The sequence below is a fragment of the Salarias fasciatus genome, chromosome 16 (genome assembly GCF_902148845.1).
Source record: "Salarias fasciatus chromosome 16, fSalaFa1.1, whole genome shotgun sequence".
Lineage (NCBI taxonomy): Eukaryota > Metazoa > Chordata > Actinopteri > Blenniiformes > Blenniidae > Salarias > Salarias fasciatus.
Window position 1 is genome coordinate 19,142,776 of NC_043760.1, and position 72,089 is coordinate 19,214,864.

At 41.8% G+C, this 72,089-nt stretch overlaps 1 protein-coding gene across 1 annotated transcript; it reads right to left on the reverse strand.

Moving 5' to 3' along the window:
* Positions 1-21,591: 21,591 nt before the first annotated feature.
* Positions 21,592-49,520, reverse strand: LOC115403723 (5-hydroxytryptamine receptor 1F-like). The gene is made up of 3 exons (XM_030112712.1): positions 49,401-49,520; positions 23,489-23,603; positions 21,592-23,072 (listed from the first exon to the last, which is right to left on the reverse strand). Exon 3 carries the CDS (start codon positions 23,069-23,071, stop codon positions 21,881-21,883), a length of 1,191 nt encoding a protein of 396 aa, XP_029968572.1. The 5' UTR covers position 23,072; positions 23,489-23,603; positions 49,401-49,520; the 3' UTR covers positions 21,592-21,880.
* Positions 49,521-72,089: the final 22,569 nt, after the last annotated feature.

A 72,089-nucleotide genomic window follows, 5' to 3' on the forward strand; every position in this document is an offset into this window, starting at 1 on the left:
TTAAAAGGGGGAATTCATTTAATCAAAAATAATTTCCTGATTATATTAACATTTGGTCACAAGAAAGACTGTGGTGTTCTTTAAAGAATGACGAGGCGCAGCACACGTTTAACCATTTAATGTCAGCGACCACCCAGCACGCACACACAGCCACTTAATAGAGGTTCCACCTCCTAACACGTGCACACCAAAGACAACCCCCCCCCCCCCCCCCCCCCCCCCCCCCCCCCCCCCCCCCCCCCCCCCCCCCCCCCCGCATGGCAAACCAGTCAGATTAACAACATAAAGCTCATCATGCTAATACACCACATCACCTCCCCCCTTAAATTTAACATAGTGAGGTAATTGTACGAAGTGCTCATCGCAGAATCTTCTCAATACTGCACACTAACTTGGATAACAAAAACGCAAATTAGCATTTTTGGAATCGCACACATCCAATATCACACGTCAACTCTGTAACGCTCGGGGACTCTAGTTTTCCGCCCAGAGCGTCTCAAAACCACCGTTTCTGGATCTGGTGGCTCAGGCTGGCCCAGATGATAGGCTGGTGGTGCAGACGGTGCAGACTCTGGTTCACCCAAACCACTCTCCACCTCCGCTGACTGAGCCGCCTCTTCTGGCTCCAGATCTGACGTCTCCTGAGCGTAGCGAGGCCTCAGCTGGTCTCCGTGACGCCTGTACACCTGGTCAGATGCTTCTCCTTTTACCTTGTATGACACCGGCCCAATCTGTTGTGTTACTACTGCTGGGATCCATTTGGGGTTTTCTCCAGCAGTATTACGCAGATACACGGGCTCATCTTTGCCAAACTGCCTCTCGGCAGCTCGACTATCGTGCTCTTTCTTCTGCTGATACTGCCTCCTCCTCACCCTTTCAGCCACGTTTGGTTTCAGGAAGTCCAGCCGCGTACGCACATGTCTCTTCAGATGCAAATCAGCTGGTGACTCTCCAGTCGCACAGTTGGGAGAAGTACGATACCGCAGCAGGAAGTGAGAGATTTTGTCCTCAATACTCAAATCTTGTCCAGCAAGCTTCTTCATACCCGCTTTGAATGTGGCAACATATCTCTCAGCCAGGCCATTTGTTGCCGGATGTTTTGGAGCTCCAGTTGTGTGAAGGATACCATTACGTTTCATGAACTGCTGGAACTCCTCTGATGTGAAGGTTGTTGCGTTATCTGTGACGATTTGCTCCGGTATCCCATAAGATGCAAAAAGTCTCTTCAGCCTTGAAATGGTTGCAGAGGAAGTTATCTGAGACATTTTGAAAACTTCTAGCCATTTCGAGAATGCATCCACAACCACCATGAACATGTGACCCATGAATGGACCCGCAAAGTCAATGTGGAGTCTTTTCCAAACCTCTCCAGGAAAACTCCAGGGGTGCAGAGGAACTGGGCCCGGTGTGCGCTGCTCCAGCTGACATGCTTCACACTGCTTGCAGGTCATCTCAACGTCCCGGTCAACGTTTGGCCACCAGACATATTGCCATGCAATCATTTTCATTTTTACAATGCCTGGGTGCCCAGCTTGGATCTCTTGTAGCACTGCCTTTCTCAGTTTCAACGGTACCACAACTCTCGTCCCCCACAGAATACAACCCTGCTCCACAGACAGCTCCTCTCGCTTTTTGTAATACACTTTCTGCTCCTCCGGCATTTCTTTTGGCCACCCTTCCATGATGTATCTGTGCAGCTTTGAAAACTCTACATCTCTGTGCGTTGCTCGGGCAATCTGTTTTGCGCTTAATGGCGCCTCCTCCAGGCGTTGACATACCAATGCATTCAGACAGGCCCCCATTCCTCCTGTCCCTGTGTCAGTGATCTCAGGCAGAGGGACGCGAGACAGTCCATCTGCGTTACCATGCTCTTTTGACTGACGGTAGGTTATGCAATAATCATATGCAGACAGTACGACGGCCCATCTCTGAATATGCGCTGCGGCCATTGTTGGTAGTCCTTTATGCTCTCCAAACAGTGTGAGCAGAGGCTTGTGGTCAGTGATCAAGTTGAACTTCCGCCCCCACAAATATTGATGGAATTTCTTCACTCCATACACCAGACTCAATGCCTCGCGTTCTATCTGTGAGTAATTCTTCTCTGCTGGCGAGAGTGTTCGGGAAGCAAAGGCAATTGGATGCTCTTTCCCATCAGGTGTTGTGTGCTGAATAACAGCTCCAATTCCATAAGCAGAAGCATCACAGGCAAGTGTAAGGGGCAGGTGTGGATCATAGTGAATTAACACTTTGTCACCTGTTAACAGTTCCTTACATCTATCAAACGCATCCTGCTCCACTTTACTCCATTTCCATTTCACCTGGTCTTTTAGTAATCTGTAGAGTGGTGCTTAAATGGTACTTTGTTGTGGCACAAAGCGCCCATAGTAATTGACTAGACCAAGGAATGCTCTAAGCTCTTTGATGTTTGCAGGCGTCGGTGCGTCATGCACGGCTCTGACCTTGTCTTTGGAAGGGTACACTCCTTTTCCATCCAGCACGTGACCCAGGTACTCGATTCGTGTTCTGCCAAAGTCACACTTTGACTTCCTCACTCTCAGTCCATTCTCTTGCAGCCGTTGCAGAACTCTGCCCAGGTTCGTCAGGTGCTCAGCTTCATTCCTTCCCATGACAAGCAGATCATCCAGATAAACCACGACGTTCAGGCCTTTCATTAGGTTCTCCATAATCCTTTGGAAAATACTGACAGCAGAATTAATACCAAAGCAAAGCCGATTATACACAAACAGTCCTTTATGGGTATTCACTGTAGTGTACTTCTTAGATTCCTCATCGAGGATAACTTGTTGGTAAGCGGCTGCCAGGTCTATTTTAGAGAATATTTTTCCTCCACACAATGCTGCCAACACTTCTTCAATGCGTGGTAATGGATACGTTTCAGTGTTTGTAGCTTGATTCACTGTCACCTTGTAGTCGCCGCACAAACGAAGTCCACCATCCCGCTTAGGTACTGGGACCACCGGAGCAGCCCACTCGCTGTGCTTCACTGGGCTAATCACGCCCTCCTTTTCCAGGCGCTCCAGCTCCTTTTCCACTTTCTCTTTCATGGTGAATGGCAGTACGCGGGCTTTGTGGAACTTTGGGACTGCATCAGGTTTTACAGAAATTGTTGCTTTAACGTCTTTTAATGTCCCCAATTCATCTTTGAAAACATCTCCATATTTAGTCAACACATCCTGTATTGACTTGGGGCGTGCTGCCGGAAGTGCTGGCATTTCAGTGACTTTTTTGATCGCTTTCCAGTTTAGCTTGATCTTATCCAGCCAACCTCAGCCACACAGTGAAGGGCCTTCTCCAGCCACTACTATCAGAGGTAAGTTAGCAGTCTGATTTCAATAAGTAACTTCAGCCATGAACTGACCCTCTACTGGAATAATTTCCCCTGAGTAGCCCTTCAGTGCTACGCTGCTGCCCTCCAGTGGTACATGTGAGAATAGCCTCTCAAACAAACTTCCTGAGATGACACTGACTCCAGCCCCAGTATCAATCTCCATCGGTACTTTTTCCCCATTTATATAAAAAGTGGCCCTGTACGGACGTCGGCCAGCCCCTCTTGCATTGAAAACCGTGAAAATAGGCACTTCATCTTCCAAGTCATCAGCTTGCATGTAACACGCCACTTTCTTTTCCTTCCATTCACTGCTTTTTTTTCCCTTCAGGTGCTTCTCACGCGGCGCTCCCGCAGTTCTGCATGCTTTCTGAATGTGCCCCACTTTGCCACATTTATGACACTTTTTCATTTTGTAGTAGCAGTCATTGGCGCCATGATTCCTCCCTTTACATCTGTAGCAGCCCTCCTGTTTCGAAGGCGAGTGGCGTCTCTGTTGCCCCTTTACCATGTGAACAGGCGCGGGTGACGTCCTCCCCTTTCCGCAATTGCTGTGCATCGTGGTGGGCTGTCTCCATGTTGACGGCGAGCTCCACAGCCCAAGCAAAAGTCAGTCTGTCCTCCGAAAGCAATTTCCGTTGACAAGCTTCAGAACCGACCCATTTCGCAAAATGTCCACAATCTGCTCGAAGGTCTTGTCCTTGGGCTTGTCAGGTTGAACCAGGTTGCGAAGGAGGCCATAGGTCGTTGCACCGAGCGAGCTCAACAAGACGGGAACCTTTTTTCCATCATCCACGTCATGTGCCTCAAACAGCATTTTCATGCGCTCCACATAGGCAGACCACGACTCCACCTCCGGCTTGAATTCCTCGGGTCTTTGGGAAAAGTACGCCATAGCCCAGAAGAAAAAAAAAAAAAATTTAACCAAAATAAAGCAAAACAGTGAATGTTTTTAAAAGGGGGAATTCATTTAATCAAAATAATTTCCTGATTATATTAACATTTGGTCACAAGAAAGACAAACTGTCTTGGCAGAGTTTATCCATTGTTCATCTGAGAAAAGGCCTAAACGTAGCATTGTATCAGATGAATCAAATTAGATGGCTGCTACTGACAACACAGTAAGACATCCATTGGTTAAAAGAAATAATACTCTGAGCAGTTTATCTAGAAACATACTTTGTACTCCTAAGTATTTTTCTGACACCAGCATTTTTACGTGCAATTGAGTATTAATCAGTGCAGCAGTATTTGTACTTCATGACTAAATTTTCAGAACTCTTTCCACCTCTGGAAATTTGTCAAAATATATTTCTATTTTTTCATCTTCAGTAGTTGAGCAGCGGCCAGAAGATTCACCTGTCAACCGTTTTCCTGGATAATGCTGCAATGCATGTGATTCAGGCCTGTGTGAGAAAACTGATTTGCCCAAGACTGCCAGCTGTGTGCAGGGTCAGAGGTCACTGCTTGAGCCATTGACAGGTTTGAGGAAAACCCTTGGGATGATTATTCAGGGTTAAAGAAATCAGACAACCTGTCTAATTTTTTGAAAAATGTTAACCTGCATGGTGTCTGTTTTAAAATGACTTGAAAGAGCAATTTTTATTCTTTTTTTTTTTTTTTTTTTTTTTTTTGACAAGTGGGGCTGAGACTGCAGCGTCATTTCCAAACTGAAATCTGATTGGCTGCCGCCGATGTAGGCGGGTCCTGATCGCAGACGGTCCTGATTAGTGATTGACAGATAGAGGGAGACGCTAAAGCTAAGGCTAACAGTCGGAAATCAACATGAATGAAGGTCGTCAAAGTTTATCTTAAAAAAGAACCGCCGTACGCCTTTCTTTAAAGTGAGTCCACAGCTTTGGTGAGTGAAAGCATATTAAGACAGGCCGCATATAAGAACTTTTTGAATTTGTATAAATCTATGTACACCTACCCAGCACAGAGCATGCGCAGAACAGCTGGGTGTCTCCATGACTGTTGACATCACTGTCATGTCATCAGAAGTTCAAATCTCCCTGAGGTTCTCTGAGACCACGGGAGAACAGGGTCATTCTGTCCGTCTCGCGAGTCCAGCGAGTCGAGCAGCGTCATTTTGGTGTGTTTCCGTGTCTTTTGAAGACTTTTCTCTGATTATTATGAGCCACTCATTTCTCCAGAACATGAGTTCAACCCAGCCTGGTCAGGCCTACAGGCCACTGGTAAGACAAGAGCATTCAGTTCTTACAAACACAATTATTACATGTGAATAATTACTTGGAAATACAACTCAGAACTGCTTTATCTTTGAAAAAACTAGACCAGCACTCTTTTTCTGAGTGTCACATTTCTTCCAGACTACAGAATGCATATTTATCTCTCTGTTTTCCCTCTGCAGAAACGGTTGGATGAGGACATCCAGCTTCACCCACAGGGTCTGGGGTTATGGGCACAGGGATGCCGTGGATGGATTCCAGCCAGCAACTCTGGTAAGATATTTCTCGATTTCTCTCTTTTGTTGAATCAGAACACATGCTTTAATTAGGGCTGTCAGGTTTAATCGCATTAATTGAAATTAATTAGTTTCTGACTTTTTTTGTGATGTGCTGCTGCATCTGAATGGTGATAATGAGGCTTTTCCTTGATCGATCTCTTGCAGAATCAAGAGTATCCCAGGCCACCGGCCCCAAACCAGACCCAGGGGATGAAACCATCCAGCTGCGCCCACAGGGTCTGGGGTTATGGGCACAGGGATGTTGTGGATGGACTTTGGCTGGCGACTCTGGTAAGGTCTCCTCTTGAGCTAAGGAAACTCATCATGGAAGGAAAACCTTTTTTTTCTCTCCAATTGTATGTAAAATTGACTTCTTCCTTGATTTCTCTTTTTTGAATCAGAACACGTGCAGAGACGAAGAGAGGCCAGAGCAAAAGCAGCGATGGGGCAAAACAGAGTGGAGCCAGGTGAGCTGACGGTGTTTGATTCCAAACCTGCACGACGCAAACACACGTTTCAATTTGATTGTTTCCTCAAAATCAGAGCAGATCAGAGCAGCTTGATTTGCTGATTGTTATTTTAAACAGTGTGGAAAAAACCCTCAAACTCACTACTGTGCCTCTACATTTTCTGTTGACAGGGAAAGTGGTTCAGCTGTTGGAGCCGGTAGAGACAGAAGAGCTGGTGGAGACACAAGAGCCGGTGGAGCCGGCAGAGACAGTAGAGCTGGTGGAGACGGTAGAGCCGGTGGAGCCGGTAGAGCCGGTGGACACAGTAGAGCCGGTAGAGACAGTAGAGCCGGTGGAGACAGAAGAGCCGGTGGAGACGGTAGAGCCGGTGGAGACAGTAGAGCCGGTGGAGCCGGTAGAGCCGGTGGAGACGGCAGAGCCGGTGGAGACAGTAGAGCCGGTGGAGCCGGTAGAGCCGGTGGAGACGGCAGAGCCGGTGGAGACAGTAGAGACAGTAGAGCCAGTGGAGCCGGTAGAGACAGTAGAGCCAATGGAGCCGGTAGAGACACAAGAGCCGGTGGAGCCGGCAGAGACAGTAGAGCTGGTGGAGACGGTAGAGCCGGTGGAGACAGCAGAGCCGGTGGAGACAGTAGAGCCGGTGGAGCCGGTAGAGCCGGTGGACACAGTAGAGCCGGTGGAGCCGGTGGAGACGGCAGAGCCGGTGGAGACAGTAGAGCCGGTGGAGCCGGTAGAGCCGGTGGAGACGGCAGAGCCGGTGGAGACAGTAGAGACAGTAGAGCCGGTGGAGCCGGTAGAGACAGTAGAGCCGATGGAGCCGGTAGAGACAGTAGAGCCGGTGGAGACAGAAGTGCCGGTGGAGACAGTAGAGACTGTGGAGCCGGTGGAGCCGATTAAAAAGTCGAGCCGGTGGAGCTGGTGGAGGAAACTGTTCAGCTGTTGCAGCGGGAAGAGCCGGAAGAGCAGGAAGAAGTGATTTCTGTCCAATTCGCTCAGCTGGACAGAGGGCTGCATTCCAGGCACAATTAGGTTAAACCAAAAGAAAAAAAAGGGCTAATTTCTAGGCACAATTCAATTAAACCCAAAAAAAGACGTGTGTGTGTGTGTGTGTGTGTGTGTGTGTGTGTGTGTGTGTGTGTGTGTGTGTGTGTGTGTGTGTGTGCTCGTGTGCATTGAGGAAATGTGCAAATAAAGAATAAAAAAAAGAACATCATAAATTGACCAAGACTGCAGGATATTTTGTCCAGAGTTGTTGCTCATATTCTATGTATACAGTAGAGTTGTACAGTCTGACAGACAAACCAAAGGCTTCCTGCACCCGTTCATTAATTACAGTGAGAATGTGTGCGTAGCTACAGTCCATCAGAGCAAATATCAGATGTGTAACTGCTGATAGAAAAGCAACAAAGAAAAGTTGTTTCATATCAAAAATAACAACAGAATTATTACTAAATGAAGTTTAATGCATATTGTTATGAGTTATGCATTTTTTAACTTCGTTTAACCAGGTAAGTTAATTGAGAACTGCTTCTCATTTCCAATAAAGACCCGAAGGCCCAAAGTGCAAGGTACTTTCATGGTCATGTTTCTTGTTTTAGTTTGTGTACATTCATGACAGTTTGAGGAAAATATGAGTGATCAGTCACTGCAAATCATGACTATGTTGTGCTACAAATAGGCTGTTTCAGTTGCTCATGTGTGACTCTTGTCCCTTGTGTCCTTTTTGAAACCAAATACAGGAACAGGGATCCCCAGTGTTCTGGCCTCAGCTGGCTGTCCGGTCCCGGTTCAAGAATCAAGAACAACTTACGTTCTTAACCAACATCTGGAATATGACAAAAATATCTGTGAAAATGAACCTGCGTGTGACCTGTCCTAGTTTTTGCACCCATGCGCCTTACTATTTCCTGGGGCGAAACTCCCAGGTGGCATTGTCTGCACATTATACTAAAAATCCCCTGCCCTGCCACAACTGTAACTTATGTTCTCAACACAGCTGATTGTGATGAGTGGTTCCTGATCAGGTTTCCGCTCATCTTGGTGATGGAACCTTCATGGGACTCAGGTGTGTTGAAGCAGGGAGATGTTGGGACCGTAACGCCCCCTCATACACAGCCACAGGTTTCACGACGTTCACTGAACAGGAGCAGAGACGGTTTCCGTACTTTTATTTGTATAATAAATAAACTTGTAATACCTCAGGATCACATTTCACAACCACACACAGGGTATGATAGAGCGACTTTGGATATTTGGAAGCGGATGACACGAGGACCGGTGTGAACTGTGATGCGGTGGATCTTTAACCCGGTGGTTTCTCTTTTACATCGACGGCAGAACACCTCCAGCATGAAACATCGGAGACGAGAAGTCAGGCGGTGGAACAAAAATTGGCCAGCAGTCGTCCTACTAGAGTGTGTCACTTACATTTTTCAACAGAAGATAAAAAGTTAAGAAACATGCAGCTGCCGGACGCAGCAGGGTCCAAAAAATGAGCTTTCGCCTGTAATCAAGGACTGTGAAGGACTGTCAGTCACACTTTACTTCAAATTTTAGAAGTCAGCACAGTTTCAAAGCAAAATTTGATGAAATTCTGACCAAAAATTTGGAAGAAGCTGCCATTCATAAGGCAAGATAGTCAGAGTCTCAGAGATCAGCTAATTTTCCTATGAGGAAGTTCCCTAGGAAATGTTCATTTAAGTTTTTCTCATGTTATGTGGGTGAAATGATAGAAAACTACCATAAGGGGATTATCTGTGCAATTCCTTGCTGTGATTTTATGTGTAATTATAATAAAATGTAATAAAATGTTATACAGTAACAAAGCTCAAGTTTTTTTATTTCCTCAGGCAACAAAAGTAAAAATTTGATTCGATAACTTCTCATTCTGATGACAATTCATGACAATTTCAAGTAAGGTGTGAGAAAAACTAAAAAAAACCTGCTATTTCATGTTTGTCAATGTCATCACTCACACACACACACACACACACACACACACACTCACACCACATCTTATATTTCATGTTGCAATACAACATTTATACACGCTCAGTTTTGACTGTGATGGACGTGTGGACAGTCTCCTCTGGGTTCAATCAGCCGTTCACTGCATCTGTTGTTTCAAAGTGGAGGATTCCTGGGAGCCAGCAGAACCGCGGAGACTCCCAACGAGATGTCCAGGACTGATCTCAGCTGGATGTGTTTTACAGTCACCTGCTTTCAGGGGAATATATCAACTCTTAACATTTGAAAATACAGTAGAGGGAAAAATAATATCTAACAAGCTAAAACTTAACAAGAAAAGGAGGGACTGATTTTTAAAAAGTGGAAGCGATTCGTCACTTTAAATTTGAGATTCAACCTTTAATTTTGACTAAACTTTGAGTGCAAAGCTTTCAGATTCCCCTCAGCAGATTTAATTGCTCATTTGTTGCCTAACAGATCAATTTGAGATAAAGATATTTTATTACGTCGCTTTAGTATTTGTCCTTCGAATACCTTGTGTCGCTTTACTTCTAGTTTTTGTTTTTTAGATGCAACGGTTTCAGATTGGGAAAAAGACATGGAAGCGTAAAAGCGCAAATGCTGATTCTGTAATTTGAATAAAAAAGCGTCCAACATGTCACAGCTAAGTGTCCACTTCTATGCCTAGATTGCACTATCCGGAACTAAGACTGCGGATATCCACAACTCCATTCTGACTCGGCGTAATGAATTTTGGATATCCGGAATTTTCATTAAAGTTATCTATAATATAGTTTTGACTATCTGAAAGGACTGATAGAGATATCTAAATTTCAGTTTCGCTTAGTCAAAATTGAGATTTAGATATCTCTAATGACGTCACTGAAACGTCATGAAACGCATCACATATCCTAAATGACAATTACAGATATCCGTAATTCAGTTTCCACTAGGCGAAATGTAAGTTAAAGATATCTTAAACGTCACTATGACGTGTCGGAATGACGTTGCTCTATTTTAGATATCCAGAAATGTGTAACTTCCCAACCCCGCCAGAAAAAACAGGAAGCTTATGGCAAATGAAGCTTTTCCATGGCGGCAGTATTAAACAATGTTGTACAAAAATGCCACGGAGTAGAACGAGTCCTCAGTCAGGGCATTTGCGGGGAGAGAAAGAGCATCGTGCTGTCCAAAACTGTCAAAGTAATGCAGAACGAATTGAACATTTGCTGTCGCCGGACACAAAAAATGCGCTTGTAGCCTGGTTAGATGAGCTACGAACGCTCATTTACACAAATGTACCGGCCGTGGGAAATCGAGGTTTCTCTGTGAGGTGCATTTGTGGCATTCAGGGTGCTTTCACACCAACAGCATTTGGTCCGCTTGAAGCGGACTAGAGACCCAAACTCCTGCAGGTTCGGTTCGTACGCGCTGGTGTGAAAGCAGACCAGTTAGTTTTGGTCCGGGACAAAGAACCGCACCGAGACGTCCTCGAGGAGGCGGTCTCGGTGCGGTCTCGGCGCGGTCCGCTGCTGGTGTGAACGTTGACCAGCCTCGCTCCTGTCCGCTCTGTTGTGGAGAAGGCTTTTTGGTCGGCGGAGGCTTCCGTAGCAAGCCGCGCGGCACATCACGTCACACATGCTGGCCAATCAGGGTTCACTTCCGTCACCCAAAACACACTATTGTGTGAACAGCGCCACCAAGAGGCAGGAGGGTCATAGTGGATAGTTCATCTGCAAAAACAAGTGGTGTGAATGTGAACCGAACTAGTTGACAGCTGCGACGTTTATGAATAATTTATGTCCAAACCGAACCACTCTAGCGGACTAGTAGGTATGAAAGCACCCTCAGAGCCATTAGTGGATTAAGAACTGTTGTTATATAAAGCAGTGTCTAACTCTGACCAGTAAATGGCGCGTTCGCTACACGGTGTGTTTGGGTGTAGGGATAGTCTCACTTCACTCCAAAAACGGGAACACACGGAAGCCCTGAATGTATCAACTGTGGTGTTAAAATACATATTTTTGCTCTTTACAGAACCAAAATAAAAGAAATTCAAATTAAATGTGTAGTGGAATGAGACTTCGCCTCGTGCCACGCTACACATTCGGTTCAAATCAGCGTTTCACCGCTTTCCACCTGAAAGTGGGAGGAGTAATTGCACGACATTATGGATATCTGCAACATTATTTCGTCTAGTCAAAACTGTCATTCAAGATATCTTTAATTACATTTCGCCGAGGCAGAATTGTAATTACAGATATCTCCATGTTTTAGATATCTCTATCAAAATTAATTAAAGATATCTCTGACATAATTTTAGATATCTACAATCAAGTTTTGCCTATCCGTAATTCCCATTTGAGATATCTGTAACATTATTTTGACTAGGCGTTACTTTCATTTAAGATATCTACAACGAATTCCGCCTAGTCAAAACTGAGTTATGGATATCCGTAAAGAAACATGTAGATATCTGTAATTGAGGAGGGGTTGGACATATCTCGAATTGGAATTTTGGCTATCCGTAATTCATTTGCAGATATCCGTAACTCATATTGCGGATATCTACAAATGAATTATGGATAGGCGAAGTGACGTAACCCATACACATGAATGGCAAAAGTGACATCATTTCTCCGAGGAAGAATGTATTTGTGGATATCTGAAATGATAATTATGGATAGGAGAAATAGAGTTGTTGATATCTCTATCGTTCTTTTCGACTAGGAAGAACTGAATTACAGACATCTTTCGCGAATATCCAGTCTGGGCATTAAATGTTAAAACGGCTTGCCATACAGCTGCCACCTCTGTGGCCGATGTCGTTTGGGTCTTGCGAGTTTTTGATGTCCTACGTAGGTCCTCCGTATCAGTGACGCCGGGCCAAATCTGGGCGGGGCGGCTCAAAAGTCTTAAAGAATACTCCGAAGATTTTGGGCCCACGCCCTGTCCCTATCATTTACAAAGTGAGATAAGCTCATAAATACCTTTTCTGTGTCCGTTCGTCCAGTGCCTGGCTCCCAGCTGTTAGCATCGTAGTTAGTTTAGCTCAACTATGGCAGGTGAAGTGGAGACAGAGCCAGACTGAGAAAGTGGACAAAATACTCCTTCCAGTGGTCCAGGGGACGGCGTATTGGCACGCGAAGTAAATCCGAATGGTTATAAAACTTTTCAAAAGACGTGTTTTCTTTTCAATCCCTTAAAATAGCGTTTTGACACACACAGATCTGCACAAGCATAGTGCGCTGCGGAAGGATATACCAGGTGCACAGCGGCTGAGTCTATGCTTCTACTGCTGTGCTCCGGTATATCCTTCCACGGAGCACTGCGCATGCGCAGGTCTGTGTGGATCAAAACATTATTTTAAGGGATTGAAAAGAAAACACGTCTTTTAAAATGCTTTATAACCATTCGGATTTACTTCGCGTGCTAATACGCCATCCCCTGGACCACTGGAAGGAGTATTTTGTCCACTTTCTCATGGTGCGTTCACACCGGACGAGTCGCAAGCGTTGTGAGCGGCGCTTTTCTATGCAAAGTCTATGTGGACGAGCGGCGGGGGGCGGGGCGGCGCGTCAGGAGCGTCAGGAGCGTTGCTTTTCAAGCGTTTCGAGCGTCGATGCCCACGACGTGCGTCCCCGGCATCAGGAGCGTCGTGAGCGTCGCTTTTTGAGAATTGGGAAAACTGAACTTTCGACGCGCTGCCGCTGGGCATCAACCAATCAGCGACGATCCCTCCGGTGCTACGTCACTACAAGTGATCCGAGCACCAATGCGGGCCAGCCAGTGTTGCCAACTTGACGACTTTCTCACTAAATCTGGTGACTTTCCAAAGCCTCTTGGCGACTTTTTTTTGTCAAAAGCGACTAGCGACAAATCTAGTGACCTTTTCTGGTGCTCTGGAGACGTGACAGGATGTCTCGTTGCTGTCGTCAATGAGCAGCGGGTGCTGCCGTGAGGCCCTCCTCCGTCCCAAACCTCTCACAAGCGGTCAGTCTCACGCAGCGCTCCCCGCTGCAGTCAGAGCAGAGAGGAGCAGACCAGCCAATAGCGACTTTTCCGACGACGACGCGGTCTAGCTTTATTTAACAAATACAGCCGAGCCACTCTCCTGATGCGATCCGCCATAGCGGGAAACAGAAATCATGGTGCGTTTACACCGGACGCGTCGCGAGCGGCGCTTTTCTATGCAAAGTCTATGGTGGACGAGCGTCGTGGAGCGGCAGGCGGTGGGGCAGCGCGTCAGGAGCGTCAGGAGCATTGACTTTCGAGCGTTTCGAGCGTCGACGCCCACGACGTGCGTCCCCGGCGTCAGGAGCGTCGTGAGCGTCGCTTTTTGAGAATTGGGAAAACTGAACTTTCGACGCGCTGCCGCTGGGCGTCAACCAATCAGAGACTATCCCTCCGATGCTACGTCACTACGAGTGATCCGAGCACCGATGCTGGCCAGCCAGTGTTGCCAACTTTATGACTTTCTCGCTAAATCTGGCGACTTTCGATAGCCTCTTGGCGACTATTTTTTTTTGGCAAAAGCAACTAGCGACAAATCTAGCGACCTTTTCTGGTGCTCTGGAGACATGACAGGACGTCTCGTTGCTGTTGTCAATGAGCAGCGGGTGCTGCCGTGAGCCCCTCCCCCGTCCCAAAGCTCTCACAAGCGGTCAGTCTCACGCAGCGCTCCCCGCTGCAGTCAGAGCAGAGAGGAGCAGACCAGCCAATAGCGACTTTTCCGACGACGACGCGGTCTAGCTTTATTTAACAAATAAAGCCGAGCCACTCTCCTGATGCGATCCGCCATAGTGGGAAACAGAAATCAGCCTCCCGCGCGCCAATAAACTGATGCGCGTCGCGAGCTTTGTGACCACCTGGTGTCAAGCGTCGTGCTTGAAGCGTCATAAGCGTCAGCTTCGAGGCGTCCCAAGCGTCGACAACGCCCGCGACGCGTCCGGTGTGAACGCAGCATCAGTCTGGCTCTGTCTCCTCTTCACCTGCCGTAGTTGAGCTAAGCTAACTACGATGCTAACAGCTGGGAGCCAGGCACTGGACGAACGGACACAAAAAAAGGTATTTATGAGCTTATCTCACTTGTAAATGATCGGGAGAGGGCGTGGGTCCAAAATCTTCAGAGTATTCCTTTAAAGGTCTGCCTCTGGCTTTCTCATGTCGAACGCACCTACTGGTTTCACTCTGATAAAATTTCACCAGCCCAATCAGGGGAAAGAGGCGGGAGCTGCGGGAGGAGCAGACGTGATGAAAGACGTGACGACAGCGGGAAGCTCGAAAAAGTTCGAAAACAATGGCGGCATGCGGAGCAATCTCCGTGGACACGGCAATATCTGCAGTTTTCTAAGAAAGCGACTCAGCTTCCTCTTCGAAAGAGGAGCACAGAACATCACTTCAAGCCTTTTTGTCAGGAAACGATGTCTGCTGCTTCTCAGCAGCAGCGCACATAAGCTATGTCACACCGTGGCTTGATGCGAATTGGTCTGTGGTGAGTAAATCGCGTGTCAATCAGAACGGTCGTCCAATCGTCTTCTTCTTTGGTTCGAACGGTCATCCAATCGCCAGCTACTGATTGTTTTGAAGGTCCCGCCTCTGAAATCAAATCAGAAGAGCGGCTACCCAGATGGACTTGTGAAATATTTCCTGGCGGACATATGAAAGTGTCCATCTGGCATGTCAGGTTACCATCATCCAGCCAATCACGAAATTCAAATGTAGTAAACGCTGTTAAACCACTTGGGGCGGTAGTAAGACAGTTTCTGTCTTACTACCGCCCCAAGAATAGGATTTTGAACAAGTTTGCACTAAATTGTAAAAGTAATGTCAGAAACGAGTAGACAACATTATAAAACATGCATTTATACAGTTTATTAGCAAAAAAAAAGTGATTTGGGGGTTAGTTGCTCTTTAAAGTTTAGAGTTTTGTTTGTTAAAAGAAACACTACAGCTTTCACACTTCATATGGCGTCTCTGTTTGTTTTTTAGTGTGTAACAGGTTTAAATGTATTAAAATGCTTACTCTATTGCACACAGTTAAAAGGTGAAGTTGATTGATTATAGTTGTTTTCATGGTTGTTGTAATTATAAATGATTGTCATGCACTGCAAAAAGCATAAATACGTGTTGTGCGGTCACACAGTGATGACGTGTTGACTTCCGAATAAAGCAACATGGAGTGAAGACGCCGGCTCCGCCTCTCTTTCTATCAAGCTAAAAGGATATCACGTACCTCGCCCAATCTGCTGAAGCGGAGGGCACAATAAGTGCGTGCGACATTTTAACATGTTTCTCGTAGTTTTCGATTCAGGCTCCTTGCAGATGGTTCTAATGACACAGATGTTGTATCAAAGGCTTTCCTGTTTATGGTATTTATCATGTTAAAACTCAGTTTGAATCAAAATAAAATATAATATAATAATTAATATGGAAACAGCAGTACTGTGATTATCAAAATATAATAATAGGAATAATAACCATAATAACGACAATAAATTTAAATATAATAACAATGTCAATTATAACAATTGTGATAATAATAGATATAACAATGCAATATAATAATGATGATGATCAGAATCATATAATCATAATATTGTTGCGACCGGCCGAGTAGCTGCTGTGTTCTGACATGCTAGACGTGCTGGGAGGACTGGGGTTGGGCCCATTCGGGGCTGTGAAGATATTTATTAGTGTTTGTGTTTTTCCTTTAGTTATTAGTTATGGCTATTTGTCTTGTTATCGTGTTCTGGTGTTATTTTTGGTTATCTCATGTGTCAGACCGTGAATGGGTGGGGTTGCTGTCACAATGACTGTGGTCCTGCAATCAGAATACGTGTTTGCGTTTCAAAATAAAAAACCTGGTGTTAAACAGGAACTCATCTGTCTTCTATCCTGCCTTCAAGTCACTACTCATTGTAGTGCCATGGTGCCAGCCGCCTCGATCCGGCTCTGTGGGGACAGACCTTCCCTCACTGTTGGACCTCGAACAACCCATGCAGCTGGGAGCAGGAAGTGCACCAGAAATTAGTTTTCCCATAACTGGAGAAAACCTGAAGTTCGTCTCAAGGCTTGTGTGAAGAGTCCATTCAAAGAATTCATGGAGGCTAAAACCTCAGCGGGGTCACTGCTGAATCTTGTAAGAGTACAGAGACTACAGTTGGCGTTTGCATATGTTGACTCGACTTGACAGTAGGGAGGGCTCAGTCTCAAAACTAGGACTTATGAAAATGAAACTGAGATACATAATGGGCCAAAAATGAATCACCTGTTTGACGGTCATTGAAAGAGATCTTCTTAGAAAAATGGGCTTTTCCAGCGTCAACAAATATTTCTCAGCCAAGAGAACAACGAAAAGAGCCTTGTAAAGATACAGTGTGCATTGTGCTCCTGTTGCATTGCAGGATGTTTCTCACATAGATTCACAATATATAATGCTCTCTTTGCAGGTCTGAAGTTTGTTTGAATGATTCAGCGATTAAATTTTCTTTCTTATATAGTTATTTACTGAAAAAAGATTTGCACTAAGTTAGTTGATCCCTACTTCAATGTATTACCAAGTTAGCTCTGCTGTTGTTTATGAAGGACTCATGAAGGAGTCATTGAACAGACCTTTTATATTATGTTGGTGCTAAAGCTATTCAATTGTTTGGCATTGTTATTGCAAGAGGGGCTTTATCTCATCACTTTTTTTTATCAATTTGATCCATTGCTGTCTTTGCTCAGTTAGTTTTTTTTTGTTTGTTTGTACTCTAAGTATGTTTACTGAAAGATTTTAAAAATATTTAAATACTTTACTACTTGAATATCCTGTTTTAACAAGTGGTTCTTCCATTGTTAATGTAGGAGTAATTGCACAGACCTTCATGTTATAATGGTGGCAATTTCATCAAGTTTGTTTCTTAAATTGTTTGGCATTATCAATGCAACAACGGCTTCACTTTGTTAAGATACTAAGTTTTCTTTTTTTCTATTATTCTTCAAATGGAAGTTAAGACAACTGCACTGGGAATCGTTGCATATTGTGTGTGTCTCGCAGGGGAGATATTCTTGTGGCAACCAAATGACCAGCAGCCGCCCTGTGTATTACTGCATAAGATACTATTGTTCATACGCACAAAACAGTCATGCTCAGGGCCCCCAACTGACTTGCAGCAGGCCTGTTCCCTCCTCATCTTGGTAATGTTCTTCCTCCCTCCATATCTTCACCACTGTGGGGTTCTCCCACCTCCTCCTGTACCCTGCATCCTTTCTGTCCTTTCACCTCTTGTCCTTCACTTCCCACCTCGTCCCAAAATACGTATAGGATCTGCTCAGTTTAATATTCTCTGTGTTGTGACCACATTGTTTATCTGCCTTGTGATCACAGTCACTCACGAGTTGCACCACCCATCCAACCACCTCATCTGCTCATTAGCAGCAGCTGTGCTGGTCATGCCCTTCAGTATCATGTTTGCACATCCAGAAAGAGACCTGGGTCATGGGCCAGCCAGTGTGCACCATCTGGCTAGATGTGGACATCACCTGTTCCACGTGCTCCATCCTGCACCATACTGCAGTCGGCACTGACCTACTCATCTTTAAGGACTTAAAAAAATCCTTCTAAAGACTTGCTAGTCTAATTCATGCATGACACCAAACCATCATCCAGCATACACATCAAACGGACAGACAGCAAGACTCCTTCTCAATTGATTAGTATGTATCCATTGATCTTACTAATAATTTCAATTAAACAATTGCCTTCAGAGTCTATTTGTCACTTTTGTAGCCTCTGGTGGGTCACTGCTGGCCAGGGAGCCACATGTTTGGCACTTCTGCTGTAAATATTTTAATGTTTTGCTGATTTTTTATGTTTGTATATTTAGGAATAATAACTCTTGCCTACGAACTTGTCTGAAGTTCCTGTATCTTTGTAACAGAAGGGCTGTTTTAGAGAAAATAAATACTGAATGTGAAAAATGAAGAGTCCTATTAAAAAAAAAAAAAAAACAGCAGCACAATAGGAAAATAAAGTATCACACAATGCCATCTCCGTCTCATTTTTTATTTATACGTACCTTATTCGGATAACAGTTGTTTGGGGGGCGATTCCAGACTCAGTTCCTCCTTGAACAGGTGCTTGATTATCACCAGAATGAAACCTACAGACTGAAAAAAAAAACCTCCACGTTTTAAAGGTGACTAAAGAGCTTTCCTGGAAGAAACCAGGACAATAAACACAGGACATGTAAGAGAGAAACCCAACCTAAAGCCAAGCGAAGGTCCTCCCCTTTAATGTCCATTCATCCATCCTTCTAATATGAACTTTATAACCAATTCAAGGCCGCACAGTATTGGATTTGGTCCCAGATGACGGTGCTTGAAGGCAGGGTACTGTGGACAGGTTCCCAGTCCATCTCAGGGCCAACCTAGAGAGACAGAAACATTCACATTCATACTGACTGAAGCATTTTTAGGGATACAATTTAACCTCAATAGACTTTCTGTGTAGGAAGAAGCTGCAAGCACACTTTCAAAAATTGTGTTACTAGTTTTTATATCTTATTACGAATTGCACAGTGAATCCATAGGAAAGATTTACTGTGACTTCTTTTTGTTTTCAAGGTGGTGTCAGCGATTCTCAGCCCATTTCTGAAGGAACTGGATGGAGGTTGATTTAAAACATTCTGGAGAACTGTTCAGATCGTTCTGTCTCTTCGCGTCGACACACATGAACACAGACGTGATTACAGATCTCTGTATGGCCCACACCATTACTTCCAGGACCCCATGCTCTTCTTTAGCTGAGGGGCATTCGTTATGTGTTGCTCTAAGTTTGGGGTTGTTTTCCTCTGCTGCACAACAAAATGTAGCCAGTCATCCCTCCAGATGGTATGAAATGAAGGATAAATAGCAATTTGGCTTATAAAACTTGGCAGAGTAATGCCCATAACTTTTTTAATTGTTCAGTTGTGGTGATGGGAACTATGGGTTGTCACTGAGAACATTTATTTGGTGTCAAATACATCTAAGTTACAGATTAAAGGAAGAGTCTGATGTCCTGTTCGGTGTCTGCATTTGTATCCCCTGGCTGCGGAAGGCAAATGCTGAAGTTTTTATTCTAAGGATAAAATCTGTGAACCAAGTTCTGTTCATAACAGATGTCGGCTTTGTGCAGAAAATAATCACACGTCTGTGTGGACACAGACGTCTCTTTTTATAGCCTTTTAGTGCTATATTTCAGGCTCTGTGAAGACTTCTGAAATAAATTGGACACTGTCAGGACCGTAATGGTTGCTGCAGCTGCAAAACATTTGCCAAGCGCTGCTGAGACAGCTTCCCTTCCTAGCAGCTGTACTTCTGTAAGTAGTTTTGTGTTCCAGCAAACACAGTTGGCGGAACTTGTGATCTGAAAGCTTTTTTCCTCCCTCAAGCATCAAATGCACATGCTTGTTTTTATTTTTACTTTCTTGTGAACTGTTCAAACTCCCATTAATGATGCTGCTTACTTTAACGTTTATCACCGGCAGTTTCTTCACCTGCATCCATCACAACAGCAGCACGTAAAGGTAGGGAGTTATGATAATTTCAGAAAGGTGAGAAAAAAATGTTTTTATTGAGTTTAATGATAATGATCCAAATGCAGCTATTTATGGCCTTTTGTTAAAAAAAATAAAAATAAAAAATAATTCCAGTCACCCATCACTCCATGGGACTGCCTAAAATCAATCCCAGCAGACTATGAGAAAAGTGATTTGCGAGAATACACACACACAAAAAAAAAATGTGAAAAAAGTTAAGGCTTCCACTAAGTTTAGGTTTATATTTATTTTAAATGTGAAAAAATCTCTCTAACAAACATTTCAGACAGAAAAGGAAACGCACAAAGGTTCAGATTTTAACTGACTTTTATTGGTTTGACTCATGAAATCAAATTAACAATATCATATTTTCAGATTGTTCATCTCCTTGCGGGGACAATGAGTGATACAGTTTATCACAACCAACTGGACAGTCTTGAGTGCTTCTGACAGCCACAAGGGGGCACCAGTACACCAGAAGAGGGAAAATCTATGATATTTGCATGGAAACAGTCTGCAGACTGATGTCTTACAGTTTAATAATTTTCATTTACACATCCAGCTTAACCAGGAAGCCATAACCGTGGTATTCCTGCTACCACTCTCTCCATACACACAAGGGATTTTTCAATTTCTCATCAAATCTCAATGAAAAATACTTTATAGAATAATAACATTTCTTTAAGCTGTGGACCATGTATTATTGATAAACCAGACAAGAGACAGACAACAGAATAAACAGCATTATTTTTTTTATACTGTTAGAGACATTTGCAAGCACATAACACACCTTATATATCTCACTGGCATACAGTACACCCTCACACCTGACTCATCCACAATGTTTCCATCAACATAGCATGTGCCCTCTTGGAGGCAGTAAAGAAATAGTAGTTCTATTCCAAGTATTTGAGTGGGAGTAATGTAATGAGGACTTCTCCACCAGTGACTCTCACATTCATTAAACTAATGCTGACTGTGCTGTGGGGGAAGAACCACAGTGGCTGATGGCTTCATGAAAGGTAAACAAGGTACATTAATGCCTTCAGAAACAACTGAAACCATCATGAAAGTTTGTGCAAAGATGTCATTTAAAGTGGCAGTGTTGTAAATCTCTTTAAAAAAGACAGCATTTTATTGTTAAAACTAATCAATATCAGTTTCAGGTCCCCCATTATCAATATTTTCTGTCAGAATGTTATTAAATGCTTTGAATTGATTTTTTTTTTTTTAACTACATTTCCAGCTGTTATTTGTAAGCATCTAAAAGATGGTGAGTTAAGATCAGTTAATGTGGCGTTTATGAGAGTCAGACTATTACCTCATAAAAAGCTTGAACTACCTGGAAATTGAGATTGACATATCGTGTTTGCTGGAATGTATTGCTAGGCTGAATACACACTATCTTAAACATCTAGTTTAGTTGACATTCAATGCGACACTCAAATAAAAGTCACCCCGCTGCAACATCATGGAAACACAAAGTAACATCTTGGTACGCTGTGGTATTTTACACATGTTCTGTATTTTCGCCAGTGGCATGGACTCAACAGAAGGGAGGTCATTAGATGGAACTGACATGATGGTCGACTATTTCAAGACCTTTAAATAGGACTGATCACTAATGCCCAGAACTCAGACCTAAAAAAGGTCAGCAATGACCCATTTGCTCCAAACTAGCATGTTAGTGTCCCTTCACATACAAACAAACCCTTGCACACACACACACACGCCCACCCACCCACACACACATACACACACACACACACACACACACACACACACCAATTAACATCAAAGAGAACTCAGGCTTTTCTATTAATAGCAGGACTTGGATTTGAATGTGGAACTTTGCAGCAGAAGCTCATTGCCGAGCTGCTCCCATTTAGCCTGTTGAAGTGGCAGATCGAGGGTCTGGAAATGGGTGTCAGTCCTCCTCTTCTCAGGCATATTGTGTCAGTATTCAGTCAACACGTTTAGACTTCAAGCCATGAGTCTCGCTGCCTCTCTGATCCATGTGTACGTTGGATGAAGTAAGGGTTTGGTGTCATGCATAAATTAGCCATCAGAGGTAATGGCTGCACCGAACAAGTCTTTGGAAGGCTTTTTTGAAGTCCTCATTGAAGATTGTGTAGATGAGTGGGTTGATCAGAGAGTTAAGGTATCCCAACCATGTGAGAAAGTCAGCCATCTCCACTGAAGTACTACACGAACTGCAAGTGTTGACAATCACCTCCTTGACAAAAAATGGCAGCCAACAGATGACAAAGGCCCCGATGATCAACCCCAGTGTGGATGCTGCTTTGCGTTCCCGTGCGCCTGAGATCCGGGGTCCCTGGTACAACTGGCTGCGTCGAGACTCACTCCGAGAGTCGTGCCGGCGAGACTTGTACTGGAAAGTTTTCGAGGCACGTGCACGCTCACGAGGAGGTTCCTCATTCGAGGGATCTGAGACAGACTTCTCTTGGGGGCTAATGGGCTCAGGACTTCGAGGCCCTCCATCGACGTCGCCATCTCCTGTTGGATAGGACGGGATCATGCTCCCATTGGTCATACAGGAGTGACGGCTGGCCCTGCTAGCCTCCCGGCGCATGTAGAGCGTCTGAGCAGCCTTGTAGATCTTATAGTAGAGAATGAGGATGAGCAGCAGGGGGATGTAAAACGCTCCAAATGTGGAATACAAGGTGAAAGTGATGTGATGGTGGGTGATGATGCACTGGTCCTCGTGGTCCGAGTCTCCGCTGTAGTGCCGATACACCATCGGAGGAAGCGAGATGAGGATGGACAGGAGCCACACCAGCGCCACCATCACTCCGGCTCTGGCCCCCGTGCGTTTGCGAGAGTATTCCACCGCATCGGTGATGGCCCTGTAACGGTCGATGGCGATCGCAGCAAGGTGCAAGATGGAGCAGGTGCAACAGGTGATGTCCACGCTTAACCAGATGGTGCACACCGCCTGGCCCATGACCCAGGTCTCTTTCTGGATGTACATGATGCTGAAGGGCATGACTAGCACGGCCACCAGAAGGTCGGTCGCTGCTAATGAGCAGATGAGGTAGTTGGCCGGGTGGTGCAACTTGCGAGTGACTGCGATGGCCGTGATCACGAGGCAGTTAAAGAACGTGGTCACGACGGTCACCACAGACAATGTTACGGTGAGCAGGACTTTACTGGGAGGGGGTTTGGGGGTCTCAAGTGAGTCGTAGCTGCAGTTGCTTGTGTTGAACACCCCGTCAGTGCAATTGGAGAAATCCATTCTGCAAGAGAAATGGAAAAAGAGCTGGGTCAAAAGAAGCTTTGGGTAGATATATTTTCTAAAACACTATCATCTATCATCTATTCTGGAACTGTTGTTTACAGTGCTTGTTTTAATATGACTGAAGAGTAAGTAGGTTGCTGTAAAATTAATTTCCTGCAATAATTGTCAGATTCGCTCACCTCTTATTTTTCTTTTAAACATTCGTAGCCAATGACTTGACTTTCTGCCCTCCATGCATAAAAGGTATCAATGTGAAAGAAATGTTTCCATTCAAAGAAGTACTTTTAAAGATGATGTTCAAGGTCTAGCAACATTACATGATCTGAAAATCTTGCCACTCACAAAAGTTTGCAAAAAAAAAAAAATTAAAAGCAAATAAATGGAAAGTAAATTTAAATGCTAAAATATCCAAACCTGTCTAGGCTCTAAGGTCTCGCATCCGATTGGTTCAGTGTGCAGCTGAGGGTCTGCTCTGGTCTGTCCTGCCTGCCAGCTCGGCCATCACATCACCTCCGTCACTCATCGACTCCTGGGAGAGAGGAAGAGGAGGAGGAGGAGGAGGAGGGAAATGAGGAGGGAGAGATAGAAAAAAAGAAAGTGAGAGAGGAGTAGGAAAGGTACAGGCAGGAGATTAAAGAGCGAGTTGAAAAAAAAAATAAAGAAGCAAGAAAGTAAAGACACAGTCAAGGACGACTCCACTTACGCAACGTTAAAAATCACTGCAGCTGCAGTGAATAGATCTTCAACAGCTAATGGTTCTATGTCAGTTTGCAATTAAATACATTTAAAATGTACGAATTGCTCCCTGAGCGTGGCTCTTCTTTTCAGCCAATCAACCAAGCTCTACAATGTGACTCCTCCACTTCTAATTATTGTAACCACAGTAATTCAGTCAATTACATTGGTCATTACTGTGATTGAATTGAGGGGTTTTTGATTTTTTTTTTTTTAATAAAATGACAAGAGTGTTCTTATTTTGATGAGAAAAAAAATGATGGATATATATAATAAAAGCCAAATTGAATTATGAACATGAGAACTTTAATCCATAGATGACCAAACTAATTTGTTTAAACTAATATGTTTGATGTTGATGCAGCTTCAAAAATGGAAAATGTCACTAGTAGCTGGTATGTAACATTCTGTTTACGTTGCTGACGCCAATTTAGCTGAAGCTTCTGTGATGAAATCAAAATGCTGAGATATGAATGTCATTGCAAGCGCTCCTTCACTCCCTGCACCGCTCTGTATCCCGAAGATACGAGTGGAAGCTGTTGCTATAGAAACACAAGAAGTACAGTACTTTTACTTCATGTGGTGATCTCGCGGAGACAGCCAAACTCTGACTGTCGAGTCTCTACGGAGATTGTTCGATTCCCAGGAGGTAGGTCTGGTCCTGTGTGGGTGGGTGGGCGTGCCGGGTGTCAAGGCTACATGCCAACTCGCTGAGATATGAGAGAGTTTCGGTGTGCCAGAGCCCAACACACGGAAAACTGTCTGCTTAGTTTACTACCAAGAACATGAGCGAAACAACGGGATGGTTCATGGATGGATGGGGTATCTGCAAACAGATAATATAAAAAAATATAAATAATATACAATAGTAAGTTTTAGATTCTTATGTTTCCTGTGATTATATATTGGAAAAATAATTCAATGTTTTTCCAAGAAAGATGGGTCCAGACCTCTTCACGCCTCATCAGGATTTTCTCATGTGTTCAAGCACAGAGAAACCTAACTGGAATGATACTGCACCACACACTGAAGAGGTAGCAAGCAAGCAGTGTGAAATGTAGGTGATATCACTGTTATATTTATAAAATATGTAGGTGAATTTTTCCAAGAGAAGTGCAAAGACGATGACGAATACTGATCCACTACTTTATTCAGGGTGTGGGCACCGGCCATCTTTCAGCCAGACTGAGTCACCTGGCTGATCTCTGCCTTCTGTAAACACTGTAGAGAACACAGATCCCACGAGTTTATTCAAGACACTGACACAAACAGACCCCGAACTAATATTTTAAAGTAAGTTCAGTGTACACAGAATTTGTGGGTGATATAACTTTTCCTAGTGGACTGTTGACAATGATGGACCTCCAGTTGTAAACAGCATTTCTGGGATGTCAGGACAGGTTCTATAATTGATTTTCAGGCTCAATACAAGAAAATTACTTTCGAAAGGGAAGTTTCTCCAAAAGCTTTAATAAAACTGGCTCTTTGAGAAAAGCTATTATGTTACACCGGCAGAAAAATACATTTATTAAACACATCTAATCCTGAACAAATTGCTTTGCTGCTGTGATGCAAACCTATACTTTTTTGTCTTCATCCTGTGATTTAAGTTTTAAAATATGATAAAACTGGCTTCTTCTGCATTACATTGTAATTCTGCATGCATTCCAGTTTACTCTGGGAAGAGTTTTAAAGAAAAACCAAACAGCGGCTTTATATGCAGATTACGTCGTGCATACAGATAAATGATTAATTTCCACTGCACTTCTGCAGTAACCCAAGTTCCCACATTCATGAAACATGAGCTGTGCATCTGCAAATAGTTTTTTTTAATGCTTGTGCACAAACAACATATAAATCATCGGGGGGTGAGGAGTATGTCTGAACGCTGAAGGCATGCATGTGTGACAGACATAGATGTCAACAGTGCCAGCCAGTCATTACGTGCAACAAAGAAATCATCCGCTTTTGTCTTGAGATGTTCTAAAACACAGGCTTTCTGTTCAAGGCCATCTGAAGATAAGCTCCAATGTGCGAGCTCAAATCTGCTCGACTCTGATCTGCTTTTTTCTTAAAAATCCCAGTGCCTTCGCAAGAATTCAGAAAACTGGAAAAAAACGACTTCATTCACTGACTGATAGCCTCATTGTAGCCTCATTGTTTCAAAATTATACAGTAACTTTTCAGTTTTTGTGTTTCTTTACAGTGTTGCTGCGTAGTTGTCACTATTCACTAATTATCTGTTTGCTATGAAATGGCTGTGATAAGATAAACGCAGCACCAGCACTGCTCAATACTGTAACTTTTAATGGGCTCCATATTAGCAGATTTACTTCACACTGAATAACTGTATACATATTTGAAATTGAAAGAAAATTGAGTTGCGAGGTTATTATGTGACTGTAATATCAAGCTGCAGCAATATTGTATGATAATGCATCTGCGGTCCACAAGCAACATTCAGAATCTGCTGATTACAAAGCAGCTGACGAAGCAGAAATGCGTTAAAATACTTTGTTACCATGCAGTTCAGTTTAATCAAGTCCTAAGCATTCACAGCTCAAACACACATGCAATCATGAAAGCTTCCACAGACGAGCACTTCAGTGTAATTGTATATAGACATTCACTTCGCAATAATTTCCACAGGGCTGGCAAAAAAAAAAAGCGTCAACCCTCTGACATTTCATCTTTTATTTTTTTTTTTTTCCGCACTCGTGGTCTCCTTGGAGAAGAACAAGGAGGTTACATTTGTCACGCAGACTACAATTTCTAAAACACAAACCGTTTGGCCCAGGCAGGACATCAAGCTGCCAAGTGTTGTTGTGAGGGAGGAGAGTTGTGAAGAAACGGATTGTGTGACTGACATCTCTGGGAAGATGCAAAATAAATGACTAACAGCGGCACCATACAAGGGCACAGCGAACCCCATTCAGCTCCCGTCCTATCTGTCTGTTTATCAGGTTTCATCTGCTGTATCTGTGTTTGGTTGCGGGGCGGTGGGAACTGACAGCATTGGCCAGCATGAAATGCAGCAAGGAGCGTGGCCTGAGGTGATGAAATAGTGATTTATGTGTTGTGGTTTGTTTTTAAGTTATAGAAACAGCATGCAAGAGGGAGACATTAATTTCGTCTTTCTGGGACCAAAATGCACTTTTTCGTAACAGAGTGCATTTCATTTCCAGGAAATAGCACAGAAAGGGAACAGTGCCTGCTGAATGCTTGTGCCAATTTCCCTGTAATATTTCAGCCCTGTTTCATGCAATTCTTATTAATTTTTAATCACAGTTCGACAGCTTAGTGTAATTTATGTAGATTAAAGACTGTCGCTCCCTATTGAGGATTTATACAAAGGTGTTACAGATAAAACCATTTAATGGTGTGTTAATTACCGATGTGTGGCTAATTTCTAAATTGTACTCAGAGTAACCCGCTTTACACAAAAGCATGGCGTCCTCGTTATTCTGCGAGGGCTAAATTATGTTCATGTCCATTTTGCAGCAGTCCCTGTTGTCACTGGCTGCCCTGCCTCTTTTGTTTTGAGCCTCGCTGTATCATTTCATATGTCTCACAGCTTGAATTTCTTTGCACAAGCCAGTGCACACTATGTCACCATCATCTGTGTCTACCTGCTCCATGTAGATAGAAGTATTAGCTGGAAAGATGCACCCTGAGGTCTGAATTTGATGGAACTGGCTTAAGCACTCAGCAGAGCAGCAGAGCGCATTTTTGTTGATATTGCTGTTGTTTTCATGTTGTATAGAGAAGTTACAAGATGATGAACATGGAAAAAATCCTTTCTGATGTGATCAAGAAACAAATCAAACAGAAGTACTTACAGGTATAAATGTGGTCGAGCTTACCGAGTTAAAATAATAATGAAAACATTACCCTCAACGGTTGTTTTTTTATGTACAATTCTGGCCTGTGGCAACATGTCGTGCTTTAATATTTCAACCGTTCATATTCTCAGTGTGTTCAAGTCTGTTTGTCTTCCCCTTAAAGACCTATACTAGTAACCTATGCAGTATGTGTAGTTTATGTGAAACTGTACACTCCAGCTGAAAATTATGATTTGATTTTGTATGGGCATAAGCTTCTCTGTTGTGCCAAATGAAACTGATTATGATTTATCACTGTACCCACGACATGCTGCGATCTGCTTAGCAGCAAGCAAACATTTTACCCTCACAGCTGATGAGCTATAACATGGCAAACTGGAAAGGGTGAGGATTTCAGTGAGTGTGATGAGAGGAAAACTGAATATTGGATAGTTGTGGAGTGTGACAGCAATGACTGACGGGTGGATATCCCTGAGCTCAGTGGTGGACACCAGAAGTAAGGGATCAAGTCAAGCTGAAGAAGCTTGTCCTATCAAGTGTTGTTAGCTGGTGGGACTTCTGAAGCAGCTAACAGATAACAACATTGTGAAAAGTCCTCATTCCTTCTGCCATGTCTTCTGTGGAGGAAGCAGAAGCTGAGGCGTCAGAGGTGGACTCTTCCAGCATCCAAGCCAAACTCACTACGGCAGGGCACCGGGGGTGGATGAGATTTATCCCGAGCACCTTAAGTCTCTGGATATGCAGGGACTGATACATCTCTGCAACATCACCTGGAGGTTGGGGACAGGACTCTGCCCCGTCTGGATCGACAGAGAGACCCTGCCCCAAGTGGTGGAGTTCAGGTATCTCGGGGAAAGGCAAAGTTCTCAATTTACCAGCCAATCTATGATCCTACCCTCACCTATGGTCATAAGCTCTGGGTCATGACCGAAAGGACAAAATCCCGGATACAACTGGCTGAAATAAGCTACCTCCGGAGGATGGCTGGCCACTCTATAAGAGATAGGGTGAGGAGCTTGGTCACCAGGGAGGAGCTCGGAGCAGAGCCACTACTCCTCCACATCAAGAGAAGCCAGCTGAGGTGGCTCGGACATCTGTTTCAGATGCCTTCTGGACGCCTCCCTAGGGAGCTGTTCCAGGCATATCCCGCTGGGAGGAGACCCCGCGAAAGACTTACAACACGCTGGAGACACTATGTGACTCTCGGCTGACCTGGGAATGCCTCAGGATCCCCCCAGAAGAGTTAGAGAAGTCTCTGGGGACAAGGAAATTTGGGCATCCCTGTGTAGACTGCTGCCCCTGCAACCTAGCTCCGGATAAGGTGGATGGATGGATGGATGGCAATTATCAGCATTTCACACTTAACATTTCACAATGATTTTGTATTGTGGATGGAAATCAAAGTACACACACACACACACACACACACACACACACACACACACACACACACACAGGAAGAGAATATAGGTACAAACTCCACAAAGAAGGGAATAAGCCCACCCCAGAGTCAAACCAGGGACATTCTTGCACGGTGGAAACAGCGCTAACCACGATACCACTGTGCACTGCTCCACAATGACCAAACAAATCCAGTACACAGTTCATGGAGGGTTGATATTCCTTTAAGTACACCAAAAGCACACTTGTTTAAGGCCAATAAGAAAATAAAGGCTAAACACTGTGAAAAAGGCAATGATTTCCACAGAGCAATATATATATATATATATATATCACAGCTACTGTCTTGTCACCACAACCTTAACCTGTCAATAACAAGCTTACCAACCCATACTCACCAGTGTGACTATTCTAGTTTACCTTCTCATGAGACATTTAGACATTTTTGTGTGCGTTACAGACAATCCCCAAACAGAGCAAGTATTAAGATCCACCTAAGCATTACAACTTTGATTTTGCTAAAGCAGTAAAATGCCAGTCAGTGCAGAGTTTAAAATTATTAGATAACAGAGAGCACTGTCTGATAGTGACAGTTTCTTTGAAAGACTGAATAAGGGCATTCCCTTTCAACCCACTGAGTGCCTTTGAAGACGTCCTGACTGGTACATTTGATCTGCAGTCTTTCGTGTGAAACTGCTGAATCAAAGCACATTGTTTTTGAACACATGAATCCACTGTTTACTTTTATTACACCCCCGAAAGCATTTTCCCATTTCTGACATCGTGGAACACAGTTCTCCACATCTGGTATATGCGCAATATGAGTGAGTGCAAAAATGCACAGTGGTTGAAGGCACTGGCACACAGTTTTCATGAAAATGTGTTTTCCTGTCAACCTCATCTGAAACAGCCCTGAAAACACAAGAGCCCAGTCCCACCAGATACATCCCTGAATACTTGTCCAAATCGCAATGAAAGCAATCATACTATGTAATACACTCTACAGTGGACACTCTGACAGTTACTCAGCTAAAACTAATGCTGTTACATTCAGCAATAAGTACAAGTCCAATCAAGGTTCCGAAGTTACAACTATTGATGAAATGAGATGTTTATTGAAGACTGCAGTTTGTGTTTCTATCAAACTGAGCAACAGCCACCTGATTGCAGCTTTCATTATTCAGTCTTTTTCATATATTAGAGTGTGCAAAGAATTGGAGAAATTAGAGAAGCACCTCTGTGCATTATGTGAAAGCATCCCTACACACTTCTGTTATTTGTGCTAAAAGCATAAAAAAGTGGCTATTAAATTATTCAGATCTGTGGTGGTCAATTAACTGTCCATGCATCCATTCTTTAATACCACTTTATTCATGCAGTCCAATCGTGGGGATTGATTTTTTTTTTTTTTTTTTAAATCTTACACACACATTGGTTTATTTTAGATCTGTGATGCATGGAACTTTGTGCATTTCACTATTGTGCTTATTTTCACACAAGCATTTTCAAAATAAGAAATCTTACACTGAATGATTTTCTTATTCAAGCAAAAAGATGTGTGAAATAATTCGATGTTAAAACTCACTTATTGTATTTTATCATGATTTAATGCTCCATTAAAGCACTTATTTAACTGATGCACACAGTAAGTCAGATTCTATTAAAAATACATTTGGCAAGGGTTTCCTTAATAGTCTATACAGCAACTTTCAGACATTAATTACTTTGGCTATAAACTGCAATACATGAGCACAAAAACACAACTTCACTGTGTGTAATGCATACCTTTGATTCAGTGCCATATGTTTCATTAAAAGTCAACTTAACAAATGAAGATTAATGGAGGAATCGAGGAGAACGGGGAACTGTTCATCCAATTTATCACTGCAGAAAACGTAACCATAACAAACTACATTTAAAATTAATACTAATTCTGGATCAGTGGGAGTGAGGGAGATATCAAATGTGGTAGAAACAGAGTTTCAGAGAGCAAAATACTTTACAAAAGTTCATTTAGAACAAGAGGCATGCCAAACACCTTCATTTATTTTCCTTTTCAAACTGAAAAAAACACCTTATCTGTTGTAACCAGATGGAGTTTTAATCACGTCATTACCTCTTGGTTAAATCTCCTGTGCCAATGCAGCAGTCACACAAACAACCCAGCAGATCAAAATCATTTAACTCAAAAGTATTTTCAGTAAAGTTTGGATTATTAAAAGTTAGACTTTGTTTTTTAAACAGAATAACTGTTCTGTTTTGTTTTTCGTAGAATGGCAAAAGCAATATTTCTTGATTTTTTTTATCTTAAACTATTATATAACTATAGATAAGCTGCTGGAAATGTGAATTTCTCTTGGAGATCAATAAAGTATCTATCTATCTATCTAGTTTTTCTTTTTCTACATTTTCTTTTTCAACATTACTTCAAATGAAGCATTTTAGCTAAGTGAAAATAATTGACTAATTTAATGAGAACCTGAATATATGATGAAGACATAAAAGAAGGAAAACTTTCTTCATTGTAATATTTCGTCTTAGTCATGAAAATAAAGTCAATGCTGGATGTGTACTATCACTAGCCATAAGGTAAAAAATATTTTTTAGCATTGTAGGTTGAACAGATTTAAAGCCTTCATATAGTAGTTACTGTATTGATAAGAGATTATTCTTTTTTATTCTATTCCACTCGATTGGATTGAAATATAAGATTTTCTTAAAATGCTGATTCCATTGAAGTGCTATTAAATTTAAATGCAACCTTTCCTATTCCCTCAAAGAAGCTGAGAAATATTTGTTTTTTTTCCCCAAAATTAAGTTATATGTACCAAATATTAAATGTCTTTTTTGTAGACACAATCCATTTCATTACCACAGCATATTGTCAGTTTTTGAACACACACAAAGCAGTGTTGATACAATTTAAGAAAAATTATACAGAAGGATGAACAATATCACATTTTATTCCTATGTAATAATAATGTTATATATGTTTTTAATTTTAAATTCAATTTTGAGATAAAGTGTCTTGTAAGACAGCCATTCTCAGAGATAAATTATCAAGCATCTGACACTTGTGCTGTCCTAATAAATACAGACTCTGTTTTCCTTCTGCCATCAAGGGAATCAGGAAGGAAAAGAAGCTGTTTTCTTTCCACAATGTAGAGTTAAAAAGCCACATGGTGTCTACTCAATAGTAAAAACAGAATCGCTGCTTAATTTCAGATTAATACTGGCATCTCCGCCATCTTGCTTAGGGTTACCTAAGCAAGATGGCGATTTGACCCATCTAAGATGGCGATTTGAAACCCAGCACAGCCAATCCTGTCCTGTTTTCTCTGACACCACGCCCTTACGCAAGTTAAGCCCCTCCCACAAGAATGTGCGAGGAACGCCCCTCGACCAATCACGGTTAGAGCCTCATGGGCTCTTCTGATTGGTCAAAGATACCTGGAGCTGTCGAGATTCCTTTTCAGCTCAGAACAGAGACAGATGGAAACGCTGCGCCCTCGCGGTAGTGCAATTATGCTACACTCCTAAAGGATTATCAATGGATACTCTAACATTTAATCCAAAGAAAACACAGAAAAAATAGCATTGACTAGCAAAATCCTGCCTACAGCACCTTTTAATTTTAATTTAATTAAGTTGTTTAAATTTCTTTAATCAATTGGTCATTATGCCCACTAATGGTTTTGATCAAGTGGAATTGTGTTGTCTTCATCTATCAGGAATTTAACTTCCACTTGATGTTGAATTAAAAAGATTATAAAATGTCAGCTGAAGGAGACAAGCAGGTTAAATGAGCATAATGGTCTATTCAATTCAATTCAATTCAATTCGATTTTACTTCTATAGCATCACATGGAAGACGGTAATTTCAAAGAGCCCAAACATCCACATGAGCAAGCAGACGACGGTGGAAAGGAGAAACTCCCTGAGCAGGAAGAAACCTGCAGAGCCAGGCTCAGAGGTGGAGACTTTCTGCTGTTCTGGTTGGCTTTATTGGAGAGAAGGATGGAGAAGGATAGGATGGACAGATTGTGGGGAGAGATTGAAACCTAGATTAAGGTTTAACTTTTTCTGATTCCTATAATCTCTGAAGAGGTGATTTATGTTATATTGAACCAAGTTCAAATCCAGTACTTGTGATATTTTTAAATTGTCTCTGTTAAAGTGAGACTAAGCAACACTGAAGGAAACACAAAGAAATATTTCCAAAGTATCAAAACCAAAAATTGGAAGACCCCCGATCACATTTCAGGACACCAATCAAAGCTCCTTCTCTAAAACTAAATTCAGAAAAAGGCTCAAGGAAGCGACTGATGAAAACGGTTTGCATGTAAAACAATGCCAAATCATGTATTCAGTATGTGTAGCTATCATGATATATTCAGTATTGAATTTTCTCAACTACCAAAGCGATTCACAACATGTTCTGCTGTTGAGAGACTCCTCCATGTTTAATAGTGCGGCGTCTGATGGACAGAGGTGGAGCAGAACGTTTTGGCTGCACTTTCTCTGCCCTCCAGCCAAACGCATTCAAAGAGCAGCATCTCCGAATGTCCGACCAAGGGCAAAACTTTTTTTAATTGTCATCTGTTAGTCCAGCGATAAAGAGTGACCATTATATTATGTTTAACTAAGTGTAGGATTGATTAGATTAGACAGCATGAAATTTCATGTGCACTGTTCACCCTCAGGCTGACTTTGGCAGCTTGATGCTTTGTGTGTGTGTATGTGTGTGTGTGTGTTTTTTTTTTTTTAAATGTGGTGCAACTGTGTAGCCAAACATTGATGAGCTGCAGTAAATCCACACTCTGATAGGGATATCGCTGACTTTCTAATGAAACTGAAACCGAAAATAAAGATTTCTATTCCACAGAAATAAACCAATATGAACAAATGGGCTTCCCATACAAATATCTTAAAAGAAACATAACATGAAGGAACCTTTAGAAGTCTGAGTGTGTGAACCACCGGAAAAGAACATCAATATTCAACTTTCAGCAAAAGATCACTCCGTGACCTGAATAATATATTTAAAAAAAAAAGGCTAATTTAATATGATACCGCTCTGCCATCCATTTTTTCAGCCATGCTTTGTGATATTAATGATGCTAAACCAATAAAAATGTCACAGCTTATCAAGGTAGTCATCGTCTTCTTTTCATAGCACCGTCCAGGCACACTGCCTCACAGTAACTTGGAAGTACCTTAAATGAATATCAAAATTGTGTTTCAGATCAATAAAAAAACAAAAGAAGCAAGACCAGTGTTAAAGCCTTATATACATTGCATTTAAAAAGCAATAAAAGACTGACTGTTGAATTTAATAAGCTGTGCATTTGAACGCACTTATTTTCAGGGTGACTGTAGGCGGATTTAGTGTTTGTCTTGATGTGATGATTGAAATCTGAGGGTGAGTTCAGAGGGTAAATGTTAAAATCACAAGTGTCTAAAAACACACAATGAAGAAAACAAGTGCAGAAAGACTGTGAGACAATAATTTGCCCTTCATGCAGCAGTTACTGCATCAACAATACCTCAAATGGCCGTCCAGGCTTTCATGGAAGTGACGGTGATTTTGTTGTTGTGGCGTTCAACAACAGTTCCAAACATCTCGGCGATCAAGCAGTTGCTACCTTGAAGACCTTTTGAGCTTTTAAGTCAGCTGTGACGAATGAGTGGCTGGCAGCTTCATTGTTAAAGTGAGTCTGAACACAAAGTCAAACCGCAGCATATGACCTTGTCCTGATAACAGAGCACCAAAACACCACTCAGTGCAGTTACTGCACTTTGATTTTGCAGTGCATCTCGTTGCAGATATGGCTAATCTAAAGATGTCGTAGGAAAATCAAGTGGTGAAACAACAAAAAATGTATCAAGATTGAGGAGCAGATAGAGCAATGGAGCACGTTTGAATGATGAGAAAGCAGGAGTGTGACAAAAAAAAAAAAAAAAACGCAGATACTGTAATTAGCATTTGTATAGCAGCACCCCGATGTGACAATCCTGCAACGCTTAGCGATAACTAATCTCGTACGGCGGCTCCGAGCATCTGCAGTGAGTGCACAGGCAGAGCACGTGCAAGTTAGCAGATAGGTGGGTAGGACATAGGCCCAGGCAGATAGGGCATGTTTGCACCATCTCCCTCTTTTGGTACGACGCAGGGCCGCAGCTTATCGAACAAGTTTTGCATATACTGACGCTTTTCAGATACAAGTAACCTTTTATCTTGGATATGAGCGCAAAACATATATATATATGATGCAGTCAAGCACGTCTGCATCATAAATCTTTACCTATATTTAGAATAAACACAATTATCTCCTGACATAATCCGCCGCATGAAATTTATTTAAGTGCACCTCATTCGTAGTTCCTCAACCCAGCAGGAGCTAATATTATCAGCTTGTGTTCCTTTGTCTCCACTAGAGTTACCTTGTAATGGAAATGGATTGAGCATAAGCAGAGAAGCGAATGGGTGAACTAATGGGAAAACCAATAATTGTGCGGAAATGCAATTTTTATGATAGATCTGGTCCATATTCACAACCGCAGGAAAGCATTGATACTCTAATAAAAATAATCTAAAGTTTTGCTGACAAGTGACAGTGAAAACCGATGACAGGTTTTCAAATGCACACATTAAAGGAGACTGATAACAGAAGTTATTGCATTTGCATCACACAGCTATATCATATTAATACAGCCGATTGAGTTCAATAAAGCAGAATCTGAATGCATCGGGTATGATAAGGAAATTAATTTCTGAACAAATAAGAGTTCCTGGAGAAAAATATTAAATATGCAAAATGCATATTACTTTGTAATTAACATTTCTTTTCCCAGTGAAACCATGCTTATAATTTAGGCTCCAGCTCGGAAATTAAATACCATATGTCCTCCTATTCTGCAGTATCCCTGCCTTCATTTGCTGCATACTGTAGGTTGTGTGTGACACAACAGAACATAGCATGAATATTGCACGAAATGTGGCAAGGCTGATGAAATGGGGCTACGTGGATTTTGATGTCTAGGAATTCACTTGTTTGGAGTTGGAACACGTCCAAGTGCCTTATATATAAATCTGAGATTCTCCTGTCTGAATTGATGTATACCATCACTATGTATTTATATGATTAATGCATTGTTTCATGGTGTTTGAGGCAGAACTTTGTGTTTACCCCTCAATCAGGGAGTTTCTGTTACAAAGGATTTTTTTTTTTTGCTCATTGAATATAGATCAACGATTCTTAAATGCATTTAAAGGGCAAACAACAATACCAACACAACCCCCATAACGTCGTCTTGTCATAACAGTATCCATACATTTGACTAAACCACTATTTTTTGAATATTGAGCCCTAATTGGCTGCACGATGGAACAGTGATTAGCGCTCTCGCCTCACAGCAGAAAGGTCCGGGTTAAAATATCAGCCGGGGCTTTACGTGTGTGGATTCTTCCAGGCACTCTGACTTTTCTCCCACAGAGCAAACACATGCATGTGAGGTTAATTGCTGACCCTGAAATTGCCCTCAGGTGTGACTGAGAGTATGTGTGAGGCTGTTTCTCTCTCTTGGCGTTTGAGCTGTCCGGGGTGTTTCCCGTCTTCATCCATAGTTTGCTGAATAGATGGATCAAGCTTGATTTTCTTTATTATGCAATTTTTGGTGCAGGAAAAGGAGAAACGTATAAAAAAGAACAGAGCCACTGACTTGTTTTGTCAAAGGTAAAGTCTGAATTAAGATTTATTGCAAAGTAAGCAAAAATTCTAAACGTCTTGTCTTCTGCAAATATTTCAATATCCTAATAGAATAGCTGTTGCACGGGGGATACGTCTTACTCATCTGTTGATACAGGGAAGCAAAGCTCCAGAAAAGGGAAGTGTAATTGCATTATTTAATTTGATATCCTGCTGACTCAAGCTGCATGTTCTTCACAGCTGGAAACAGACGAATGATTACAACCGTCAAGGTGAGAGAAAACGCTCTGAGTGCAGCAGCACTCCGCTTCACAGGAGAACGACAGCTGCAGGGGTTGATGAATTACAAATTACCAATTGATATACTTCATCAGAAGATGTTCAAATTTCTTGCTTTCAAATCGGATTCTTCAGTATTAGACTCATGAAGAAACTCCCTCCTTCTCTCATGTCTAACTCTCCTGATTGCATTGCCCCTTGAAAGTGGTGAATTTCTAGGTGGGAAATCATTGCTTTTGTGGAATATCAGAGCTCACTGTAACAGCCTCTGGACAAAACATGACGCAACAACATACACCATATTACTTGTTTTGTAGTTGTTGTTCTTCAAAAAGCTTCACTGTAACAAGAAAATGCGAACAAAGATCAAATGGAAAACTGAATCTGTGCCGTACATGACACAGATCCGGAGAGTACAATATAGAAAATAAAAATAAAGATGTGCACTTATGCATGATATTGATTGCTCCTTTGTTTTCCTTTTACAGATACTGACCTCAATTGTTTTCAGAACTGCAAAATCATTTCAGTTTAGTAAATGATATGAGGGCTGTACATTCACCAGCATCTGGGAATACGGTCACTGTGCGCTGAATTCTGATTCAACGCCACATAATGCATGGAAATAAGAAAGGCAGTATATTACAAAGGTCTGTAACTAATTTGACAAGACTCACAACATAAAAAACAGAATATATTCACCTATCGAGCAATATCCAGCTGATGATTTAAAATGACATTGTTTTTAGAAGGTGTATTGACTTTTCATTTTCTTCCTTTTTACATTAGGAGTTCTCAGAGTGGATTATTTTTCTTCTGTTGCTGTCCTGTCTCAGTGCATCCATTAATCTTGTCTTCTTCTCTTGTCTGGCAGCTCCATCTTCAGCATCCTTGTCCGACATATTGATCATCTCGACTACATACATGAACTATATCAACCTCGTCTCTCAATTTCCCATCAAACCTTCCAACATGATCTGTTCCTCTGCTCAGTCTGAATCCTGAAAACGTCCTCCTCAGCTCTGAAACCTCCAGTGCATTTTTGTCAGAGTCACCATCTGTAAACCATACAACACAGGTGGTTTAAGTTCCAACCTGTAGCTGATGAACGTCTCCATCCAGTTCACTCTGCTTTTACTCTTCTTCACCTTCCACCGGTCAGGATGGTTGATCCAAAATGATTGAACTCTTCTTTTTTACCTCTCCTTACACTGATGAGGGGGATTAAAAGTGCCAAGGTTGCAATCCTTCAAGATAGTCACGGACTAATAGTGGCATATCCAGCTCTAAAAACCTAAATCAGTCAATATGAGTCGCGATCGGTCTTTGAAAATTTAATTTAAGTTTAACTACGGTGCTTGGCAAAGTTGCAAAATGTGCCTCAAGTCATCTGTGAAATAAAGCTACGTCAGTTCCTTCTGTATCTCCTATCAATGCCTCCGACTTTGTAATGCAGAGATGAGATCAGGACTCTGTGTTAACGACACCATGGCCAATTATTCTTTATGGCCCCGGATCGCTGTTCACAGCCATTGTAATACTGCAGATTAAGATTAAGATTTTCCCTGCAGGTGCCCTTCTACGTAATTCTGAATTCTGGAGAAGAAATTCTGATAATAGAATAAGTGGAGGATAAATTTTATATTTATCTGAATAAACTGTATTTTTTAAATTTCTTGGAAATACGAGCAGGGTAAATTAAAACATAATAATGCATAAGGTGTATTTCTAACACTAATCAGCAATTTAAAGGATGAATTGAATTCAGAAATCAGATTATCTGAAATCACTTCCTTTCTGGATGTGCTGTAGCCTCACTGTGAATGGACATCAGGAATGTAATGTATTTCACTGCTTCAGCAATCTCAAGGTACTTTTCCACCGTCAGTCACATACATCCACTCACACACTCACACAGCGATGGTGATGGCTGCAATACAAGGTTCTCCATTCCCACTGGGTGCAAATCGGGGTTCACTGTCTTATTCAAGGACGAATCAAGAATAGAAATGGTGAAATGTGCAATTTGACTGCCAACCTTGGGATTAGACTTGCTCTATCAATTGAACCATAGTAGGAAATCAACTGTATACACAGATACACAACTGTGAACGTCTCTATATGTATATAACTTTTCAGACAAATATTATTTCACCTGTGTGGAATCTTCAACAAAGATCTTCATCTCACCTTGAGTAACAATTTCACAACGTAAAGCTTGTGCTTCCTATTGTTATACTAAAAGGGCTTGAATGCGTGAAGCAGGTTCTCCACAACACTGGCAAGAAATATTCTGACATTCAAGAGTGAAGACAAACAGGATGAACTGGGACTGCTCAGGTATCTGCTTTCATTTTATATTTTGATATGTGTAATCATTTGTTTTAATTATCGTCATTATTGCTAAAACGTAATTCATCTCTGCAGTACTTTTCAAACATGAGGCTAAAACTGCACCAGCATCTTAGATCACTATTAATTTCCTGCTGGCGGGCCACTTCCAGCCCACAAACCCTTATTCTGCCTCTGATTTCATATGAAAAACAATGTACAATTGTGCATGTATGTATTTTATATAACAAATCTTTCATGTTCAACAGAAATCAAACAGACAAACGTTCAGTCCATAAATATACTGGCAAATGAAGAAATACGTTTTGTTAATCTGATTTTTATAATTGTTAGCCAAATTCAAGGCCAAAAAAAAAGTCTTCCTTGCAAATAAGGGAGTGAAAAGTGCCATCAGAACAACAGAATAACATCCAGAGGCTTTGCTATCAAGGCAGTGGATTTCCAGACCACTTTTTGTCACCTGCAATTATTGTCATCAGAATGAGTTTATACTCTATCAGCACTCCTTTCCCCCCATGTGGAGTGATATAAATGGGTCTAAAAGCTCAGGGAACAGCATCAGATAGAGGTACCAAATTTGTGCCTCTTTTAAACACACAAAGAGAGAGAGAGAGAGAGAGAGACAGAGAGAGAGAGACGACAGTATATTATCTTCCAGGGACACTTGCATTATTTTCTCGACTTTCTCTCACCTCAACCATTACTGCTATTTGTATGAAGTTCACCCAAATGCCAACCTGAGCCTAACCCGAACCTGTGTCACCTTAAGAAAACAACCTCTGAGCCAACCTCTCCAACACACGGCATGAACCCTCATTGTCATTTCTGATCACACTTCACAGTCAAAATAGACAGAGAAGTGCTGCACACAAGAAGCAGTAACACTCATCGCTATGGCACAGCTCACAAACACACACCGTCATCGACAAATACTCATGTAATATTATCCCGCCTGCATCTACAAACCTCCTACACATACAAAGTTAACAGCTTTGAAAGTAGCTGGTGAGGGCTGCTGGGGTCACGGCAAATCCTCATGGGATGAGTAATGGGCAAGAGCTGCACAATCAGATGTGGGTTTTTTTCAAACAATCTCATACATGTGAATCAGTTGAGGAACTAGAATTGTGTGCATCTCTTTTGCAACATCAGATCGAGAACTCCTCATTCATCAAGCATTCAGAAAAAAAAAAAAAAAACAGAACGACAAGCAAATGGACTTAATGGACCTTTTAAGTGGAAGTTTTTACAATCCAAACTGAAAATAAATATGGGGAAAAGTCAGTGTCAGGTTTGTATTCCAACCTGTGGTTGTCTTAATGAGCATCACTCATTGTTTTTAAAAAGTAAATGACTTTCAATGCCGGCCTCTGACCTGACCTCAGCACCTGCATGGACCCCTAATTCAATAAGGTGATTATCAAGCATATTAACTACACATGTTTTTTTTTTTTATCAGCTCAAGACAGGACTACATCCATGCACCTCCCATTTGGCTTCTCCCAGTCTTCATCAGCCACATGCCACTGGTGTGAAATGCTGCGCTGTTGTGTTTAGCCTTTTTTATTGCTTCACTGTACATTGTACTGTCTCAATTTACTCAAGTTACTGTGTTGCTTTTAAGTTATTGCCCTGTGTCTCATCGTGAAGTACTTTAGTCACCCCCACTGGGCTGTGAAAAGCAATACATAAATAAACTTTGATTGATTGATTAGCTTAGATCGTTGACCTTTTCCCACACAATCAGGAAATCAATCAATCCTTATTTATATGGCACCTTTCACACAGTTAAAAGCAACACACAATGCTTTACAGCACTTTCAAATATACAGAAATAAACCACAAAATAAGCGAAAATGTTTGTACCTGTGAAAAAGGAACTGCTCACCTCAACATTAGCATAAATATAAAAGGACACAGCAGAGCGAAAGTCATCTTTGTGTTTATGAAACACAAGGTTGAATCTGACTGGATGAAATAAGGCTGGCTTTGTGTTATCCGATCAAGCGACAAAGGCAGCAATTCTAATATCAGCTTTCGTAGACGTCAAGCTTGCAATAAAGTTATGGGATTAGTGATTTGTTGCAGATTCTATTTTATTGGCTATTTTACATGAAGGCATATGCTGTATGTAGGCAGTGCCCTGCAGCTAATTCCATCGGACAAATTGATTTTTTTTTTTTTTTTTTTTTTTTTTTGCCAGCCTAGCAACAGATTCAAACATGGTGATGTTAGTTGGCCGCCTAGTCTGTAGTTCAAAACCTGCAGAGAGATGCAGCCTTTCTGTAGTGCTACACAGCCTGAGCAGCTCTTCGCAGCGATGTGTTTTTATGAAGCATATCAGCACTTGATGGACGAGGAATGATCGGCAGAATGCAAATGAGAGAGAAGGACATAAATCACTGTCAGCTGTGTGGACACGCGAAAATATTTCCAGGCAACAGTTGACACTTGTTGATAAAAACATGACCACTTATTTTACAGTCATCACCGCGACTGCGCCCTCAACGCAAGCGCTAATTTGTAAACAAAACAGTGACCCGCTGATAAAAACACCAAAGTTGTTTTCTTGCCAGACTCGACGTACTGCTTCACACCACGAAACTGACTAATCTTTCAGAGAATCACTTCTGATACAGGGAAGAGACGTGCATCGTCTCACCGACGGAGGCTGCCCATCTGAAAATACTTCTATAATTCCAGGCAGCATGGAAAAATACAAAACAACATCTTCCCATTTGGAGGACTTTGGAGGCAAGCTGAACAAACACACTGATAGCTGATTTTGGGAGTGACACAAAACTATTATATATATATTATTGGTGCCAATTTATCCATTTGGAAATGCAGAAATAGACGGAATATATGGGGGGGGAAAAAAGACCATTTACAATATCTTTTTCCCTCGCAGGGTACTGGAACCTGTCCCAGCTGATACAGAGCGAAAGACCAATGACTAATCAGTCCATCACAAGGCCGATCACAGCTTTACACGTGGAACTCGTGATCACCGGCGAGTCTGACAAATACATGCAGGCAGAGGAAGAACATGCAAATTCCACACAGAAGGAATACAACCAGTATTCACTTCTATGGAGACCTCTAGTGGTCAAAGCTGTAAAATTAAAATGGATAAAACAGTAACATATGGCAACATATCTCAGATTAGGAATTCCCAATGTAAATAAACTGTTTAGTTCTAAAAAACTACACAAGTGGCTCAGTGGACATGCAGGCTGCCACACTGGTCCCTCTCTCCAACCTGGCAAACAGCCTCAACCCCGGCGAGAGCATTACGCCCTCCAACACCAAGATGAGTGAGATGCTCTTTACTCAGTGTAATGGACATTAAAACCTCTAGGTGATGCTAGTGGGGATTTAGCTTCTCTCTTCCATTAAGACTCAATTATATGTAAGACGCCATGGGGAGAGGCTATCTTCACTCTATTACATGGTAGCCAGATGATGGATTGTTTCTTCGGGTCCACTACATGAGTCCACACAGGTAAGTCCGTCTCGAATCGTCACTTTTGGAAACTCGGTAACCGTGTAATCCCTAAATTCATTCCACTGATGCCATCCAATAGTTTCTTCCTCACTCCGTCTCCTCTTCCATTACCCTGTTTACTTCTCTCTCTCACACACACACACTCGTAGACACACACGCACAAATGAAAACCCCTTGGTTGCGCTGCTATATTTGTTCTTTGCGAGTCTTGGATTTTAAGAGCTTTCAAATGTCTTCAAAGGTCCACCCAGAAAACAGGAAAACAACGAGAGCTGTCTAGCATTTGGTTCCTTTTCTGGCAGCTAATGCTGGCATGGAAAGCCCTCATTTGAATGCTCATCTGCCATGGACTGTTGACAATTAATTAAACACTGATTCCTGAATGCGAGAGGGTTTCTTTAAGATGGCTTTTGTGCAATTTCACCACAACAGTTTAGGTGTGCAAAAAGGTCTTATTTTCATGATCTGACATCAAGAGGTGAGATGTATCCTGACAGATCTTAATTGAGGCTCTTGTGTGGCATGTCAATAAATGGCTGTGCATGAGACGTGCCTGGTTAGCAGCGAGAGGAAACTGTCAAGACACTCACTTTATGAAGTCGGTCTTAATCTGACATTTGCACAAATAATTTGGCTCTTATACAAAAAGAACAAATTACATCTTTTTCACATAAGGGTGTCTGGCACAACACAACAACACAGCCAGAGCATGGACAGAATAAAGGTATAAAAAGACTTTTGACTTTCAAACAAAGTGACATTTTAAAGGACTAAACTTTTACATTACCACCGATATCCCATGATGCTTTCAGTGAAACTAATTTACCTGTGATGTAACAGAGAAGGAATGCTGGATGAATGTCATTGTAAAAAATAATCAAAGTTATCCTCCACATCATCAATTTGGCTGAACCACTGCATTTTGTTTGCCAGTTTCCTGACAGATGTTTCTTGGCAGATGTAATTCATCAAAGTATGGAAAAAGTTCTTATCGCGGCGTTCCAAACTCAAGGTGAGTCGGTAGAAACAGAACGATTTCCTCTGTTGCTCACCCCTTCGGAATAATAAAAATAATAAGCACAAGCGTGCACATTTGTCAGCATTGCTTCCTGAAATTGCAGTTTCCTCTCATATCTGAGGTCAGTGATGTGCAAATGTTAATGTCACATTCAGATTTACATAACGTAGCAAAGGTTGCTTTTACCACTCCTCACTTGGACTAGCCTAATGCACTCTGGGGGAATTAGTGGAATGGAGAGCTTCTGTGAATGCTTGTCACGTGTTTCTGTTTTTACTGTTGCACCCCTGCGTTTTTATGTTTCCCATTTGCAGTTACCAAATGGTCTTTTATTCGGCTTATGTTTTATGTTTAGATTGTTTTATTGCTTCAGTGTACCTTTTTTTTTCCCCACTAAAATTATGCTTTTGAGTGCAGGCAGAACGTGAGATCCAAAATTTGACTCATCCTGCAAAATTTATTTAACAGCTCCGAAGTGATGTTTCTTCTGAGATCGAGTGAGTGTGTCGCTAACGTGTCGTGCTTGAGGACACACCTCAGGACCCCAACAAGGTTGAACCGAGCTCCTATTATTGTTGGTTCAGTTAGTGTGACTGTATTCCCCAAAACCCCCAAAAGAGGACCCCCTATACCTAACCTCTTGGAGAAGTTGCACAAACAAGTAAAGATACTCAAAGATGCCAAAGCAGCTTCATAAATCATACATTTATTAAAAGCATTCTTTTTCTATTTCAAGTCAAAAAAATGTTCTGAAGAAAATGTAAATAATACCTCACTACATGCTTAAAATTCTAGATTCCAAATGTCACCCATTATTGAAGAAACATTTCCTTTAAACAGTCTGTCTTCACCATCAGTGTCTTAATCAAGTTTTTTTTCTTTCAAACAGAGAGATACAGGATGGAAAATAAGTTTGGTGGGCGGGTCCCCTACTACTACTTCCGGGTTTCAGAGTCAATCATATGTGAGTTTCCAAGGATACTCGCAAATAGTGCCTCAAAATATTTCATAGATAAACAAAAGAAAAAGAGAGGCCATCCATTCTTGTTTTATTTAGGCTAATATACAAATATAAATAAAAAAAAATTGAGAGGCAGTACATTCTTCATTTTTTTCCCTTCAGTCCTTGTCTTTCCATGCATATTTTGCCGAAGAGCTGATTTATCCCACCTTTGCAACTGACACACAGGTACCAGCTTTGCAGACCCTACACGCTGCTTCCCGCCGGTCACAGCCACGTTGAAAATGGGGCGATTTTTTTCCTGCAGAATGCAGAATTTTGAGGACGCTGTCGAAGGGGTAACAGAGCAATATATTATGAGAAAATTGCTTAACGGGACTTTAATGTTGTGTGACTACATTAGTGAGAGAGATGTTAGGGTCAGCCACACCCCTCTATGTTCAAACTACTCCAAAAACTGTCTTCTGGTATATGAAACATAAAAGAACAAGTGCAACGGCTGTAAAGCTATTGAGCAGTGAAGATGAGGCTTGCATCTCTCTAAAATATCGTGGTGTCAGTGGCCGACTGGCTGGAACATCAAAGTGGAAATTGGTAAGTTGCATGTTTCTGCTGTTCATCACAAGATTCTCCCTCATGCGTCCTTGAGGAAGACACTTTTTCACATCCGCTCTTTAAGAAGTGCTGTGTCTTATTTGAGTATTCTGGAAGCGTAATTATATGCTGAACAGCACTCAGCTGTCAACAGCTTGGTTTATAGACTAGAGAACAAAACTGCAGTCAGTGTACTTTTGCTAGACCTAAAAAGTCCGATGATTTATGACTGGGAACACTCCTCAGGCCTGATTTACTAAAATCCTGCATAACGCATGCTAAATTGCACACCATAATTGACATCACGCACAAACAGTTGTATTCAAATGAGGGTTTTGCATGCTTTAAACCGTGTTTACAGGAGAGCAATCTGTTGGAAACAGCATTGCGTCTGTGTTCATTTGCTTGTGTTTACCATGGACAGGGAGAGCTGAGCTCCCATGAGCACAATACGAAATGTGATACAATAGAGCAATTGTTACAGGAATAAATCTTAATTTTGCAAAAAAATAAAAATAAAAATAAAATCAAAATCATGGCTAAATAGCTAATTAGTTACCTCTCAATACAATAACAATCTCTCAGCTGAAAACTTAAAACTTAAAACTTTTCAAATGCATAGTGAACGAAGAGAAGCAACCATTGGCAAGACATGCATTTTCAAAGGTAGTAAATCAGATTGCACATTGTGAATTAATCTATTAGCATAAACTCCCAGTATTTTGGAACAGATGCCCAATATTCCATATTCATGAAGGCAAACGTGCTGAATGGATAGTGTGTGTAATTTAGTGCGTCTATCAGATGCAATCACTGTAAACAGTTAAAACAGCTTCCACACATCTGTGCAGACAATATCACATTTGTGTCTGTTTTTTCCACACGTAAACATGTTAGTAGAACAGGCCCACGCAGTGAAACGGGACTGGGTATTCGTTTCTGTGCAACAACATGCCATGAAGTACTTCTGCTAAACATGTTTTATTTAATTGAACGGATGATAGTCTTTGGAAAAGCAGCCACAGTTTGACTTCAGGCTTTGGGGACTTCCTGTGTGTACAGTCGGGGGTTTCTGTTCTGGCTTCCTCCCACCATCCAAAGACATGCACGTAAGGTTAATTGGCTCACGGGACAGAAGCAGTTGCTCGCACTTTCCATTATGAAGTAATATGTGACAGGGAGTTCTAACAGCTGTTAATCTTACAGGGACAGTGCCACAGACTGGCACATGACATTGTCTTATTCGCTGTATTTGCATTGGAATAGACAGCATCTTTCACTTCCTCTTTTGGCAGGTGCTATAGGATGAGCTACGCTGAACAGAAGCCATTCGATGGCCTTAAACCATCACCTGCTACAAAGCCGTCCTTGATTTGACTCCGGCACTCATCACTGTTCTCCATTATTTTTCATTCCAAGGTAACTCCCTCCCTGTAATTAAGCATTAGGATTAAATGTATCTCCCTGGCCAAAGGGAGCCCAGAGCGGAGACCTTTTTTAATATTTCAAGTCATTAAACGAGCCGGTCATTGAAACTGTCCTTGTGTGTCCAAGCATGGCTAATCTAGTGCCCTGAAAATTACATTTATATTTACATCCAGGGCCAAAGTTGATGTCAAGCTCTGAAGATGTAGGTTTCTAATGCAGCGAGGATGGAAAGTAAAAGTGTGGAGTCAGTCTAATATCCGAGTCGCCAGGACACATACAGTACAACATGGAAGCATATGCTGCCAACACAATGCTGTTGGTTCAGTTTTGGTGGCCATTAGTACTTGTTATTCTCCTCCAGTCTTCCCACATCGCCTGTCACTCTCGCATTGTAATAAAAACAAAATGTCCCTTGAAAGTTCTTGGAAAAAAAACACACTAAAAGGAGAAGATTGAATGCACATTTTATCCTTCTAATTTATGTATACAAGAACAGGCTGGCAGGTGTGTCACTTTAATTTCCCTCTCGCTTCTGTCAATCAGACTGTTGCACTTGAATTTCAGCTGTTGTGTCTGTTAAACGGTGGATACATTTCATAGTGTCACAAGCCATAAAAGGTAACTCCGTTTACGATCATCGCCACATCACTCATTATTTAAAAAGTCGTGTCCGAAATCATGACTGAGTTAACGTGGTTCATCTGTTGGAAGGCAGTGTGCAGGCTTTGCCTGTAGAGTACACTTAAATATTCATCTGTTCGTCCAATAACTGGAAGGTCAAATGAGACAGCAACATACTGTGCAATACAGAAAGATTTGTCGAGCAGCTACAGTCTCTATAAGCACGATGAGAAAACCTTAAACAATGGCTTGAAGGTCAACAATGTTCATGTATGTGAAAGTACTGAACCGAAAGCTTTCTCTCTCTGCTGTTCACTGGAACTGCAGTCTTTCCCAAGCATCAGCTGTGTTGTTTGACCTTAACCATCTATTCATCGTCTTCGCCTGCTTCATTCGGGCCAGGGTCGCCAGCAGCTGGAACCGATCGAAACCTTCCATTGGGGTAAATGCTGTAAACACCCTGGGTTAAGTCTATAAAAACAATTCCATGAAAAGAGACTTTCACCCACTCATGAGGAAGCCGGGGAGTCAGTTCCCGCTCAAGCAAAAGGAGAACATGCAAACTTTAGGTCCTCAAGAGACTGGGACCAGGAGTCATCTTGCGTGAGGGAGAAGTACTAAAAACTGTATCAGGATGCTGCTCTGCATAACTACTTCATTTCCAGTGACCTTGGTCTTTTTGTCACATTTTGGACCGAGCAGCTGCAATGCGAGCCGACTGAATGAAGCCAGATCAGTTGATCCTGCTGTTGGATGAGCATGACGCTGTTTATGTTCATCTTGCATCTTGCCAAAATGCCCCCTTTTGGTGTTCTTGTCTGGCAACAGATTTGCTTGGCCGTGCACGCAGCGGGATGTGGCCGCTCGCATCCTCCTCATGATTTACATGACAAAACCTGGGAAGCTCTCAACCCTTACGAGTACCGCCGAGCAAACGAAACCTGGAGGGTAGATGCTGCAATCCACATGCATTGACACACACACACACACACACACACACACACACACACACACACACACACACACACACACACACACACACACACACACCTTGATTACATTTGATCTCCCATGAGTTGTTCCAAGGGAGCAACATTAAGCAACTGTACCTGCTTGTGGTTAGTAAAACTGATTAGTTTTGATTGATTTCCAGGAAGAATTTGGGAACCTTATGGCTCACTTTTAATAAAATATCACTGTGTGCAAATGCAATACCCTATGTGGACATCCTGGGCATTCACAGGCATGCAAGCAATCTCAAGAGAGCTTTTTCTTTTAGATGAGTCCCTCAAAGGAAGGCAAATCTTATCGTTAATCCCATTCCATGAGCCATTTCTATCAAGAGTCCAGTCGAAGTAATACATTGCAAGCAGCAGGTATGTGCAATCATCTCTTACATAATAATAATAAAAAAAAACACTGATCGGGATGTGCAGAAGTCAGTGTCTTGAATCTAAGAAGGACAAAAATAATAATATAAGCTTCAGAATCTCAAGGAAATCAATGAAAGTTTAAAAAAGTGGAGATGTACTGAGTTCCACTCGGTTATCATGTCAAAATGTATGAAATTTGATGCATGGAAATAGTTATGCTTAGCAGAATTGTGGAGGGAAAGTGGGCGCTCTCGAAAGAACTACACAGAGGAGGCAAAATATTCTGGGGAAAAAAAGAAGCCAATTAAAAGGAGCAGCAAATTAATTAAGCCAAGATATTCTACCAGAAAATTCCTTCTGTCTGCAAAGTATTTCCCAATTTGACTCTATGGATTCACAAACTGCAGAGCAGCCTGCTTGTCCCTAAACGTCAAATCTGCAGGGAAGGAAAAAAAATAATAAAATGAAATAAAAAAATAAATAAATAAAAATGAAAACTACTCACCCACTCGTGAATAAATGGCAGAAGAGATCAGATCAAACATTTGGAGCTACATTCCCCGTTAACGTCCATTCACAGCTCACCGACGTTCACGCCGACTGTCGCTCAGTGTGCCGACGGAGGGAGGCGCGCGGACGGGAGCGCGCCGGCGGGAGCGCGCATGCTGGCCAGAGACAGAGCCCAGAGAGGTGCGTCAGTGAGGAGGAGGAGGTGTGAAGACAAGATAAGAGTAATAACAGCCCTCCAGTTACAAAGGAGAATGAGGAGACAAGCGTTTTCATCTAATATGCCACCGTGACATTTTCGACAAAACTTGCACAAACGGGATGTAACGTTACGTTACATAATGAGGCTGTGGCGTGTGACCTTACTCACATTACTGAACAGATGTCAGCGACACAGCCTTTTTTACTCCACGTCAGTGAAATGGAGTAAGCAGATATTCATTTTCTTTGCTTGCTTTTTTTTTTCACCAGAAAATACTTGAATTGATGTATTTAATAAATATTTTTGGAAGCTTGTCACTGAATAAAGTCACTGTCTGTCTTTGCAGTCTCTCTTGTGGAGTTTGCATGTTCTTCCTGCGCCTGTGTCGGCTCTCTGCCTTCCAAACACAATCCAGAGATATGAGTGTTGGGTTAACAGGTGACTCAGAAATGGTGTCAAGGTTTGGGTTTGACTTCAAGGCAAGTCATTCTGTGTGGAGTTTGCATGTTCTGTTTGAAGATTTCAATTCAATTCAGCTTTATTTCTAAAGTGCCAATTACAACATTGTCATTTCTAGACGCTTTTACAGAGACAACCCGACTGATCCACATGGGAAAGCATAAGCAACTGTGGAAAGGAAAAGTTCCTTTTTAAAAGAAGGAAACCTTTGCAGAATCAGGCTCAGCTTTCTGCTATTCCGGTTAGGGTGAGAGGACTGAAAGAGAATGAAATAGAACAGACAGGTACATTCTTCATTTCTTGTATCTACATACATTTCATGTATAAATAGAGAATAGACTACAAGAGAAACAATGGTCAGTGACACGTAGTTATGAAATATTACATGAAATAAACAAGTGAGGTGAAGGAGAACTAGGAGCCGTATATTCTGTTCAAAATACAAACATTTCCAGCTTATTGGATTTGTGTCCAGTCCTGGAGTGTTCCTGATCTTTTCTTTCTAGCTGAGATCGACTCCATCACTGATCTGAAAGATTAGAGTGTATGAATGTGTTTGAGAATGAAATTTAGTTCAGCGCTTAACATGGAAAAAGAACACAAAGGTGCACAAGATTTAACAATACTTTATTTTTCTTTCAGTCTGAACTCTGAGCATATTTATTAAAATATTCACCTCTATCTTCCATAAATTTTAATCCATTTGGGGGTCAGAGCTCCCAGCAACAGCAACCCTGGACAGGTTGAACATTCCATCCCAGAGCAAAAAACAGACAGGTAACCATACTGAGCAGTTGAACAATACCAGTTAAACACACAAGGAGCCTCGGATGCAGGTGTGAGGAGCCGGAGAAACCCACCCATGAACATGCAAACTTCACACAGAAACCCAGACTCGAACCGGTGACAGTCATCCTGTGAGGTGAAAGCACATCCTCACAAAGCTCTTTATCGTTTTCACAAAATGTCACATCGATAGTACTTATTTGACAGAAAAAAAGAAAAACGATTCTCCCTTACTGTGCAGTCAAGCCTTGTTATAACCACCTATTCAGTCAATAAATAGTCATTTTGTTTGAAAATGTATTTCACTCTCAATGGGAATAAAACACTCCAAACCACCATGAGTTCCTCTCAGTCGACAAGATCTATCGACAAACCAGAGTCCCGTTTAATGCAAAAACACCATGGATCAGGCAGACCGCGGTCTGGTTTCAACCTGAGAGATACGTATACGCTCAGAGTGAACCGTGTGCACATTTGTAGCAACAGGACGCAACATTTAAGTTGTGTTCCTTCGTCGATTAACCACTTATTTAACGCCATCGCAACATGACATTCACTGAAACAGAAAATGTGAATTCTGCTGGTTTCATGCAGATTCAATAAAAAAAAAAATGCAAAAAAGTGGATAAAAGCTCAAGGAAGTATGGCATCAACAAAGGCGAACTGGAAAACAAGAGTCTGTTGACTTGATGTTGATAAAAGACAGTGAATGTGAAAATAATAAGAGGATGGTTAAACACTGATTATAAAATGAGCTGGCTTGTGATCTGGAGTTGGAGGTGTTGTGTTAGATTCTGCATCAGTCTCTCAACTCACCTCCCTCGGAGCGGCGCGCTGCAGCGCTCTGCTGTTTATTTAGCCCTGGTGTTATGTAAATGTGTGGTCTCCGTGTTTCCTGTAAGAAAACCACTGATTGATGTTGCGATTGTCATGATTGACTGTTGGACGCAGATTGTTTCACGGACAGTTGGATGGGAGGCGTGTGGGCCGATGTGAGCCGAGGACTGAGAGTTGGCTTTGTTTGATTTAATAGAAATAACATAAGGCTGAAGCAGAAAATAAATTGGGTATTAAGCTGGACATTTTCTGCAGTGCGCACGCTTGTCTTGGCTTGCAGTGATAAAGCTGTATCATGGCTGCTGCCTACAACAACACTTCAGTGAAGCTCAATCTCATATTAGTCACTGGGAACAAAATGTGTGTTGCCAAATAATACATAACCTTCATTTAATCTTGGAGGGACCAAGTAAAAAGATTATATCACTATATGGTGCGACTCTCGGACACATGCTCAATATCCTCAGAGATTCAGGTCTCAAAATGAAAACCGGGGGAATGTCCGTGGCTGCTACAGCTGTACAACGCTCAAAATGAACGTTGCTAAATAGGAAAGCCTTAGAGCTGACATTACAGAATGACAAGGACTGTTTCTCCAAACAAACGCTGGCAGCTACACTCCGCAGCATGACAGCAGCGCACCAGCTTCTAACAAGCCTCTGACAAAAAAAAAAAAAAAGGAAAAAAAGAGAACTCCTCCCTGAAATTCATCTGTAACAGTTGCTCTCGGGTTCCTCTCGTAGCTTTACAGTGGGCGGTAAGAGCCCTCGTTCCCTGAGAGAAATGTACTTGAGTAACTCTGGGAAGCCACAACACAACCACAAGGGAAAGCGCTCTCTCTCTTTAAATTAAATGCTAAGTGCCCTCCTGAAAGTAAAATGATTTAAGTGAAGTTTGGACAAGACAAGATAACAGAAGAATGAATATCTTTTTTTTTTTTTTTTTTTTTTTTTTTTTTTCACGAGAGTAAAATTATGGATTATTTTCCTGTTATTGGATCATTCAATCATTACGTGTCCCCAGACTGAAGCGCATTAAATCGGAAATGAAAATATTTAATCAAAAATCAATCATTCCATCAATCAATCAAATTTTATTTATGGAGCCCTTTATAAAAACAGAAAATACCCAAAGTGCTTTCAAAAAGAGCCAAAGAACAGAAGAGCGAGACCGTACATAAAACAGAAAACACTGGGTTTTTTGGCTGTGGAAGGTGCCATAGTGCCGCAGATTAATAAAGTTAAGTAGTTCTTGCATTTGCTTATTAATGTAGAATCTCAAATAATGACGGTTCCCAGCATGGTGGCTACAGCTGTGAGGGGAGGTTGAAGTGAAGGACGTCTGGCGAATGAGTGAAACCACCGTGAGCGGGCAAGTCTTACATATATATAGCTGAAAACATGAAAGCTACTTATGATGAAAAGATGCTAGAACACACAGAGCTTCACTGCTGGCAGCATATGGAGCTGCAAAGGCGCCAACATGTTGGAGGTATATTCTGTCCACAGCTCAGAACATCTATGATAAAGGAAAGGAGCATCCAGTAGAAGAAGGTCGCCCTTCTATTTGCCTTTATGTGAAGTTCCCAATCCAGTGATCTCCTGCAAAAAAAAACAAAACAAACTCAGATAATAAGCACACATTTTGGCATTGATGCGAATGCTACTATGACATGTGCTGAACTTTGTTTGCAGATGAGACTCCCTTCATTATACCCTTGACAGGGTTCAATACTGTGGATAGTGTTCAGAACTGGTTTTAGAAATACAACAAAGATCAGCTCAGGTGTTTACTCTGCCTCCAAATTCGCAGTCTCAATCTAATCAAGCATCGTTTGGATGTGAAAAAACAAGTCTGCTGGCATAAGACAGTGTCATGATGTTAATACTGCGCCAATACAACAACTCGGGACGGAAAAAAAAATGGAGTCACGTCTAATTTTTGTGTGATGATTTCAAAAATGGATTTTTTTTCCATATTAGTTGAACAGTAATATACTTAAACCAGTTGTTTATGGCAGGGCTTTTTGTATTATATTGCTTTTGCATGTTAAAATATACTTGCATTTATTGTTTTTCATGACATGAGAATTGGATTTTAAGAAAACTACATTTCAATGCTATTATTTTTGCTGTATATTTACATTCAAAGGTGTAAAGGAATTCAGTTGAATAAGGAATTAGGCCAACTTTTTAAAGTTGTTACTAAGAGTTCTTAAAAATAAAAGTAAAATCGAGTGAAATATACAGCAATATTTAAAGGCATGTTGCATTTTTCTATCTAATCATAAAAATAGTCCATAAAATGACAATTAAAATACAAGAAAACCTTGATACACTGTTAGAATTTAGTTTACCTGCAAAGCAGGGGTCACAGGAGTATAACGGTTGAGTGAAGAAGAAAAAAGAAAGCCCTTGAGTAATAATGACAATAAATCAATAAGTGTTAAACAAGATGTTTTGGTCTGATAAGGACATGCTGCAAGATCAAGATGATAAACTGTATTGAACTGTATTAAACTGAAAAAGCATCAACTTGACTTGTTTTAATTGGTTTAACCATCACAATCGACACTAAACCAGAGGGTTCAAAATGGGAGCGGTTGAACAAAATGTCACCGCAATCTGTCCTGTAGGGTCTGGAGCAGGCAGCTGTCTAAAATACTAAGCTTTCCAATGTTCCGGACTGAAAAGAGGGCCTTTCAATGGCCGGTTCAGGAGTCTCGTTTCAGGTAACTGCAAGTCGAGGATTGGAGAGGAATCATGGACTATCACTTAGTCTTATTGGCTGCCCGCGGACCATGAAAAGACTGTCGTTCTATCTCTTCCTGCCATCAATCCTCTCTCTTCATCCATTTCCAAAGTGCTTCCACTAATCTCCCCCGTCTTTACTTCTTCTTTTTTAACTGTTTGAAATGCCAAAGGGTCATCCACACCCCGAGGCTTTATTTTTACACCGTGTGAAAAAGAGACACAATTACAGCTGATTAATAAAGAAATCCCAGCCACTGTGCTGTTGATGCTAATTAGCAATGACAGGGTTTTCTTGTCTTGTCACTTTTGAAGATTAAAGCGCAAAATTTAGCAAACTTTGATCATAAATCAGTCATGCATGTCCATTTCTCACTGCTTTCAACTGCCAAGGCTGCCAGCTTCAGATCCTGGACTGCTTGTGAACAATTACACACTGTGTGTAGAAGAAAACATTTCTGAATCTTCTGAGTTACGTGTCGATCATTTCAGGCAACAATCGTCACGAAAATAATTCATTATCTGTTTCACTAGAAAGTATTAATATTCAATTTTGCATATCTGATTTTAGAAGACAAGTCTGACAAACATTACACTGTAAGCTTGCAGCAGCAAAGTAAAAAAAAATACCGTACAGTATTCACACCACTCCCACTGCTGTACCGCATGTTTTACTCACTCTTTTATGTCGCCATGCAAGTTATGTAACCACAGTCAGAGAATAGCCAGAAAAACCGCAGGTGCTCCAAAAGAATATGGACATGGTCTGTTGCTTGCTATGTATGAAAGCGAGAGAGGATTTCTAAACAGCTCAGGAAAACAAGGGATTACATCGGTGTGACCTTCTCACTGAGGATCTTATGTTTAATTCAATGTTGTTTTGTGGAAACACGATGTGTCTGTTTTGTTGTGAAGATCTGAAACAAAAAACATGAAGAACAGAAAAATCATCTCAGGGAGCACACATTTCAGAGCTGCACCGTGAAGGATGTCCCAGGTAATTAAGGCATAATAAGAAAGTACTGGTTTTTTTTTTTTTTTTTTGTATGTTATGGGAAACATTCATATCTGCTCACCTGTCAATCACAGTGGGATGTTTGCATTTATCCCGCTGCGGAGGCTGGAAACCTGTTACTGTTTATTCTTTACATGAAATTGCAGTTTACTCCTCAAAAGAAAATCTGTTTTCTACCAGAGACAGTCTATTTTATTGTGAAACAACAAAATAAACTGACACAGGAGGTTTGGAGGTGAGAGTTTAAATTACTAGTTTTGAAACAAGCCTCAGAACCGCCCGCCGTAACACAGAAGAGGCAAGAAGATACTGTAACTGTAGTTGCCCTGCAGCTGTTTGCCACCACTTTTCTCTAATTTGCTGCTATCACTCAGCTTTAGCAGGTATTTGATGTAAAGTTGCCCTTGGGTTTTTGGATCGAGTCAGATCAGTGAAAGATGCTAAAGTTTTGATGACACTCCTGAAATGGCTCCATGAAATGTTAATATGTGTCTGCATGTGCCTCATGTCATACCTGAAACATGTGCTGACAAAAAAAAAAAGCTCTCCAAGACTGCCAGTCTTTCAAGATCAGTTCTTTCCAAGAGCAAGAAATTTCAGGATAAATCCGTACTTGTTAGAAGTTGTTTTGAATATTCATTTTTCTGCTTTGGTGAACTGCAGTCCATTATTAACAAAACAAATTAGGGATTTCACCACCTACACAACTGCATATCAGAGGCAACACAAATAATTTGGACCAAACGTTCTGTTCGCAGTGTGAGAATCGTAGTGAAGGTAGGCAACGCGAAAACTACTTCAGATCACACTTGTATAACATTTGTGCTTTCTGTTCTCCACCGTCAGCGATTAGTCATGAGAGAGACAGATGGATTGCGCCGTGTCTTCCATGTCATCACGACACAATTGTTATCTCAGGATTCCCAGCGATCTGTGTTTCCGTCCCGGCCAGGCCAGCAAACTAATCTGCGCCGCTGAAGAGCCGTCCTGGAGGACTCTGTGACTCGGCGTGATTTTAATCCTGCTCCCTGACATATTTTGAAAAGATTTAAAACATAAATGTGGAATTTTTCCACATATTTCTCTGTAAAGGCACTGTTAAATTAATCTTTCAAGGCTTGCCATTTCCCCTTGAACCAAGAATATTTGTTTCTGCTGAAGGCATTCAACAAATAAAAAAGCTTGATTTGTGTTCAAGAGCAACAGTGTGTCAGATACCGAAGGGTTATTGATGCCCCACAAGTCACTTGGAATCGGAAATGTGAAACAACATGGTGCAATGCACCACAGTGTGAACGGAACTGCGAGGCCACCGCACAAGCACTTTACACGAGGGATAAACCAGACAGGAAATGAACATGATGTGTGAATCATTTATCATTTAACATGTGATTAAACAAGCCACCACTGGAGACAAATAAGGAGGTCATCCACTGTCATCCTCCAGAGCCACAATATCATGGATGAACGCTTTCAAATGAAGAGTCCGTGATGTATTTCTCTTACTCTACGGTACTGGAAAAAAAGTTTAATTTGCTTGTATGTCACAGAGAAATTATAGATTCAATTTTTAATGTATTGGATCTTTGAGCAATGTTATTAATCATCGGAATCACAAAGAATAATATCTATTCATCTCCTATACTGCTTCATCCAAAACACATGATTCACACTTTTTTCAAGCTATTAATTAGCCTCACATGCCTGGTGGATCAGATCTGAACACACAACCTTGTCAACTATGAGATAAGATCGCAAATACTATGCCATCGTAACACTAATAACGAAATAATATGGAATTTATCAGTACTAACCTTCAAAAAGTAAGATAATAAAGTGCTTTGCTAAAAAACGTAAACAGTCAAACATAAAGAAAATAGAGAATTTGAAAAAATAAAAATGATTGAAGATGTGCAAAATTTGCAGAGGCTCAAAACTTTTCCAGTGTTACATGAATATGAAATACTTTTGCAAGAGACTGAAAAACATCCCGTGTTCTATGCTGTGTGACGAGTGTGAGACGATCTGACTCGAACAGACCACTCAATGGATCAATTTCTCAGACCGTTGAAGATGTTTTCGAGGATTCATTCATTTCAGAACAAATTTTCTTCTGCAAAATAACAGTTACACACAATAATATTATATTTACAAGGACCTTCTGTAAAATATATTAAACAAGACAATATTCGTTCAAAATGCATGACGCAGTAAAGAGGGCCAAAAGTTAGCACCAAATGAATCATTCATGCATTTTTTTGGAATCTGGAGGAAAATAAATCCAATAGGTTCTGATAATTGAAATAAGTTCAGTCATCATAAAGGATGAATGAGGGTCTTAGCGTGAAAATGAAAGTTGCACCTGCTTGCTAAATCACCTCGGTTGGTTTCTGCAGTGTGTGTTGGAGGTTTGGGGTATTGGTTTGGCAACCTAAACTTTTTCCATTAGGGGAAGTTTTACCGTGGGAATATTGAGAAGCACACACACACACACACACGCACGGACAGTGAGAGGAAAACAGGGATTCTCATCAAATGATTTGATACATTTTTAATGACTGCAGTTGTCTCCCAATTATTTTCTCTTGAGCACAAAGGAGGCAGAGGCAGATTCAATAGATCTTGATTTTACAAACAAACAAAGCGCTCTTTTGATCGCTGGTGAGAATTTAATTCACCAGTGATATGTGCGCTTCAAGGACTGCAGCCCTGAATGCGAGGTGCAATATTCAGAGGAAGAGGAATGTTCCTGCTTGAGCAGCCTTCAATTTCAGCAACACTTTGCACAAGCAAGCCGAAGCCCCACTGCGCTCCACAAAAAATATTCAGTACGAGCTTCATTCTGCAGAGTAACTGCATTTTAATTTCATTACGCTGTGGGGGCATTTACACTGTTATACGTGTTTAGATATTGCACTCAGTCTCAGATCAGAGCTATGGGTTTACTATTATTATTTGTGTTATACAATTGTTTTTGATCTCATTCACTCAAACCATAGTTTGCCAGATAGACATAAGCATGACCATGAACCTCTGTAAAGTAACCTATAAATGTGCTACTGAAAACACTAAATGGGATCAGTCTCACATCCATTGAGGATGCAGTTAACTCTTAAATCACACTATTAACAATTTTTTTTAAATGAGCTCTTCACTGGTTTGTTATGATTCATGTGTGAGCAGAAACTGACGGCATCCGAAGTGTCCCCCCTCCCTCTGACCGTCTCACTTCCTGTTTCCCAAGTGGTGTGACGGGCAGAGCATCCAAACCAGTCTGCAGGGCGACACTACAAAGCGTAAAAATGATTCTCAGGGAAATGAATTGCCATTCTCGATTTTTCAACAGGGAGTTACAAAGTTTAAGTAACACAAGCAGACAGAGAACCAGGACTGAGCCACCCGAAAAGCATAAACGTGAAGTAATTCAGATTGTATTTCTTTTCACTGAAATTTTTGGAGTTATTTTTGGAGTTATTTTCTTTTTGATGGTCCAATCCTGTTGGTATCAGTCTGCTCGATGTTGTGGCCCCTGGTTTAATGTCACCAGGGTTTGGAGAAAGTACTGCTTCCTCTGTGTGTGAATAAACAGTTATTATTACCCAAAATAGAGTGAACAACATGATGTGTTCAGTATCACCTGCAGTTGTCAGGACCCAGGGGAACAGAAGCATCGGTGGACGGGGTTCAGGCAAGTCAATACTGTCATTATTATCATCAGAAATGAGGCGGCGTCTTTTACATATTTCAGCTCTCCTCAGACGTTTTAGCATCACTGCTTCTTACATCACCAGCCTGCAGAACGCTCTGCCAACTCGAAAGCTCTTGAGATATTTCAGTCTGGACCAAAGTGCTGGAACCAGCTTACAGTGCCATCCCTCATCCCCAGAGCCCTGCCGCTACAGCAGAAAACCTTTTTAATACATAAGTTATGGCTACAAACTTTGGGGGTAAAAAAAAAAAAAAAGAAAAGAAAAACCCCAAAACGCTTTGACCGAACACCTTGCATAGCCAAAAATAGAGGAAATTCTCAAAACCAAGCCAACATCTCACTGGCAGAGTTATGCAAGCGAAGCTGTTCCCAGCATTTCATCGACTGGCGATGCAGAGACTCACTCTGCATTTCCCACATTGTCTGTGCTGCCTTCGTCCGCAGCACGCGGCTCCTCGAGTGCGGCCAAACGACCTCAAAAACGCATCTTCCGAATATCTTCTGTATAACAGTTGGCATTTCGTGTTCGCCGCTAGAAACAGTGTGGGAGTTTTTGAACGAAACCTGTGTCACGCTGCCTTATGGAGCCGTGGGACCCGCGCGAGCGTCTGCTCTCATTAGTCCAACTTTCTCTGGCGTGTTAAAGTCTCCTTTGATGGTCCGAAAAGCTGCTTCCCAGCCTGTCTGTGCATCCGTATAATTCAGAGGAGCTTCTGGTAATAGGAAAAACCCGAATGCACCGCATCAGCAGAAACATCCTGACAGCTGCGGTCTAAAAATTGACACAGGTATGGGGCATCTAAAAGCACTTATCTGTAAGACCCACGGAAGGTTCGCGCCAGTCAACACATTACCGCAGATTGCAGCGGGTCCGGCCTCTGCTCGCTGCTCTCACGGCCTCGTTGAAGAACCCACAGAAAGCGCCATCTGAGGGTGGGTTCACAAACAGGACGACAGAGGTTGCTGGCACTCGCTAAAAAGAACACCGCACATGCAAAACACATATGTGCACAAGCCCACTTGAGCGCAGCCACAAATACGAGTTCACTTGAGAGGAGATGAGTCACTCGTTGAATCGCGGTTGCTCTCACATCTCAATATCGACCGAGGCAGCTTAAAAAAAATAAATAAATAAGAGAGAGGCAGATACAGATAACACCCGTCCAATCTGATGAGCAGCAGCGACAATGCACACTGCCATTAAACGCAGAGGCCAAATCAGTGAATGGGGAAATGAGGACATCTTTCACCGATATTTTGTAATGGGGAGATAAACTCACTGCCCTGTTTGGAGACAATGATCCCTCAGAGAGGTGGGTGTGTTTCTCTTCTTCTCCACAGGAGATATAATTATTGCTTCAGCCCAAGTTAAAACCAACTACATTACCACCTGGCATCCTTTGTTTCTAAATCCAGCCATTGGCTCCAGAGTGTGTTTTTCCCCCTCACATGCTCCGCGTCCTGTCCGTCTCCGCCAGCCTTCGATTGGTTTCGGGCACACGCTCTGTCAGGAGCAGATAGATCAAATTGTTCACTGGAGCTTGGCTCTGAATTTAAAAAAAGTGATTTTTTTTCTGAGTTATTCCAAAACACAGATCCAAGCCAATTCACAGGCAATGCCTGCTTGGGTTTTGGGTATCCTGCAGTGTGTTTTGCATTTTGTATATTATTTATTTTAGTCATCGTACACTTACTCTTTTAATCCAATGGGTTCGACTGAATCAGAGACTTTTTATCAAGTGTTTCTGTGTAATCAGTCTTAATTTACAGACTTATTTGGAGCCTGGATGGATGCATACCTGAAGGGAAAAGGATAATTATAGTGTCAGCTGTTTCTGTTTTACAGAAGTGATTTTCAAAGTGTGTTGTTTACCTCTCCTGGAGGGCTTGAGAGCTTTAGAGCGAGAGGTGATAGGTCAGGATGTCAATGAGATGCCTTTCCCCCGCAGCACCTTTTTTTTTTTTGTCAGTTTATTTTTAGAAAAAGAAAAGAGTCACATTTTTAAAATGGAGTTTTAGTTATTCTCTTATTAAAATAAAACATAAGTGTAATAGAGACAGATCAGAATTTATGAAAACAAACTTCAATGTAAAACCAGACGCAGAAGATGCACGGCTGTGGCAGACTTTACAGAAAGACAGGCCAGATATTCTAAATGAAAAGTATCTAACCAGCACAAAGAGAATTATGTTCTTATTGATTTACTTCTCTTCTCTGTACCCCGTTTTCTAAATCAGGACGCCGGAGAAAATACAGAGAGACAGACAGCCTCCATGTTCCTCAACCAAAAATCAATCAATCAAAATTTACTTGTAAATCACTTTTCATCCAAAAGCAACACAAAGTGTTGGACTGTGGAAGGAGACTGGAGGAGCCTGGGTAAACCCACACATGCACAGAGAGAACATGCTAATCCCACATGGAAAGGTCCAGCCTGAACCCGAATCCATCTGACGATGCGGCTGGAGAGCGTTTACCGCAACACCAGCGTATGATCCCAGAGATGGGGAAATATTTTGTAGAATCTGTGCTGTTTCTCTTTAGAATAATGCATCAATGTGAGCTGTACTTTGATTTAAAAAAAAAACAAAACAAAAAAAAAAACAAAAAGAAAGGTAAACTTCGAGTTTCTTGAGCGTCTGTGTCATTTGGCTAAAAACAGTCCGTTTCCTGCCTGGGGTCTGCCGTGCCAATAAGCAGAGGCTCTGCGTGTGTGCCGCAGCTCAAACACATCATTTCTCACACATCCCGGCAACCTCAGCTTCTCTTATTATCCTCCAGCAAACTCGTCTTTCTTTATCCATCTCTCCCCTATTAGAATCACACACACACAAACATTTCACTCAAGTTTCAATACTTAATGTTCCTCACTATTTCTTTTTTTCTTTTTTGCATCCTTCACCTCCTTGTTTTGATTCTCTGTGATGCTATTTTTTACTGCTGGGCCCAGGCTCAATGTGGTCACAGCTAGTTTTCACCTCTTAAAAGCTTTGGGGAGGAAAAAACGGTCGGCTCCATGCTCGGAAACCTTTGGAAAGCAGTTAGTGACCAGCAGCCAAAGATACATATCGCTCCCTCTCTCGGCAGGGGGGGAGGTTTTCGTGTTGCAGACAAGTGCAGATGGCATGATAAATTCACACTGAAGTATTTTCTGCTTTCACTGATGTCGCCAGGAGGCTGGCAAGCGACTCTGTCAAAGTAGCATATTTCCCAAAATGTCAAATAATTCCGTTCAGGCTGAGCTATGATCACACGAGTAATTACTTTGAGGAAAATCTAAATTAGGTTTCCTCTTCACACATCTGTCAGTCCTGTGTCACTCATTATAAGCTCTGTTCAGAGATGGGATCAAAAGGCATTGAATGGTGTTGATTGTCTCACCAGGCCTCGGCTTATCTTACACCTCAGCCTGCACTGATCTGTAAACAGACGCCGGGTCACGGAGAAACGGCGCCAGAATCATTCTCTGTGGACACTTTCATTTCCATCATATGCAGTGAAATAATGAATGCACAGATAATGAGTGTGAGAAGCTCTGGCAGGTAATTTGCTCTCTTTTGTTCATTTGAATGTGGCTTTATTGAGGACGCAGAACAAATAAATACTTTAAAATGAAGCTCAGACCTTGATATCAGATTTTTATTTCAATGATCCTATGACGAATTGTGGACATGTCCTGAGCCAAACTAAAACCCCAGATGATTTCTTAATCACCGGGTTAGCTGTACTGTGTTGATTTCCACCAAGTGGACACTGAGCGACATTGTTCTCGTTCCCTGATCAGGCCAAATCAGCAGTCGCAGCTGCACAAGTCTTCTATCGCATATATAATTATTAAGGAATCGTTGCTAGGTCTGTGAAATAATTAGATTTTGAAGAACGAAGTGCAGCTTGATGCCAGGAGAGAGAATGAGTCAAGTTCTGGATCCAAAAATACACACACAAGAAAAAAAACAAATATAATTGAAAGCAGTTGGTAAGAAGCCAAAGTGAATAAAATTATTCATAGTTATAGTTAAATACTGTTTGCCTCTGAAAATAAGCGGCCATTAGCTCAGTTAAAATTTGTGGGTTGTTTTTTTTTTGTTAGTTTTTTTGTTTTTTAAACTAATGCCTTCACAACGCATCGAACACAGATGTCAAATGCCCCTGAAACCCTAAAAGAGTTTCTTTAAAGCGAGCAAAGAGTTAACACGGTGCCATTTTACCCAAAATGCCAAGTGAAAGTATGTCTGCTGTGAACCTGTTGACCTGCAACCCTCCTGAGGATTTAGCAACACTCCTCCAGAAACACACAACAAAGTAACTTAAAGAGGAGTTTGATAGAATGATGCTATTTGCAGTTTCTCTTGTTTATGCTGATACATAAACATTTTGTGTCCAGATTTGTGAATGTCTTTGTTAAACACACCTCAGAATTCACCACATCCTGGACACGGAGCTGCACTTCAGTGCACAGGACCGCCGATCAGACCTGAAAAAACAAAGTAACGGCAAATTCCATTCCACATTTATCACCTCAGCCATTTATGTCTCAAAGAATCACACAGAGGTGTCAGATTGATGTGGTTTAATGCTTCCTCCAACGCTGAATTTCTGAATGTTTAAGTCCCAAGGATGTGCATTGTACAGCTGCTGAGTGGGTGGTCAAGCCGTCGTTCATTGTTCGTTATAAAGTAACTGTGGTTCAGAAGATTCCGGTAATTATGTAACTCTCGTGGTCTCAGAACAAGTGATTTTGATTGAACGGTCAAGACACATGGAGGCGTGTGTGTTTGCTGGGACGTGTGAGAGCAAGCCACAGTTAAACACTGTTCAAATTCATCGTCTGATGATCTTAACAACATTATGCCCTGATAAAATCTGCTTTGCTTTATCTCTGTGTGTGTGTGTGTGCGTGTGTGTGTGTTGTTTTGGTAAATTACTCCAGAGCTCACCTCCTATTTAATTACAGAGCGCATCGCTTTTCAAAACAAACGATAACAGCCTAGTTGGATTCCCATTTTTCACAATAATTTTCACGCAGTATTTCCTCACTATTCAGACGACTGGATGTTTCTGCTGCATATCTTATTGTGTATTTTCCAACTCCACTTCAAGACTTACATCCTGCTCTGTTTGTTTGTCGGCTGTGTCTTGCATAGTGAAGGCTGTCCTCCGCTCTCAGGGTCAGTGGTTCAGTCACCGTCTCTGCCTGCCCCTGTATGAAAAAGTGTCCTTGGGCACTAACCTCAAGAGCTTTCCAATAGCCTGCAAGCACATCAAATGGCAACTGTTGCCATTGGTGACAAGAGATGCTGAGGTGGTGCAAATATGTGGTGTGAGTAAAGCTTGACGCACCATTTAACGTTCTGTCCGTCATTGTGTTGCATGGACGTTTGGTGTGCTTAGCTTCATTATCGTGGTGAAATATTGATTTGAGGTACTTGAACAGGTGCTGGGAAAAAATAAAAAACTGAGTTAAGAAAGAGCATGCAAAAAGAGTCCCAACCCAGATTTGAACCTGCAACTTTTTCACTATTAGGCAAGAGCATCTCACAGCCAGAATGAAACACTGCTTTAAACTTTTTTCCAGCTGGGTTTGATTGATTCCTAATTGTGTGTTTGTACTGAGGAAATATCTCTATACTGTACCAAAATCTCGAGTCACGACCTGCATTCAATTTGTCAGAGTGCTTTGTTCACGTTAGAGTCATGAAAGAGCGGACTCTTATCACAGCTGGTACTGGACAAAAGCCAGGTTATCCCCTGGATTTTCAGTCTGTCTCGGGGCTAACACAGAAGCATATGTTGTAAATGTAAATGATCATTGATCAACTGATCCATTTTGAATCAGTTGATGTGCAGCTGCAAATATCACAGTGAAATAATGCTGTTTAGAAGTGTTAAGAAGCAAAAACACATTGTGACAGACCGAGATTCACTTACAACCTTCATCTCCCATTATTAGGATTATTTAGAAGTAATCTTCAAACACCTTTGGTGTTCCGTTGAACAAATTGTCCATGTTCAATAGAAATGTTTGCCAAGGACATGCAGCTTGGAGTGCTTTCACACTCGTCTCTCCTGACTCTCTCTGTGGAATGTGACATCTTCATTATTTTATTTTACCAACTCTTTTTTCCCCCTCTCCTCATCCATGATTACATCCGGAACTCTTAGTCTATGAAAGGTTGCTTGATTCTTTCAAAATTTATGATTATGCTGGCTGACGCTTGTCCTTCCTCCATTGACTGTAGCGGCGAGCCAAAAGTACATTGCCAAATTAATACTGTCACAGAAAGCACTCACTGATAGAGGTGAACAGGTAACGTGACACGCTCGGCGCTGCTGAGCATTCTGATGCTTGTCCTCGCCGTTGGCATGTTTGGTGAAGGGTACACAATCCTGATGCGTGCATCTGTTGCTGCATGCATACACACGGGAAACCACCTCGATAAACGGCCATGACACCTTTTTCGGCATTGGTGGGAAACGCATCAGAGACATTTGATGGAGGTGATGATAATCCTTTGACTGTTGGATGCCTGGGGATGCACTGAGCTTCGATTATCTGCATATCTCTGCACTGAAAAGGTGTATTTCTTTATTGACAGCAGTTCAGGATTATTTCTGCTTGAGTGACTTCTGGCTCGGGTCTCATTCGACCCCAAAAAACATGTATTAATTTTCTGCAGCGTTTATTACCCAGAGGAAGGGAATGATATAACCTAGCAATTACGGCAGAAGAGGTATAAAACCCAGAGGAGTAACTTTCTGTGTGAGACAGAATATTTATTTTAATTCCAATTTACCCAAAGTAATTCATTCGTGCATTACTTTTTCCATAAAAACTCGTCAAAGTGCTCCAGTACGCGCAGCTGCTAGTTAGAATTGAAAGGCTGATGGCCATAAACCGAAGGTGACAGTACTCGAAGGATGAATTAAGGAGTCAGGAGTGTATGTGCATGTTTCCGAGCCAAGGTCTTCTTTTTATTGTCCAATCTCGTCAGTACTCGAGTAACAAAAGTAGATTCACGTACAAACTTCTGCATCTTCAGCTGGTCTAAATGTCAAGTTAGAGGCGCAGATGTAGGCTGGTATTTCATGATGTCAGGAGGAAGCTGACAGCAAAAGCAGGAGCGCACACAAATTTCTATCGCTGGAATAGCTGAAGATAACCGAACACACGAACATCAAACCGAAAAATCTATATGCACATCTTTATTTGTCTATAATAGAGCAGATAAAACCGTGTGCAGAACCTCATTTATGTGCCTTTTTTTTCCAGCAAGGCAAAATGAAACAAAAAAAAAATAAAAGAGAATGGATTTCATTTCTCCACAGAACATTCTCTAATTGGCCAAAACACGCTGTGTACTGCAGCGGCAAGCATGAGCTATGGCTGTGGCGACTCGTTGTTAGCTGCAACACTCCGCTGTGCTCATTAGAAAGCCTCAGCGCAGAATATTCGAGACAAACTAAACAACAGCGATACGTTTCCAAGCGTCAGATTCAATCACCCAAAACCTCCTCTTTTCATCAAACCCTGTGTCATAAAACATTTTGATAGATTTTTTTTTTTTTTTTTTTTTTACACTTCTTTCAAAAGAAGCACATTCAGCCTTGTCATTCATACTTCAACTTTGAGCAGTGCCATCATTTTCTTGAGTGGCACTCTGAAGTTTTAGGGTTTTAATCACAGTTTGAAATAGAAGAAGTGTACTTTACTGAGAAAATATCAATAGTGAGAGTGGCTGCAGCAGGTAGCTGTTTGTCACTAAAATCTCCAAAGCCTCACTGTGGAAAGCCGACCCAGCACCAATAAGACAGACAAAAAGGCAAACAGCTGGTAAGCAATGCAGAGCATTTAATGGCTAAACAGCCAGAGCTCTTCCAAGCCAAAATAGGATTTAAAAGAGGGGGAATATTGGACTTACACTAAAGAGAATCTGGGGAAATTAAAAGACAATGTGTGCTCTGCCATAGTAGCTTTTTGCCAAATGATCAGCTTGTTTCCTGCATCTTCTCCTCAACATTTGTTGTATTTCTGCAATAAAGTCTTCAATCTGTGCTACTTTTGACTTCATAATTACAGATAAAGCTTACTCCAGGAGCAGCAACAAAAATGCATCCCGGCTGAAGCTGCTGAACAGCTCGTCAATTTGTCTTCTGGACCAAATCAGTCATGTTTGCCTGTCCGGCACCAAGCAATCAGACTGACACAAACATTCACACACATCCACGTGATTCGTCAGTTGAGTTGGTGACACAAGCAAACACAGGAAGAACATGAAAACACCACACCATGAAGGACCAGAGGACCCTCTCCCTGTGAGTGGAGAGTGATAACCCCTCTAAAGACCTCGCTCTGAAATGCACTCAAAGAATGAAATTAAAAAAAAAATAGCAGTTTGAAAGATGTCCCTGCTCTTTGAGAACAGCCTCGAATGTTTCACTTGAATAAGGTCACTTCTGGAGAACGTGCTGCAGCTCCGAATGGGCTTCATCATTCACTTTCTGCCATGCGGTCACGCGTTCTGTCAGAGATATCAAATTTAATAGACACCTTTTGTCTGCGGCCGCTGGCCTTGTCCATCCGATACCATCTCCCACATCATTTCAGCTCTTTAAGCCTGTCATGTATGGCGCGCAGTGACAGATAAACAAAGAGGCTGTCGCTGTTCTATCGATTCGCGTTGAAGCAACAGGTGAGACATGAGGACCGCACACAGACACAGAAAGGGACTTGATCGCTATGGAGCAAAAAACACAGCATGTGAGAAAAGCTGACTGACACACTTGTGTTTCTGACCATAACAGCAGCCCTTGAATAAGGTCAACCTGTGAATAATACAAAATCTCTGGACGGCTCTGAAAAAGTTTTAATGAAAGGCAAGTACAGCTTACAGCGCATGTGTAGCCGTGTTCTTTTTTTACATCCTTGTGATATGATTGATGGTCGGACAACTGGAATAACATTACGGTCCACAGTGAAAAGCCTTTATCACATTTCCTCACATTGGAGGAGCTATAGTGGCTTTATAAATACGACTGGACCGTCATCTTTTACGGCCGTAGAAAGATGGTGCCGCAACACAAATGGTCTGACCGGATGAGATAACTTGATCCAGCAGTGGATGAACTGATTACTATTTCTATCTAAGTGAACCACAGGAGGATGCGGGAGCTGACATATGGAGGCGCCGGAATGCGCACTCGGGGCTCTGCTGCATGTGTAAGCTCCGTGGAAGCTGGTTGCCATGGATTTGGAGCCTCACGCACCAGCAGTTTACTCACGGTGTTGGGCGGATTCATGGTAAGGATTACAACTTCTGAAAGAGCCAATGAGAGCCGTTTTTATAGGAAGCAAACGCAGGCTTTGAAACTTGCAGATGTGGCTCATGTCAAAACGAAAAGTTGGGCATGATAAACCACAGGAGAGCTCACAGAGAACGCGGCGTTCTATTAACTGTGCAAAGACAAAAGTGCTTTTCACAGTTTGGTTTCTCACCTACAAGTTTTTGCAGACGCTGTGAAAGTGACACTTTGGTTTGAAGACTCATCATTAACACTTAGGGCATTTTGCAACCTGCTGAAGCTCATAACCTAGATTTTTGACTCTCTTTTTTTTTTTAATCCCCTAATGTAAGAAAGTTTACTGTCATGTCATTGACCAAGGATGGATATCAAGCATTTTAAATCTGGCAATCTAGAATCATATGGTCAGAACTGCTCACAGCCAAGTGTAGCTTTAAATAGAAAGCGTGCAGCATCTTGATCCTAAAGGTTGAGAAACGTGGATGTGTGGGCTGCATTTCAGATCATTTCTGCAGCAGCAGGATGGATGAGTTCCCCTCCATATGTAACAAGATCAAGTGTTGCAACAACAGCAGATGTCATTTATCAAATAAATAAATAACCGACTCAAGTGTTGCTCTGGTTGTTAAATCCTTCATCGGGCAAGTGACCATATTTGGTGACTTGTTGCTTCTCAACTACAGGTTGACATTGTGTTACATGGATACTATTACCTATTAGAACAAACAACATTATACAGACAAATCTGTCTTTCTGGAAAAGGAGTTCAGAATTCTCAGTCCTCCCCTTGATTTCTGCCTGTGCCCAGTTCATCCTCCATCACAACAACCTACATCTGACGCTGCCCACTTAAGGTCACATACAACCATGGAAAAAAAAAAAAAAAAATGCTGATGATTCCAAAGTTTGTTCTTAAGGCTGCAAGCAGGTGCGAAGGCTTTTCTGCTGTGGGGCAGTAAATTTACTCTTGGCCTGCCTTTTAGTGAAGAATGTTATTACCATCTGCCCGATACAGTCATCGCCCGGCAGATGGTAATACATGGTTAAATCAACTTTCAACCAATGCTCACCAGTCTGGATCCTCACTCTTCACGGTATCACACAGATTTGACTGAAAGCATGATGTATGAAATTATGCTGCCGGACTCAGTCGGATTTCATTTTTAGCCCCACCTTCGACGCAGCCATGTCACTCTTAACACAGTGAGGTCAAGGCCTAACAATGTACAACAGCTCAAAACCCAACACTCACAATATTTCCGCATGAGCGGCTGTAGAGGGGAAAAGCTCGCTCTTAACCGCAGGAAACCTCTGACAGGATAAGACTCAGCAGTGGACCATCTGTCTCCACTGCTTGCAATTAGGGGCGTCCATAGAACCATCGGAAGAACACATGGAGAAGATTTGTCACTTCAATAAAATACCATGAAGACAAATATTCAACATGTCACTTTTATTGCTATTATTAAGTGTAATTCACTCACTGTTACACTGTTTGCTAAGACAGGACAGTGGTTGTTTATCTGTTCATATTCTTCTCCACATGTCCACCTTCACTGATTAAGTGACTATTAGGCTCCTCCCACCACACTTCTAACACACAGTCTGCACCGTTTGGATCATTTTATCACCATTAATGATTTAAAACATGTTCCAGACTTCTTAATGACCAATTGTGCAGCATGTGGATGTCTTATTGTATCATCCCTTCATCATCTTTGTTTTAATGGTGTTTCAGTGGGTGTTGCGGGGTCCCCAGTTACCTCCCATTCTGCTCCATCCAGCCTCCGTCCTTCCCCTTATAATTTCTCATCTGTCGCTGCACTCTGTAACATAACTCATCCACATGATTCTGAGACTTTCTCTCTCTGTGTCTCAGTATTTGTTTGCTCCTTATTTCTTCTCCATGCATGTTTGTCTATTTTCTTTTGTCTTCGTGCTGCCATTGTGGCCAGGCCTTGGCTTATAAAATAAATAATTGGATCTGAAGGAAATTGCCAAGTGAAATAAAGGTCAACAAAAAAAAAAAAAGAGACTTTTTATTTCAAAAGCTACCATGTTTTCAAAAAAGAAAAATCTATGCCTTACAAACATTAACAAAGATGAAACTGTGGATTGTTTTCTCAAAACTGAAGAAAACTTAATGGATTTAGAGCATCTCTGTGGGATAATAAGGACTGTGTATGGATTTATAACCCCCAAATGTGAATGAGATATGTGGGCTTTCTTACAGATGGAGTCAAGCAGATGGTGGAGGCTTTCTATCATGTGGCGTAATGAGAAAAGGGAAGCGTGGGGAGATCCCACAAGGTGGAGACGCTGATGCATTTTACACACGCCAGTCATGGTGGAAAAAGACTATAGACGTACTGGGGAGACGCTTTCCTAAATCTCACTTTGTGCTTCTGTCGGAACAGCAAACACCGCCGTGAACGTGTACGGGCGTGTGCACGTCGCCCAGCTGGGCCGGGAACACAGACGAGTCGCTGCGTTTACAGTATCTGCGCCGTCGGAGCCGAGCAGCAAACGACTCGATTCTGAACACTGCCTGAGACCATTTGACAGTGTGTGATGCTGACAAGCAGCCAAAAAAGAAAGTGTTTTTCAACGCTGTGTATTTAACCCTTGATAGAATTCTCAGTAACGCTAGAACTCTCACAAATATTAGATTTTCAAAGAAACTGCAGAATTCCACCATAGTCTTAATGTTTGGCACACCTCTCTTTCCTCCAGTGTTCTGTGACTATCAGTGACTCATCAGTACAAATTTGAAAGAAACCAACGCTGTGGGTCTCACCAAATCTAGTTACTGGCTGGATAAATGGGTTACTTTTTTCACCGATTCCTGTGACTGCGGGATTCAAGATATGACTGAGAGTTTTGACTGTGAAGAGCACCACTGAGCGTGCCGTCTCAAGCATATTTGAGTTTCGTTTGTCGCAGCAGGACACCGATTCTGTGTTTATCACTCTGCTTGCTGTCTGACACTGAGCAACAGAATGAAGATCGCAAGTGGCAGATCGCAGAAGTAAACAAAACAAGTTTACATTCACGACTGAAAAATCTGTCTCATTTATGTTCTACAGAATTTCCATTTGTCTCCATCAGAAATATATATTTTTTAACAGTACAGCTCAAATGGTCATAAATTCCTTCAATACTACTTCTAAAAAAACAACAATGGAATTAGATGTGAAAAAAGATGCTTCATCCCAGCCTCGTGACACTTCAATAATACCCAAAGCTGAATCTCTCCTTTCACAATCAAACAAAAAGGAATCAGTGCTTTATAAGACCCGGGTGAGTTCTCCAGCTGAGTGTGACTGGGTTTGTGGAAAGCTGTGTCACCAAGCAGATTTCAATTTGTAGTTTTTTTTCTCCTCAAAACCCACAAATCCACAGAGTGCGCTCAGCGTTTTCCAGCAGGAGCACGCTGCAGGGAACTGTGATGCAGTGTCTGAATGTGTTCAACAAAGTCAAGCACAAAAATCAAGCTTAATAAATTGTGCAATCAAACCTGTCAGAAGTGTGCATTTGGTGTTTCCACATGATGAGACCAGAACATCTTTTTAGTACATTTTTGTTTATAACTGGAGGCATTTCGCAGCAACAGAGCATAAAGAAATCT

Excerpts from the sequence above, each read along its gene's own strand:
- LOC115403723 (XM_030112712.1), bottom strand. The coding sequence starts at position 23,071 with ATGGATTTCTCCAATTGCACTGACGGGGTGTTCAACACAAGCAACTGC.